The following is a 71,368-nucleotide window of genomic DNA, read 5'->3' as shown; positions in this document are numbered from 1 at the left end:
CTGTGGCTCTTGTATTGCTTAACAGGCATTTTCTTTCTACAATACACTGTATTACAATTCACACAACACCACCAGAGAATCACAAACAGGTCGACGAACATTATGTTGCTTTATATGGACAAAGATGGGAGACCGTTAAAACACGCTGAAGGTAACACAGTTGACAAAAATCACTCAACTGAAATTAACGTTTCTGTGGTTGCAGTTGCAAGTTGTGCTCTGGCATATCATCACAAGTCACTCAGCATCTTATTAGGACCTCTGAGTTTGAGAAGAGGGCTTATTATCTTCAAACTGGCTGCAAACATGTATGCAGAATGTGAATAACTAACATTTTCCGCTTCACCGGCTACTGTTGACACACCACTAATAAAAGGAGCTTAACTGCACCGGTAGAACTGCTCAGCAGAAAAAGGCTGGGTTTGTTGGACAGTCCCCGAATATGACTGTGTTATTGTATATTAAAAGGACATGACTTGAAAGGAGTATGTGTGCAGAGCAAACATGTCCTGACATGCAACAGATGTCTGCAAAAACTGTGATGCTCATTTCTTCTAAAAGAGTAGGCTAAAAAGGGGAGAAACTTAAATTGACTTTGTGGCACAGACTAAGTTAGTTATAGGTTATGTTGGCATAAACCTTCCTGTTTATTCCACTTCGTTTTGGTTATGAAATAGCTGCTGAGGTCTACACGGCTGAAACAAATCTAAGCTAATCTTCATGTCACAGTCTGTCCTTACTGAGCCACCACATGCAGCATTCACATAGCCAAAGTAAATGGAAAAGCAACACCAAACACTGTTAATGAGAGCGATAAAACTCCAAATGTGTTTTAAATGCATGATCTAATGCAGATTTTGCCCATCATGGGATGAGATTTCTTGTTGCAAAGTTAACGTTTTCTGGTCAGCGACATAGCGTTTATATAACGGTCCTTGTAATCAACTTTCACTGTGTATTGCCTGGCATAGCTAGATGCACTAACAGCTAACTTCAGCATTGGATTTAGCAAGCCTAGTTCGTAAACTACAGCATGTGCCCATTCACAAAGCTGGTAGCGGACTCATTGGACAGCTGGCACTTCGCCATTGGACTTCTGTTCCTGGTGAGATTGTGCTGTGTTTGTAATGTTGGGTCATAAGGTTGAGTTTGTGGAGGGAAGAGTTCAATTTCCTTCTCTCTGTGCTTGTGTCTTTGTTACATTACGTCCTACTGATACGGTTGTTATTTTATTGGTTCTGCTTTGAAAAGGTCAGCGGTAACAGAGGTAAAAGTTTAAATCATTCAAACTTGGAGTGCAGTGCTAAGTGGCAATTTTGAGCAGTGCGCACTGCCAAGGGTAGTGCTTCCCCTGGTGGCATCACTGCTCTTCCCATAGGAAAACCACTGATCGTGTGTAGCCAGCATAGAAGAAACAAGTTTACAGTCATAAAATCTGACAGAACTGGGTCTGTGGCAAACCAACCATTGCCAAACCAACCTACAATGCCAGCACCTGTGCACCGTTGTGGACTTCTAAGCATCTACTGTATTTACAATGTAGCACAATATTCTCTGAGGATCACCTACTGGTGTGGTAGCAGAAATGAAATGCTTAGTACCTACAACCAACATTATCTGCATGGCCAGATACCACTAGATGTAAGTAAGAAAAGTAGCTGTTGACATATTGGCTATTCAGTCTCAGCTATAATTCGTCTAGTACCTTGCTAACCGAGTAACTTGAGGCGTGACCTGGCTTAAGTGAAGACGACACAATCATGAATGAGTGAATGCTGAGGCTCGAAGTCTGACCTTCTTTCATCCACCCATTTCATGTTGAGTGGGAAAAATTTAGTCCTTGTCAGCAGGCTGTAAAGGCCTACAGTTCACCACTCCTATAGCTGCGGGGGCCAATGAGAGGCATCTTGTGTCCAGACAGCAGAGGAGAGACACAGCATGCCTTGTCAGGCAGAGCTTTCATAAAGACATCGTGTCCTGACCACAAGTATTATGACCATTTCTGCCACAAGCTAAATGGATCCACACGGTTCAACAATAGCAACTCAAGACAGTCGGTCACTGTGTAAGAGTCTCTCTGGTGCCTTTTAGGTGCATATGTTGAAACGTTTTTTAATGTGTATACAAATTGCAGCATGTGCCCGAGGAAGGGATGTGCCAAACTGACATTTTTCTGCCTCAACATAAGCGGTATTGGCTGGATGTTTTTCTTTTCACCAAATATGACTCACTGTGGTCTTCCAAAAGCATTCTTCTCTTGCCCTCCATTTCCTGTAAGCCTTTTTTGGAGATGGTTAAATGCAGCAGGGTTTTTTTTTCTGCATTTATTGTATTATGTGGAATTTATCATTTTTGTTTGAAAGATCTTTTAACTATCACTGTGTTGTTTGTTGATATGAATCGACATGAAACCCCGCAGTAGGCATCTGCCTCCACTTAATGGAGCAAAGATCCAATTTAATTCACTCCTAGACGGCTGTTATTCATTGTATTGTGTAATTTTCAAGACAGAGGGGGTAAGGCACTTCAGCTTTGAATTATATAATCAGCAACAGAACAAGTATAGTGAATGGATTGTTCCATAAAGTGAACAAAAACTCAAGGTACATGTTTTTACCCATAAATGCCATTAACATTGTCATTTTTATTATGTCATTCATAATATAATGAGTCAAGTCAATGTAGGCTCTTTGGTGTTCGTTTCTAGACATGTTTCTGGAGGGCAATAGTCTAAATAAGCCGTGATTCAGCTAAATGAATATGAACTGTGGTGTCCCAACTCACTATGTTACTCAGTTGGCAACGGTGACCGCAAGGGTCTGGCGATACGCCCTGAGCTTCTACCTCTGTGAATAGAAAATATGCCACCCATTCATTGCTATGATTCAGTTACGGCTAAGGAGATGACCTTTGAAAAAAATGCAGACCTATAAATGCCAGAAGGAAAAGATCAACAAATAAATATAATTTATATGATGTCAGCTCCCCCATATATATTACACTGTTGTAAAAGCAATACTAGCACTAGCCCCTAAGTGAAAATTAACTACCACGCTGAATTGATATAAGCTTAGAGTGAACTTTATTTGAACCCTATGACTGCACAAGCTTCAGCTTTCGTTACCACCCGTGGTTTCATTATATGCATGTTTTGAAGCATGAGGTTAAAAAATGAAAACTGCACTGTAACACTCAGGACACCGCAGGCTGAAAATAAGGTAAAGTGAAAAGGCTGAGCAGCCACTCAGGTGTCAGGACGCCATATGCACATTTTATGATGGAATCTGTAGCCTCTTGATGCGGCCTGTCTTCTGATTATGTTCTCAGGTTACCACTGAGCCATTGGAACGCTAACTGTAAGCGAAACCGATGACAGCCTGTAACACTGAGTGGCAGCTCAGAAATATAGGGCATCAAAAGGTTGGGTGGATTTTCACAGGCACTAATTTTATCCACAGAAAACCACTGATAGAAGGTACACAGCACGAAAGTGCACCTGTGTTAGCGTCTCTTTAAAGTGTTAGGTCTTCATCCTTTTCACCTCGCATGTGAACAACCCTGTTGACTATAGCTGGGGAGAGAGGTGAGCTTGTAATGTTTTTTTTATTGACCTAGCAGATCACAAACCGCCCTCCACGGGACTGAGCCAAGCCCCGAATGGCTCAGCGGAGAGTGGCAGTCTCAGCTGCACTCTTATCATAAAGACCATCCTTCTGGGCATCTAGCTGCCCTCGGGGACGCATCCTTTGGGTGTGAGAGAGTGCAGCTGTGATGGAAGCTAAAGTGTTTTTCAGTATGCACCATGGACTCCCATGTGCATTTTACACACACAAACAAATACATGTGGTAGACTTAAACATGAACGTTTTGCCTTGCCAGCTGAAGAACTGCAGTTAAAACTCGAGTTGTTTCAATTCACAGATCGTTGCCATTATATCCGTTATATCAGGAAGTAACTGACTCATGCAGACACCGTTTAACGCTTATTAAACAGGACTGTCCAGATGCTCTTAATTAAACAAGTGATCAGATCGAAAAAAGAGGAAAAGTATGATGCACTGCTGAAAGTCTTTTCTCAGCACAGCGTGGATGGAAATTTCATGTGTCAGCTGCTACAAGGGCTGAATCACACCACAACATCTGCTTTATAGTATCACTGTGGCAAAATGTTCTCAGACTTGCCAACGTGTTGCCATAGCCACCAACACCTAGAGCATAATAAGCACCTCGATCCCAGACTGCAAGGCTCACAGCGCTATCTCTCAGTGGAATTATAAAATTTCAAACCTGAGAAGCTGTGAAGCAGCGGAGGGCAATCGACAAACAGGCTCCAGTTCCTTAGTTTGCAAAGTATTTGGGGAGATGCCACAAGAGGTGTCGTGTGGCCTTCGACCCAGACTTAGTTCACTTTCTGGTCATTTATTAGCCATCATTGGCTGCTTGTACGGCCTTAACACCTGCTGTCTATTCCTGCTGAGTTGGGTTACTAACGAAGCTGTCGTAAATTTAAATCGCATTAGATAGAAAAATTGCACTAATATAGTCTCTCCATTTGCTCTAAACAGTTCATATGGTCAAGTATTTGGCATACGCTTTAATATTTTCCACATCCCCCAGGTACTGATTCATCAAAACATCATACATGGAAACCTTGAGCCCCCTACCAACAATCCCCCACTTGACACAGACTGCTCTTAGCTGTAACTCCAACTGACCCAGCTGCTGTGCTGCGTGTGTGAGCAACATGCACAGGGAGAGTTCCTTTTTTATGAGACTGCTGTGCTGCATCATATGGGTAGTCTATTTAGGTCCAGGCCGCTGGCATGGACTCTAAGTAGGGGCTTAAGAACCAAACTTAGTTGAAAGAAGAAGCCCTACTGGGAAAAGCGATCACTATAGAGAAAGCAGTGTGGGCAGTCTATTTGCCTTTTGATGTTTTTTTGTTTTTTTTAAATTCTGTATTGAGACAGTGGGAATCTAGGGAGGAGACAGCAAAGGCACAGGAGGTAGGATCTGATCCAAGGCCAGAAGGGGTTCGGTTGCAGAAACCAAACCAACTATCTCTTGAAACAAGGAGAAGTTACTGAGATCTGTGCTGTATTTTAAGATACTGGAACTGAAAGATGGAAATGGGCAACATGTTCAGAAGTTGTCTTACAATGTGGTTTTTTAAGATTCTGTGATGGGTAGCTGGAAAAGAGTGACTCACAATAGGAAAGTTGAACAAATGCCATTTTTTTTCACATCTCATCTTTGGTTGATTTGATAATTGCGTGCATCTAATAATTCATAATTATGCCAGTCATCTTACTTAAGTTTCATGTGCTTTAGTCTAGAGCAGAAAAAAAAGAAACCCCAGTGAGAGTTTTTCTTTCTTTCGTCTCTGTGCCTGACATGTGCTTTCAATGCACGGTATCTTTGAAACACACTGGCCGCTTTGTTCCAAAAAATCATTTTTTTTCTTGTTCTCTGTTTATTTCAGATCTAGTAGACTGATCTAGATTTCATAATATAAAACAGAAGCCTAATTGCCAACTTGATGTTTTCCATCTATGTAAACAACATTAAATGTTTCTGGACTAATGCTCAACAGTATTAAATCCCACACAATGCTCTGTTCTCCCTCTGCATTATACATTGTACGGAAGAAGATTTGTCATTTTTGTACAACCTAATGACATAATTATATACTGTGGTAATTCAATCTGTCAGCGAGAGATGACTCTGACAAGACCTACTGTACATTACATAACAGATAAATGAAATAACAAGAATTTAGAGGCTTGCCCAGAGAACGACTCTCATAAATCCAAGTGACGAGACTTTTGTGAGAGAAAAATAGGGTAATATATGAGGTGGCTGGGTTTGATATGCGTGTTTGGCTAATGATTTACAGTGTAAGAGCTATGCTACACTTTATGTCTGCATGTTTTTTTATGGTTCTCATATGTAATATCCAATAGGTGGATGCAAGGAAAAGTTTATTACTTTATCTAGACATGTTAAGGATATATGAACAGACTGTTCTTGCTATTTGGCTGCAAATAACTTCACACTAATAAAGCTGTGCATCATTTTGATGCCTTTATTTATGTACTATGAGGCTCATAATCAGGGCTTCGTGTAAACCCCCTGAACAAGCAGCTCCATCTTGGGTTCCCACCTAGCGCTGACACAGAACCTGATGGGTAACAGCAGGGTTTCAAGCGTTGCAGAAACATCTAGAAGGTGATAATAGTCTCTGGATAGGGGTCATGGAACCCTCTGGAGGCACGGGCAGCTGTTTTGCTTATGTGTCCACCTTCTCAGTCTCAGATGGACCGTCTGTGTTGACAACAAAGAGGACAAGGGAGAGATCCGTGTTGTGCTGGAGAGGTGTCAGATTACCTGACGTGTATGGTGACGGTTTACGGTGCAGATGGTGGTGGTGGCGCAGCGTGTATCTTTTAATTTTCTTGCCAAATATGAACATTTATATGGGGTGGGAAAGTTGGATCTGAATTGATGCACCAAAATTAACTGGACATTAAAAATATAACGCTCGTAAACACTCGCTGTTTTTGACAGCGATAGTGCTCAGGGATTAACAGCAGCTGTGATGAAAAACAAGCTTCCACGAACTGATTTTCCTTTGTATCATTTTATTATACTCCACAGGTTGCTAGTAGAGCTACATTGTCTAAAAACAGTAGTGCAATGTAAGTGTTGTATACATTTACTCAGGTACAATTTTGAGGAACTTCACTCATGTTTCGCAGTACTTTGTACTTCTACTTTACATTTCAGAGGTGTATATTGCACTTTGTAAGCCTCTACAATAAAGTGACAGGTGCTGTATAGTTACTAATTCTAAAAATATATATATATAAAAAAACAACAACATATAATTATTCTATAATCCATAAGATCAAACTACTAAACACTTGACAACCGACCGGCTATAACCTTAAAATGGGTGGGATGTTTTGGTTCATCGGTAGAAACAATATAATGATGCAATATATAATAATATATCCAGTGACAGGAGATATTAATACTGTAACTTTATGTACATTTCGCTGGCAATACGTCTGTACATCTGATTTTGAATGCTTTTACATTTTACATTGTTATATTGGTCTTTTCACTTCAACAAAACATCTGAATATTTCTTACGCAACTGGCTTTTGATTGCCAGAAACACTGTCCCGTATTATTTCCTAAAATCATTAGCCATTTTACTTCTTCTTTTAAGTAGACCAAGTAGACCTTCGGATTTTACTGCACTGCGCAAAGCTGTAAAAATGACCAGAGATCAAATATTGGTTCTTAGCGGCAAGGGGAAGGAGGAGGAAGCGTCAGGGTCGTAGACTGCACAAAGTGAGCCAAAACTGAACTTGGAAACTGATGTGGGATTTGACACAGACTCATTCTGTTGAGTCATACTGAATCTGACCATATGCTTTCACCAGCAGTGCTATTTTATTGGCGGGAATTGGACAGGATTTGGTTATTTGACTATGGCTATTGTGAAAGACAAAACAAGTTTTTGTCTTTCGAACATTCAAAGCTTTATTTTGAAATAATTAATTCCTGAAACCATCAGCACGGTACCACTAAAGATGATTTACACGATGATTCAACCACCAACAGCATTATTAAGAAGAGTTTGGCTCTTTAGAAGAGGCAACCGCAACCAGATGGATTATATCAAAGTGACGTTATGCAAAAGGATTGTCAAGAAATTACCTAACAACCAGCTGTTTGTTTGTTTCTGGCATTATGTTTACTACATGCATTCAAATCGAAAAAAATTGCTGTTTTCCTGAATTAAAAATGTATTAAGGGGAAGAGACAAACTTAACGCTTGCCCTAAATCGTGTCTGCGTTTGTAAGTTTTGCAGCCACCAAAGTTTCTTCTAAACGCTTAGAAGGGCCGACTGGTGTGCATTTGGTTGAAACCTGCAACCTTACGGCTAGACACCACTAAATAGGGCAGCTGTGGCTCAGGAAGTAGACTAATCAGATGATCCCTGGCTCTTCCAGACTGCATGCCGAAGTGTCCTTGGGCAAGATACTGAACATCAAATTGCTCCCGAAGCAATTGTGTCATTGGTGTGTGAGTATGAATAGTTAGCTCCCAAAAACTGATGAACAGTTGGCACCTTGCATGGCAGCCAATGCCATCAGTGCATGAATGTGTGTGAATGGGTGAATGAGATATGTAGTGTAAAAGCATGAGTGGTCAGAAGACTAGAAAGGTGCTATATAAGTACAGTCCATCTATCATTACCATGGAAATCCTACACACTGGACCTTTAACGAGATACAAAAAAGATATCTGAAGAGTTGCTTTGAAAAAGCAATTTACAATTGTATAATGGGATATGAATATTGGAAGTTAGTTGGAATGTATTTAAGCAAAACTTCAATACAGTTAAACAACCTGAGAAAGCCATTTCTTATGTGCAGCCTTTGTAAAGTTGCTCAACATCCTCCACAGTCCATCATCCCTAGAGGATTTTAAATTGAAGCTCTGTGAGTTCAGGCATGTCAGCAAGGAGACGGACAGCTCCAACAGGTGGGAAGGATATAAAGTAGGGGGAGTATGAACTCTTTTATCCCGGCATGGAGGGAGAAAGTGGTGTCAGAGGGATTGCCCAAAATAACCCGCCTGGTGTCTGGACTGTGGCGATATGATGCAGAGCTAACAGGCGAGAGAGATGGATGGGAAAGGGCGACAGGGCCACACTGTAGGTGCTAAAGCGGGGCTATCAGAGGACTCACTTTCAGCAAAGACAGTGTCAAGGTTATGTACTGGTAGGAAATAGTCTTTGGAAATGGTTGTGGTTGGAGTATGTTGAAGGACTCAAATCATGACAGAGAAAACTTACTGCATGTAAAAACAAAAAAAGCAAAAAAAAACATGCTCTCTGAAGCTACACACAGGAACTAAAGGCTAGGTCACCATACTAACACGCCAACAATGACGCTGAGATGGTTTGCAGGTATAATGTGTACGATGTTCACCACCATAGTGTCATTAGTTTTGCAGTAACCTCTATGAACAGATATCTGCGTATGAATGCAAAATCTATGAGGAACCAAGATTCCGTTACTGGAAGCATTCTGGTTTCCATTTGTATTTGTATTTGTATTTGTTTTGTATTTGTATTCCATTTGTATATGTAAGTATTATGCACCAGTCACGTTTGAGTGTCATAAAACACAGGCAGGACAGTTCATTGGCTGTTGTTCCTGATCACAACAAATATCATGTGATGATGATGAGGCTTTTTTTTAAATGGGTCATTTACATTCTCATGTATCAAGTTGCTTATCAGGCTGCAGAGGAAGTTTTGGCCCTGAAGGCAATTATCTGGATATGAGCTGGCTACAATGGAAACCCAGAAACAACAGCTGTTGGCAGGAAAGGTTAAATCGTTGACATGGGATAGCTGATGGGTTTCAAGATTAGTTTTGCAGATATTTGCTGGTTAATGGAAAATCATACAAATCTAAACCTTGAGTAGATAATATCACCAGATGAAGACCACTAAAATTATTACAATTCAAATCTGAGCAAGTAAATAAAGTCTGGTGGGCTAAACGCTCACTTCTGAAACGCTCGGTGGAGTTTGAAGTTGCTTGCAGGACGGACCAAAATTGCGGCGTGTATGTGTGCAGTGGGGTTTCAGCGTTTAGGGTTAATTGTCTTCACCAAATTTCATGGAAATCCTTATTGTTGCCACCCGCATGAAAACTGAGAAAAAGTCAGATTGATAAGTGATCAAGTCATTAGGATTCATCATCTGGGGACCCCGAAGGTCTAATTTCAACGCAATCCAAAGCGGTCAGACTAACAGAGCCACAATGCTAGCATGACTAAAAAGTCACATTTAAAAATCCCTCATTTCTTACTTTTACTAACATTTTCTTGACGATTTCTTGATTTCAAGTTGTACTGTTTGATAATTAACCATAAATGCATGTACGCTGTTTTGTACCAATGCTGAAATATATGGCTTAGTGAGCTATTCCACACTGCATGGAGACTAAAAAAACCTAATTAAAAGTTAAAGTGTGTATTCATTTTTGTTGTTTTTTCCAGGAAGACTTAGATTTGTAAGGAGTTATTTATCTAGGAACAATGCTCTAGATTCTGACAAAGTCATCTTGATCTGTTAATCATTTTGGAATCAAACTTGCTTTGTCTTATTAGCTGTATCACATTGCTTGTTTATTGGCTTTGGCACAGTTAGGTTTGCTTGCTGCAGCGTTAGGTATTGAGTTCTGTGAGAGGAGAGAGAGTGAGCTCCGAGTTTATGAACATATGAAAAAAATACAAACACACCACTTCCTGTCTAATCTGCTTTGCATCTTGTAACTCCGATCTCCACGTTGCTTACAATAGCTGAGTTATTTATTTTACTGTGTCAGTTTCTCAGTCGGAGGATCCTGGTTTTCCAGTTTCTATACCTAGCTGGCACAACTCTCAAGCAAAGTGCAGACATGCAGACATGCAGTGTCTGGCTATGCAGGAATTTCCTGGGAGTCATGTTTTGAATTAATCAAATGAGCATTTCAGTGGTGCTTTCAGGATGTATCAGTGGTATCAGCATGACATGCTGTCGCACTTTATGGGCGAGTGTATTTCCAATGCAAATAAACATGGAGATATTTCCTCGATACCTACATGTAGCTGAAAAGTAGGATACAAGTGCAGTATTCGTTGTCACTGGAGCAGCAAAAGAAACAAAAACATAGCAGTAGTAGAAATAAAGAGGGACGCAGTGTCTTGTGAAAAGAAGTAGTCAAATTAACTTGGAAAGTAAAAAACAACATAATCCAAACTGCAACAAAAAGGATCATATTCAGTTGCTGAACATGGCTTCCATCCTTATATAACTGTGAGAGAGCGGCATTGAAACGGCACTCTGGAGTACATAGATGCACCCAGACCCATGTACACAAGCATTTGTACAGATGATTGTAATGCCCCCTTAATCTCAAATCAAGCTTCTGTAAATCCAGCATAGAAGTCTTTCTTACTGCAGCTTTTAAGAATATTATCACCTTGTAAATGTTGTTTGGTCTACATTAAGAGTTATTGCGATTATGGAGAGATAAAAGTCTAAATCCAAGAGGAAGTCTTCACATTAAGTCCAGAAATCCTTCAAATATGTTGTTTTTGGAGACAGTGAGTAGGCTATGTCTAGGTAGGAATGATAAATGGCAGAAATATATTTGAAATAAAATTAACCATGTTAGGTTTGATCCATGCATATAAACGTGTTATGATTTAGTTTGCAATAGAAATGACGAAGGAAAGGAAAATAAAGTGTGCACAGACTTGGGTGACTCCCAACTGACTTCTACAAAAAAACTGTCTCATTATGCTTCTCCTCAGATCACTGGTAACATGCTACAAAAATTGCAGGAATATTATGAAAGAGCCACATCAATAAATCTCAGATGATTTGTCATGGAGTAAGTAAATCCTCACATATCTCCAAACTGGAAACTTTCCTCTACAAACAGCAAGCCTTTATTTTATTGAGTCACCTGAGATAATATTTTAGAATTTGTCCTTATATCATCTGCTATTGCTCTATTATCAGCTATGTCTATCAGCATTTCAACCAGTGCCAATGATTAGTATCTGGAATTTTGAACACCATCATGCTAAAAGAATAAGCATTTTTCCCAGAAATCTATTCTTGGCTGGATGAAAATGCCTCTGCTAGAGACCATGAGTCACTAAACTGCTCCAATGAAACCCATACCAGTGAAATGATGTTAGCAGGATACAAGGTTTGGATTACACAGTGGCTTTCCGGGGAGACCTGGTTTTAAACTGGTGCAGAGACTCTGTGTATACAAGCACACCTTCCAGTGAGGGAAGTTCCCCTTAGCTCCTGCATATTTTGAATACTGGTGGTAGAAGCTTTTTTTTTTTAAATGGACCGAAAGACTTTCAATGAAATAGGATCATCATATACAATAATGTTGAGCGATTTCTACTTTTAAGTCAATGTGGTCAAACAACATCATTTCAGCAGTGGTGAGGCTAATCTGGAATTTATCATATCAATCCTCAGTTTTATTCAATATCCATCCATTATCTGTAACCGCTTATCCTCATCAGGGTCAGGTGGGGCTGACTTACAGCTGGGATAGGTACGTACACCCTGGACAAGTCGCCAGCTCATCACAGGGTACATTAAGACAAACAACTATTCACACTCGCATTCACTTAATGTGAATGGCCAATTTAGAATCACCAATTAACCTATTAAGCGCATGTTGAAATGTGGGAGGAAGCCGACTACCCGGAGAGAACATACAAACTCCCCAAAGAAAGTTCCACCAAAGAATAATACCAAAATTAATATGTTAGCAATAAACTAAATGCTGGAATAAAATCGAGGTCAAAGGGGTTAGACTAGAATTATCCTTTAAAGTTGTCAGTCATTAGAATAACATGTTATGCAACATTAGCCTATGAAATGATATAACGTTAGATTACAGAATTCAATTAGACATTCAAACCGCCAACGATATTCAGGTCCAAATCGAGGATTAGAACAAAAAAAGAAAAACATCAATGAATTATAAACGCTCCTTTTAAATATGGCACAGATGATCTGTAACTCGGGTTCAAATGGTTGAATGAATCAAGTTTTTCTGCTGGCTTAGTCATAAATACAACTGCAATCTATTAAAAAGTTTAGCTTTTGTTGCCAGTCAGTCTTGCTTTTCTGTTTTGATGAAAAATGTGGTAGGCACATTCAAAATAAGATTACCCACAGATCAGTTGACTTCATAACAATCACACGTCATTATTCAGTAATACTGAATTTGCTTTATATATGCGTACCAAAAATAGGTGATGACACTTGAATGGATTGAAGTTAAAAGTAACTTCATTAAGCATACCTGTACAGTCAAATGCAATCCAATACAACTGGTTCTCCCATGAAAAGTCCCCTTTTTGATGACTATCATGTTCAGTTTTTGTTGACACTCCCATAGAGATGTTAAGTGAATTATATATTCCTGTTAATTAACTAATGATTCCATCAATGGGAAAGACAACAATTTGACCCTATGTCATTATTTCTTGTGCAATTTAAGGTTAGTCACAGTCCACATCTTATTCAATCAATCAATCAATCAATCAATCAATCAATCAATCAAGTGGGAGTCACGACTCTAAACACTTGATAAACTTTGGTTTAAGTCAGGATTTCAGGACCACCAGAAGACCTTGGACAGTAGACGTCAGTGTTCTCTTAGGGGACCTGAAATATGAAGTGGGGCCAGTCTATGTTGCGCTTTGTAGGTGATTCATTACTACATTCAACTGGTAACCAAAGCAGCTTAGCTTTCACGGGTTTAATGTGTGAGCTATTATCAGTGTTGGCTGAAAGTCTAGTTTTGGACTTGAAGTCTAGCTAATAATAAAGCAACCAAATGAGTGGAGAGGAAGAAGATACAAATAAAAACTTTAGATGTTTAGTAAATGAATTGTTCTCTATGAATAAATAAATAAATAACTGTATTCACACCTTTCTGTCACAAAGTACAGATAGATGATTGAAACTGTACAGGTTTACCTGATAATAAAGCGACCACTGAAAGTAGGTGAAGAAGAAGGACCTTAGAACTTTAGTTCTCCATGCTGAGCCAAACAGGAACAAGGAAATAAATCAGATTTTCCAGCTCTTACAAAACCACTAGAATAAATGACATTTAACACCACTGTGTAGACAGTAGCTATATTCCCTGGAGCTGCTCCATTTGGGAGCAAGGTTACTGCAGTAAGTTTTTCTCAGGGATTATTAGGCTTCTATGACAGAATTAAGTCAACATATTATTATAATAATACGACCTTTAGGTCTTTTGTGCTTGTAAAAGACAGCTTAGTGAGCGGCGCTCCTGTTCACTGCGACATAAAGAAGGTGTTTTGACAGACGGCGGGGTTGAAGGCGGAAGGAAATATGAACCTCTGAGTCGCACGGCGCAGTCACACCCCCTTTCTCTGAACACCGAAAGCCGACACAGGCACACACACAGACACACACACACAGACACACACACTTGACAGAAGCTGGGCACTACGGCAAATACGCACAGGAGGAGCAGGGAGAAACCGTGTTCAACTCCAAATCACACCGCGCTGCCTGAATGTGACGCGACAACACTGAACCACTACGCCGACCGGTAAGTTGTTTTTTATCTGTTCATTTAAATGTAGCAATAAGTAGATATGGATGTGCTAGAAAGGGAAAAAAAAATATTTGTGGTTTCAGTGGCAGCGGCATGGAAAATTAAGTTTACAAGCGGAAGTTGCGCAAGGCAAGGTTAATCACTATGAAATATCATTTGAAAAAAAAAAAAAAAATCCAGCTTCGAAATTAAATTTCTGGCCACCAATAGCGAAAAACTGGAAAAGTATGAAGATTTTGTCAGTAAACTGAGGAGAGCCAGTGCTGTCAATGCCCTCCTGATGTAATAGATTTGTGATTTTTGGCCATAATCGATGCGCCATTACGCACAAGTGTAAACTCCAAAAGGATGCACCGTCCATCCAACCCAATCCACAACATGACCCCCCCTCCACTGGCTCTGATATGATTACACCCAGGGTGGGTGATGTCATTTGAACAAGTGTGTAGTGAAAATATCTGTGAGGTAAGAGCTGGATAATTCACTTAAGCTCATAGCCTTAATAAGTTCTGCATTTATATCTTGAACATTGCTCAGTGATTCATAAGAGCATCATCCCAGGACCACCGGAGGATTCAACATAGGGGGACATCAGGGGGAATGAGATGTTTGGTTTTACCAGTTATATGACTGCTGTTTTTAGTGGTTAGCTCAATGACAGAACGGCTGTTGTGATTGCAGGTTTCACCAAGTTGTCCCTCCACCTACAGTAAACATCTCTAATCTTGAACCAAACTAAACAAGTCATATAGCAACAAGGATTGTCTCTTAGAGTTTTCTATAGGTCATCTAAAAGAAGTTTGTGGTTCAACGTGAATCTATTTCTTGGGTCCAGTGATGCAGAAAGAGAGAGAGAGAAAAAAAAAACAAACAACAGTATGAAAACATTATAATGCAATTTCCTGTTAAGCTACCGGATCACGGTTAAGGTCGATCCTCTTTAACAAATACCAGCTGCACAAAAGTACACACAGGACAGAAAGGTGTGCCCACGTCTAAAGTACGCTGGCACACACTTCAGTAGCACAGCACTTTTGTTTTCACATTTAATCGGTGTCATTTATCTTTTAAATCTTTATAATCAGGATCAACCTGTGGATGTGGCTTGACATTGGGTGCCAGCATTGCCAGAGGTGGTGTGTCCATTTGTGCAGATTTCTTTTCTCAGCAATCAACAAGTGTTCTCTTTATACAACATGCCACCCAATAATTACCAACACCAACTGTCTGCAGCTTCATGCAGAGACTTTAAGGCGCAGGAGAAAAACAAACTGCCGCACACATTTTTAAAAAAGATAGAACTATAACTCATCATTTGCCAGGCTGTTCCCGCCTGACCAAAATAGAGAGGACTCTCAGCTGATGAGTTCCCTCTTGTATGCAGCAGAGTTCCTCAGCCATGGTGATGACAGACAGCTGAGAAGCATGTCGGCGTGAGGATGCCTCAGTGGCACTCTGCTGTATGCCATTTTCCAAGCAAAAGTAGCCCTCACATACGCCGTAGAAGAAACTAGACAGTGACAGATGCTACTTTTACAAACTATCAGTTGTTGTTGCAAGAACTTTTTCAAGACGGAATTAAACGATAAGAAAAATGCAACAAATTCTTCCAAAAATCTGCTATTGTGATGTGATACTGAGCTGCCTCAGTTTGGCGCAACTGGGATCGTGTCATCATTAAACAAATTCAAACCGAGTGCCAAGCTGAATGCTGTCCTCCTCCGTCATGATAGCTGATAATGCTGCAGGAAATCTACGCACTGTGTCATCCGTTTGTCTTTCTAGCAGTTACAGTAGCTCCCTAAAGTCAGCTAATACTCATTCAGACATAACTGGATGGGATCAGGCTGTTCAGAGGTTTGTTTTTTTTCTTCATCTAATGACCCATGAAGGAAGCTGGAAGGTTTATCTCGTCTTCAGCAGAGCTGCCAGAGGCTTTGCTATCCATTAACTGCCTCAGCATGAGCAGTATCTTGAGGGGATACTAAGAGGGACTGCTACATTTCAGTGAAGATTGTGCCAATGACAGTTGCTGTGGCTTTTCTGAAATAGCGAGCGGGGTGTCCCAGGGGCACATATAGATAGCAAATGTGATTCCAGCTGCCACTGTGGTATCCCGGTCTTAATGATAGGGCAGTTGATTGAGTGGAGTGTTTCTTTTCGTGCTCTTTGAGCTGTGTATCAAGTTGCCAGACCTTTGTTGATCAGAGCTACTTTTGCCGTTACATGAAATAAACAGGTGATGAGGATTATACAGCTGTCGTTCTCGACTCCACAGGAGACTCCTAATCATGTTTGTGAGTGTGTGTGTGTGTGTGTGTTCATGGACTTCTATCCATGTTAGAACCATTATCTGTTCAACACCCTCTGTTCAGTTCAGCTCTGTTCTTCCCCACAACTGTTTTCTAACCCACGATGTCGAAGACCCGCTTTTCTGGTTATACATATTGTTCCTGTCAATGCTGTGTTGTTCCTTTTTTTTTTTTTTTTTTTTTTTCTGTTTCCGACCAATGATATTTTAGATTTTATGATAATGAGACAGGGTGATAAAACCAAAGACAGGAAAGGTGTTTTTATTTTTAGCGCTGTGACAAGGATGATGTTATTCATAGTAAAGTCTTTTCAGTGTTCTGTAAGCACATGGATGAGGTTGGCTGTAGGTGAACTGGCTAGTTCAGTGTCAGGATGTGGAAAACGTGAGACGGCAGACATTAGGGGGAGAAAATGGAAATCAACTAAAAGTCCTTACACAAGCATTAGGACACGTGTGTGTGTGTGTGCGCACATTTGTGTGCATGTGTGTCAGTAACATCATTTGTGTGTGCAAATCTAGTAGTGAGTGATGAAAGACCAAGCTCACCACGGCCTTTTAGAGAGGCTGAAATCTCAGTGATTAGGCTGCCGACCACACAATGCAGGGCAGGGACAGCTGCAGCTGGTTATCAATCGAGCGTTCAGAGAGTGTTCTATCGAAACAGATCCCACCATTTAGCTCTTCAGCAGGAGAGAGGCTTTTGTATATACTCATACGTACATACTCACCATATTAACATACAATAGCCTTTTAAGTCAATAACGTAATAGTAACACCGGCTGAAATCTGTCGCTGTTTTGTATACAGTTGCTGCCGACACTCATTTAAAAGTTTCATGGAAACTATTTTCAGCCATATGAAAATGTCTGAAACACAGATGTGCCGCTTTGAAACATTTCAATACAGCTATTATGACAAACTGAGACTAATCTATGAGAATGAAACTCAAGACTTTCCCACATGGCTGACTTGCTCGGCGGATAAAGCAAAATTAAGAAGGTTCTAACAATTTATTTATGTTACTGTTTAGCTACCACATGCTGGAAAAGGAGCACATCTGAATGCCATTCTCAAAATGTGCACAGTAAGCTAAATTGACGGCCTGTTGAGGCTGGGCCTTCAGGAAATTATTCCCCAAAAGCCAAAAACAACAAGCTGCCAGGATTGAGGAGAGTGGGAAGTTCACAGAGCACGAGGAGGAGGCGGGGGAAGATGGATCCATTTCAATGCCCTCCAAAATAGTAGAAAGGATACACACTGGGACCACCATGTGATAGCGTGCACCGCTTTTGAAATCCCTGTCATGTGTAGTCTGCAATTTCCTCCTTCCAAAGTCCCTGAAGATGACTCTGATAATGAAAGATCAATTATTTGATCCCTGGCATTTACTGTTCTCCGAGGATCATGTGTCACAGATAATGCCTTCTGGACCTTGGGAAGAACTAGACACTCCTACTTATAGAATAGTGTTAATATTTTGGGGAGTATACAAAGTGAAGCGCTGGAGGAGTCGAGAAAAACACCCTTTGAAGTTGCTGAGTGCACAGAGCATCTAGTCCCAAGTGAGCATCTCTCTAGCAGATCATTAACCAAAAGCAGGGTGGTATGGTGAAGTAGTGACAGAGAAAATAATCTATTTTATCATTAATCTAGTGGGGTGATTGGTCTAGTCAGGTCTGGGTCAGTGTTTAACCGAAACCAGTGCTTTTAATCACAAACAGGAAGGTATGTAAGGACAAAGAGAACAAGTCACACTTCTTCTTAAATATTTGTTTAACCTGGTGTAAAAATACATTTAGAAGCTTTGCACTCATTCAGCCGAGGCCTGTTCTTGAGCGTGTGCTGTGTTGATGCTTTCATTACTTCCTCAAAATGATTATTTCTGCTACAAATTTTAAGCCACATCTCTTCACACCTTTAACTTTCTCTCGTTACAGCACAAATTCAGCATTTTAACTAAAATTGACTGACTTTGAGGAAAAAAAAAACTGTTGTCATTTCTTGTAAAGACAGTGGCTAGAGAACAAATATTCCTGTCACCAGTTTTTTTATTATTTTGCTGACTGTCTTCACCCTTGGAGGGAGTTTAAAAAAGGTATACTATCTTACAGATAACTATATTTATGTGATGGTATTTATTACCAAGCACAGCAGATAAGTAGTCAGATGACTGACGTACAACTGCCCTCTATGCAAATGATCAGTGACTAAATAAAACTTGTGTTCGGGAAGCGCTACGCTCTCACAGATTGCCTTTTCCTTTTTCACAGCTGTTTTGTTTGTGCACTCGCTTTTAAAGCGCATCTCAGATGACTCATCTCTGTCGGATATTGTATTTCATGGACTTTTTATTTTTGGCTGTCTTTGAATATGTTTTTCTCCTGTGATAATTGTTAATTCAGTTTTTGATTACTATGGATTAATTGTAGCCAGTGTCTTAAAAAGGTGATTTAATAACCAGTTATATATATTTTTTAACACCTGTAAACAGTACAGGTTTCTTACATTTTTTTGAAATCCTAAATTGTTTAACTCTTTTGTGTGACAGTTTGAGGTGGGCTAGCTGCAGTGATGTCCAGAGCCACAAAATCTGCCTCGAGGTCTCGGAGCCGCTCAAGGTCTCGGTCAAGATCCTGCTCCACGTCTCGCTCCAGAAGTCGATCCAGATCCCGATCCAGGAAGCGACGCTACGGGTACGGTCAATTTTATGAACAAGCATTCTCTCTGAACAATCTGTTGTCAGGATCAACTTCTTTTTATTTGATTGTTGAAGATGTCCCTGTGTTGCCAGGCCGTACCGTATTAAAACAAGGTTTAATGACTGAGTAAACTGAAAGGTATTATACAGTGTTTACAACTAAATAATGCTTTGGCCTACCTATTGCTTAAAGCATGAGTGACCCAACAAAGCCGGCTGTCATGGGGAAAAGAGAAACCAGCAGCAGGTGCAGCAGGGAAAGTACTGCCTCGTTGCACAGGCGCCAGTATCGATCGTCCTGCTAAGCTCATTTTCCCGTCAAATTCTACCTGTTAAATCTGAACTTATTTTAAAGCACTGACCATGCAATGTGCTGGTAAGACTTGACATGTAGAAGATATGTGTTTGGCCGTTATAGTGGGAATGTCAACAAGCAATTCTGTGTTCTGTTATCGTCAACATTTCCTGTTAGCTACATATCTGGTGATTGCTATCTGCAAAGACCATGTCTTGTCCTGAACTTTATGACTCATGAACTTGACAGAGCGATTTAATGGATTTGGGTCTGACTCAAACCGAGACAGCTTCTGTATCCAGAGGAAATTGATGTTTGCAAAAGAGTTCAGCTGCTGGTTTGTGAACCTACTTAAGTTAGATTGAATATTTGTGCAGTCTGCGTTACATAGTAAATATTTCCATTGAGGATGACCTCAGTGACATATGAAAATATTTTATCAAGGGCAACGTTCGTTGGTTGCTTTGCCTAAATAAAAAAGGCACTGGTTTCAGGGTTATCGGCTGGTTAGGGCGTGCATTTGGAAGAACAAGTAAGGCTTCACTCTGATGCCTTTACTGTTTCTGGCAGAATGACTGTGGCACTGCAATAAAATGGCAGGGGCGACTCATTTCCTGGCAGTGTCGCGGCACGCATTAAAATTAGCATAAAGAAGACACATGGAAAGAATCTAATGGTTTGCTCTTCTCGAACCCACCTTACAACATCTGCTAATAGGTTTGTGGTTTCAGTGGAACTATTTAAGCCTGAATGCACACATTTGCAAAAGGTGTGTATAAACAAAACACCCAAGAAAAGCAACTCATGCACACACGCATGCACATAGAAACACCACAATCTCTTGCTTTCGACATCATCGCCTCAGTATGAGCCACAGATGTAGACTAATACTTTTTATTATTCCATTCTTTACTATTTTGCTGTCAAGAGTAAGAAAATAATGTTTAATTTGTCTTTTTATAAAGCCTCAGTAAACTGGTTGAGCAAGCCATGTAGCTGGCAAGCACAGAGTCAAAAGGATTCCAGTAGATTTTTTCCCCCCCTCCTATAGTCCATGTGACTCTCTGCTCCACCAGAGCTGGCCAGAGGAGATGTAGTATCTGTAGCTCGCGCTGTGAGTGTGCAGTGCTGCTCAGTGCGCTGCCTTCTTTAAATCACGCTGAATTCCAATGAAAAAACGCAATAGGTGAGTCCTGTGAATATGGTTTTCGAATGTGTTTGCATGCCGTGTGCTGCTGCTTTGCTCTGCCAATTCAGAATAGTGTTCTACAAATGTATGGTCGGCTTTGTATGCGTTTGTACATTTCTTAATACACCTTTACATTTAGATCTCTGCATTAAGATTCTTAAAAAGGCAAAGTGGCTGAGCAGTTATATTTTCCTTATTGATGGTGGTAGAAAAGAAAATGTGGTAATGCTTGCAGAACTGGTTTGATATCTAGACTAGATCTGCTTAAAGACTGTCAGGGGAAAGTTTTGTATGTTGTGTTGACATGCGGTTCGGCTTGAAAGGGGGCATGTTGTGCTCATTAAATCATTGATTTGGAGAAGAGAACATACTGTATATCATAGTGATAGACTTTAGACTGTGTTTAAGGATCAGGATAGAGAACAACGCAAAGATTTTTTTTTTTTTTTTTTCTTTTTTTTTTAAAGTGCAGCAGAGCCACCATGTGGACAAGTCTGGCCCTGGGCTCACTGTGAAATCTGTGTTCTCCATGCAGTGCTCCTCTGTGGGCTCCTATATATGGCACAAACATATGTTTTGCCAATTGGACATGACATATGGATGTTGGACACAACTGCACATCTGTATATCATGTGTTTTTGTGGTATTGTGACATGTATGTTTTTTCCATATGTTTAGCCAGACTTGAACAGCCAGTCTGTTATGTCTGTGTTGACTGTAAGCTCGCAGCATTCGATTTGAAGTTGTCATCACTTTGGTTTCACTGCTCAAAGATTTATCAGTGAAACAGTTTGTGTTCCTGTAGTACTGGTATGATCATTGTCTCTTTAGCCAGAGCCAACATGAGAGCTTTGAAATACTGACCAGGTTGTACTTACATTTGCGTTATGTCAGTGGGCTTTATGAGAACACATAAAGCAGATGTGTGTGAAGCCCGCAGAAACTGCAGTTTTGTTATGTATATCTAAGCTTTGTGCTTTTCTTTCCTCCCCCTTTCTTTTGTTCACAGTTCTAGGTCTCGGTCACGGTCAAGATCTCATTCTCCACCTCACAACCGGGAGAAGAAATATCCAAGGGGATACCAGAACAGCCGTGAGTTCCGGGGCTACCACCGCGGCTTCCGGAGACCATACAACTTCAGGGGGCGAGGGCGGGGCTACTTCCCACGTGGACGTTACCAGCGTGGCGGTGGAGGCGGTGGCTATAACAACAACAACAACAACAACTTCCGCCCAAACTGGAAAAATTACAAGCAGCACCCTCAGAAACATCAACAGCAGCAACAACAGTATCAGCAGCAGCAAAACTATTCACGAGGACGATGTCACAACCTCCAGAAACGCTCAGGAAGCCCCCCTCGTGGTCACTCTCACCACTCTGACCGATCCTCCACGCCATTATCCCGGCACTCGCAGCATTCTTCCTCTTCCTCACACTCCTCCTCTCCCAAATGCAGGCAAGCCTTGTTGCCGACTAACCAAAACTCCAAAGATGTGAAAGAGGAGCTTTTGGCCTCCAAGGAGGTCCAAAAGGGAGGAGGGGAAGATGGGGAGCCAGTGGAGCTTGTCGGGGTGTTGGCAGAAGAGGCTAAAGAAGGCTCAGGCAGTGGGAAAACTGAAGGGAACTGGCAGAGCTTAACAGACTGCAGCAGGAGTCCAAAGAGAACGAGTCCTCTGGCGAGCTCCGCTGTTATTGTTGGTCAGAACAGCCAAACTACTAACCAGTCTAGTCCCTCCCCTAAAATCACCAATGACACCAGCAATGGCGCCCCCTTCTGGAAGAAGGTGTGTAGTTCATCCTCAACAAAAAAACCCTCACATGAAGGTCTAAATCCAATGCTTTCCAGCTTTGACTTCTTCTCCAATGAGGAATACCTGGATGGAGATAAAACAGCAATCTCCATTGCCTTCGGAAAGTAAGATGGATTTTATTTTATCTTTTCTCAAATAAGTGCAGTTGTCATTACAGCCTAACATAACATTTAGGTATTCAGGGGATTCCCAATATTTGCCTTGTTTTTGATTGAAATCTCTTATGCTTGTGTCTTTAATGCATTGATTAATTATCTGACATGAAATTATCACAAATTATCAGTCGGGTTTCTGTATGTTTAAATGTTCCTGTTGCATGCCCAGTTAGATGCAGCTTTTTATCTCTTTGTCATTGTTTAGGTTTTTGGAAGAGCAAAATAAAAAAGCTAAATCTTGGGAAAATGGAAAGAAAACAGCAGCCAATGATGTGGACATGGAACAAGAGAAAGTAAATGGCAAATCATCTGCGACAATCTCTGACTCAGTGTCAAGAAAGTACAAAGAGGATATTGATGAAGTGTCCCTGAACAGCTTTTTGAAAACCTCTCCTTTTCTGTCTGCTGACGGAGAGGAAGAGGAGGAGATGATAATCAAGCCTCATTCAAAGTCACTTCACAAAGACTGCCACAATGGGGACGAGTCCTCTAAGCCAAAGACCAAGGTCACGTACTCGGCTCGGGAACTGTTTGAAGAATGTTTTGAGAAATGGCAGAATGCTGCATATTCACAGGTGGCAAACAGTGACCTTGACACCACGGCAGAGGACATATACCTCAGTCGAAAGCAGGATAAAGCAGCGGCCATTGCTGCTGCCCTTGCCAAGAGGGAGTTAGCAGGAAAATTTGAGGAACTGTCCCCAGAGATGGGTGGTAAAGCCAAGAAGATGGCAAAATCTCCCTCCATCCCATCTACCCCACCACCACCACCACTACCGAGGAGGAACTCTGACAGAGAGATGTTTATGATCATGAATGAGGACTCGCCTTTCATGTCCTCAAGGAAACAGGAAGCAAAATTAAATGTCAGAATGGATTTCCTTGGAGATAGCCTGATAAGGTGAGCATCATATAGTAGTTTATGGTCTCATGCTAAGCCTTTTCTTCATGAGTCATATCTGTACACTGTAAACTACTTCTAGCATATTTTATACGCAGCAAAGCAACAGCTTTTGTTTTTTTTTTTTGCCATTTTCAGCTCTTCTGATATTTTAGCTGAGGAGCGACAGTTGTCTCAGGATCTTGTGCAGTCCTCAAAAAAGGATCAGGAGTTTCGCTCCATCTTTCAACATGTTCAGAATGCTCAGTTAAAGAGGTGTCCCTCTGAGCTGTTTGCTCAACACATTGTCACCATCGTTCACCACATTAAAGGTGAGTCCTCTCGTTCTCTTGGTGTCCTCACATACGGTATTAATGTCAAAGAGTGGAGACGAGGGCAGTTTTTGTTTTAGGAATGGACTGCATCATTTCCTTTAAATCACACCACATTCTTTTTCTTCTTTTATAATAAGCTTTGGCCATTAAAGTTACTCAACACATGAACATGTCACCTTTCAAATGAGTGACGCAGCATCACGGCTGGATGGAAACATGACAGACACTAGAGGCATTAACAACTTTAAAGGCTGTTTTTACCGTCTCCCTGTACAGCTCAGCACTTTCCATCTTCTGGAATGACTCTAAACGAGCGATTCACCATGTACCAAAGACGAGCTGCAGAGAAGGAAATGATGAAGCCAAGAAAAAGCCCAGAGATACACAGGTAGAGTCGCCTATTGAGTGACCCTCTCACCTTCAGTGTGCTGTGGCTTCACCTCCTCTTTTAACAGCTTTCAGGTATTTCTTTCACCTTTCCTAGCTGAAAATCAACAGACTATCTTGGCTTATTTGTTCTCATGCTCGGTGGAGGTCAGTTTTATTTTCCCACCAGTTTTTCTTTTGCCTTTTTCCTGTTTTATGTCGTCGTTGCAGTTCAATGTAGCTTGCAGTTTGCAGGTTGTTTTGGCATCTGTAATCGTGCTTTGTGTGCTATGTGCATTGAAATTCCTGTAGTCTTAACTGTGTTTCTTTCTGACAGGAGAATTGATGTTTCACCAAGAGCTTTTAAGAAACACTCTCAACTTTTTGAGGCGATGAAAAGCTCAGAGGATGGCTCTTACAAGGTGACTGAACATTTTGCAGTATGAAGTATGTTGGAAAAACAAACAACAGCAAACGAGTGAGCAAGCCAGATGCCTTTAGACTGCACTCTCTTAAAGCCTGTGGCTTTCCATGAAGGGAGATGCACAAAGTCTGACAAATGCAAAATAAGGCACTTTGACTTTGTTGTTCGTTATATATGGCCTTCACACATGGTTAGACTGTGGGCACAAGCCTGACGAAGGCTAATGAATCATATAAGTTCAGAAATGGAAGCCACTGTGCCAAAGCTGTTCAAGGGACTCTAAGCAAGTGTCTTCGTAAGTATTCTTTAAAAAAATAAAGAACGGAAATAACCAACAGCAAGCACTTTATGCAACCTGTGCTTACCTTTTTACATGCTTCATTTTCTGAGTAAACCCTCAAACTACTTCTTTATGGATGTGCATGGACACATATGGTCAAACATCTGTAAACGTCAGGTGCAAAATACAACTAAAATAAGTAAACTGAGTAAACGTAAATTAGCATGAACAGTCCGATCTTCTTCCACTGTTAAAGAACCATACTAGTGGTTTTGCAAGACATACAATAGCTCAACAACTAGTGTATACTTTACAGTAGGTACTAGAAACTGTTTCCCAAAGCATATCTCAAAGTTTTTAGATTGGTTTCACTTCATGTCAGTACACTATGATAATTAACTTGCAGTGACTTGAAACTTGTTTCAAATAGGAAGTACATCACTGAGCACATTCCAGGATTATTTTGAAAGCACAAAAACCTGGATTCACCATGTCAGTGAGGCACTGATGTTCAAAATGTGGAAATTTGGCTGCTGGAAGTCATGTAAGACATGGAACACTGACAAGCAAGGATAATGTGAAATGTGTTGGTGCGGTTTGTTGCTGTTGTACAGCATTTTCATTTCACACTCTTTCGATGGTTGACCTTGCAATAACTTAACTTCACGTTGACGTGATGGGTTGCCTATCTGAAGCAAAGTTTTCCAAGTTGATTTCCTCAACGTATTTAAATAGCTGCCTTGAAGGCAGAAAAAAAAAATGCTTTGGAGAATGGTTCAGATTTTTAGGTAATCCTAAAAAACATGCAAAACTACTGGTTTGGCCCTTTAAGTGCACTGGAAAATTCACTTGGTTTCATTCATGCCAGCTGGCTGTTACCCAGAGTTTTCCCTTTTACTCATGGACTTCACTTTTTACTTTTCAAACCAGCTTGGCTGAGAGCAGACTCATAGGATCTACATGCTAATCAAAAGTCTGTCCACGACGTTGTTTTTCTGTTTTGATTTGCTCAGGACGGCGGGGAAAAAATGAAGGGTGACCCAATGGACCTTCGTTTGGATATTGAGCGCCGTAAAAAATATTCAACCCATCCAAGCGATTATAATCAGGATCGGGGAAGAGATACGGGAGATTCCCCAGATTCTAGTAGAGAGAGATCTGTGGAAAAGTTCTCCAAATGCCATGAGAAATCTAAGTATGTGCAACTGCCCTATGCTTTTTATTTTTTCAAACTATCCATAAATATGTTGAACACTGTTCTATTGATCCTGAACAGTTGAGCATGAAGAATTTTGCATGTACCATTTCTCCTTTTAGGAAAAATAAGAAGAAGCGTTCTCGCTCAAGTTCATCCTCGTCTTCCTCGTCCTCCAAGTCCCAAAAAGAGGATTTGCCCCATGGCAAGTCTGATCCCAAAGATAAAGTCTTTGACAAGGCCCGTCTGGGTCAAAAGGAGTCATCGGGATCAGTTGAAAGAGGAAGGCCACGTGGAGGATTTGTAAGTTTGACACGTGATGTTGGGTTGATAGAGGAGCATAGTTGCATTAAGTTAAAACTATGCATTTGACTTTCACAAACCTTGTCTTTCTTTGTAATTACAGCAAGTCCGAATTCGTGGAAGGGGCTGGAATAGAGGCAATTATCAGGGAAATTGTTCACAGAGTACCAACATGCCAAACATGGCAGCACACCCAAAAAATGAAGACTGGGACCCAGAGTACACTCCCAAGAGCAGAAAATACTACTTGGTAGGGTTGATCTCTTTCCGATCAATGTGTCTAAAATTAACCATGTTTTAATATAATCTAGCTCAACTTTGCGCAATTATTTTAACACACCCAAATCTTTTGTCTTCCTCTCAGCACGATGACAGAGACGGAGAGACAGAGTTAAAATGGGTGGATCACCGAGGGCGAGGACGGGGAAACTTCTCGCGTGGAAGGGCACGCTTCATCATCCGCAAAGCCACAGGGGGGCCCAACGCCACCAGCCAAAATTGGGCCCATGATAAGTTCCAGGTCAACGGGGAACAAGGTGGCAAGCAGGAAGGGTTGACAGAACAGGACCATAAAGGAGGAAAAAATGATGGAGAGCATACTTGAGCAGTGAAGCAAAGTGCTGAAACTCTTAATTTACTTCTGTGTAATTGACTCAGTGATTTCATCCACAACAATGGATTCATAAATGCAGATTAAAATGTTTTAAGACTCAGCTATTGCTAGGAAAACTTAAGTTTTTATTTGCAGCGTAGGACACTCACTCTGACTTGACCATTTTCCACATGAGGATACAACTCATAACTAGTAGAAGCACTGTTTCAGGGTGAACTGCTGTTTCTCATAAGATTTCATATGTTACAGGTTTCTCTTGGTTTATATGGTGTGTTTTTTTTCCCGTGCATCATTTTGGTAGTATTTACACTTTTCCCGTAGAAAGTTATTAAAAACATAACTCCTTAATGACATTTGTTTAAGTGGCAAGAGAAATGGCATTATAGATCAAATCAGCCTGTGCCTTACACTTGTACAAGTAAATAAATGTTTTGTGAGTGAGCTACACAATAAATAGTTGTACTGATGAATGCATTAAACTCTGCTCCAATTACCCAACTATTTTAAGGCTTGGTTGTTTTGAGCTGTGTTTTGTCTGGTTTAAAATGACAACAATAAAAGTACACTGTAGTTCATGCTGGCATTAAAAGCATCACTGTTTAGCCAGTTCAGCACTCTACATATGACCCTGATCTGACAATGGGACCAAACTGTGTGGGGTCAAAGGTTACGGCTTTCATTATACAACAGATCTACGATACTAGCTGACAGCATAGGAGAGTTTTATTTTGAAGGACAACTACCTGTATATTTGATATGTTGTTCATTAAACATTTTGCTGTCAACGATTTCTATTCAGTAGCTCTTTGATTGATCTTGGATACCACTTATCAATGTATAATATTGATAGTGACTATATGTTTTTCTCCAAAAGACACTCATTGTAGTTTTTGTACCTGTCTAGGCAGGATTCTGACTTTGTTTGTAAAGGAGAATTTGCCCTTTTTGCTATAGATTTTGTTGTGTTTTTCATTTGCTGTTTGCAAGACTTTCTCAACTATGTAAACTGTGTGAAACTGTGTCAATATTGTGTTAAAGCTCAAAAATAGTTTAAGCTGTAGTTTGTAATAAAACAGAAATTTAAAAAAAGGGTAGTTTGTATGACAAGGAGTTTGTCCAATCCTAGAAGAAGAATGTTTTTTTTTTCTGTGCATCTCCAATAATTTCTTTTCTTAACTCTAGGATAAAGACTCAAGCTCATGTGTTTTTTGCAAACTGCCTATACTTTTGATTAGACAATTTATGTGCCTTGTTGTGGGGTGTGCTGGTCTTATTTGTACAATACAGGCCTACAGATTGAGATACACTTTGTTTAAAGGTTGCCTGCTTTTTTTAAATAGGTGTTGTTACTGTTTTTTCTTAGAGACTGTAAATTAAAGAGACACTGATTACTTTAATTTGACTCGATGCGTCCTCTGTCATTTCTCTCAGATGTAAAAGCAACTTTATTATGTGAAAAGCCACTTAACAGCAATCGCTGTAGTCGTCTCATTAAAAATGAGCTGCGGCTTGTTGTACGTGCACCAGTTTGGACAGTGACACCTGACGGACACTGAACATGCAGCACAATTCAAGTGAATTATCATCTCGAGAAGTCCTGTGCCTTTACTACTGCTGCTTGTAGATTTCAGTTAACAGCCTTGTTTTAACACTACAGCAAATTATTGTAAATCCAGTGAAACCATGTTATGACCCGCTCCAGATTTCAAATTATTTATACATTAGCATATGCAACATTTTTATTTGACCAAAGTATTTCCTCAACATGGCTACATTTAACATAATATCTTAGGCTGATTGATGGACACACATGTGCATATGACAATAATAAAAGTGCTAAAGTCTAAGAAGAGCCTCCGAGAAGGCATCTGTACATTTCCTGTGTGTTGTGTTGCAAGGGTATTCTGCATCAACCACACTGTGCAGCACCAATCTCATACACCTTATTTGTACTTCAAAACAAGTCACTCAAGCTTCCAGGAGAAAACTTTTACAGGACAATAACATAAAATATTCCCTTTTGAACCACTAGACTGAGATGACTCATTTACTAAAACTCAAGTGTCCAAATCTAATGACTTAGTCTAATGACCTAACATGTTAACTTAAAGCAAACTTTTCCTTGCCACGTGGAATTTTTGGTGTGTGAAATCCAGTCTTGTGTAACCTGGTTCTGCTTTCTATAAATGGACAGACACTTTGCCTCAAGGGGTATACAAAAACAACAACATTACACACACACACACCCACACACACATACAAACTCCACCCATGAATCATAGATAAGGTACTGAGTTTGAATCTTGAAAATCTGCAGCTATTCAACGTCACACAACAGACCTGGATTAAAGGGAGAATTGTGCTGCTTGTGAATGCTGACTTTTGTCTTCTAATGCTCTCATTGCTGCAGATGAACTATATAGTCATGCTCCAATGTTAAGCCTCACTTATTATGAGCTCTGTTCTTTCACTATAAACCTGTCCTACCTGTTCTCCTTCTCCATGTCCTCCCTCTCTCCTCCTTCTCTCTCTCTCTCTCTCTAGCCCTCTCCCCCCTCTCTCTCTAGACTGTATGACCCATCCTACTCCTTGCTGCTGACTTGCCTTGACTGGCCTCAGGAAAAGTTGCTCAATGTTAATGTTTGACAAGTAGGAAGAAGGGCCTTGGCCGCCATATCTCTCCGTCTTAGACAACACAACCGCTCGCTCTCAGTTCTCCTTCTACTTAAGAGTTTGTTTGCAGCTTTGTGAAAGAATTGCATATTCAAATCCGGAGGACAAACAGAAAAGACATGATGGGTGAGTCGGCGTCGTCGCTTTTTCTTATATATTGGAGGAATTTCTTGACATCTTGGTCAGCTGTCTTGTTTGCTGGAATTGTGAAGATTTGATGGTAAAAACCAAGAGTAAGTAAGAAGGAATTAAAACCAAACTAACCAAAACAGCAGGTATATGGACACAATTGTAGAACTTTGTATAGATTAAATGTATGCTTTTGCGTCTTCTGGAAATCTAGGGTTAAGTTTATTTTTCTGTGTGTCAGTCAGGAGACCCACTAACACTGGCTGACTGACTGTACTGTTTTCTGTACTGTGTTCATATTTCATTTCTACATTTGCTCATAGCCCATATCCTTGGTTAGCCTTCACTGCTTAGAGGTTTTGTCTTGGTTTTGAAATGTCAGGACACATCACTCGTGAAGCAAGCCTTTGTGCACAGAATCTAATTTTCTGCCCCATTTACGTTTCCACCGCAGAGGTGCTGGTGCTGATCGACTTCGAGGGCACCATGGGAGACGAGCTCACAGTGGGGATGGGGGATGTGGTCAAAAATGTCACCAAGGCCAGCGAGGAGGGATGGCTGGAGGGCGAGTTGAGAGGAAAGAGAGGGATCTTCCCTGCCAACTTTGTCAAGGTCTGTTCACGCCGTACAGCCTACAGCATTGTACTGTATGTTTATTTATGTGTTCATGTGTTAAAACATGGCCCTGTTTTGGTTTGTCATTACAGGAGGTGCCGATCTATTTGATGGGTGATATCATGAGGGAACCACGAAGCATTAGAAAAAGTACCCAAAGTATAAATTCTCTTATTTTCTTCAGTTATCAACTTAAAAAGCGGATTTTTACTTTAGTGTGACATTTTGGAGTCAGACATGTATGAGGCAATATTTTGCAATAGAACATGACCTAATATTTCGTAATAACTTTCTTGGAAGACAGTATCAATTACTTACTTACTACAAATAGTCCACATCTCTGTTTGGAATGAAACTCTTTATTTGAAAATAATTATCATAATAATAATAATAATAATAATAATAATAATAATAATAATTCTATCTAATCTAATGTAAACCTGCCAGAGTTGACTGCTATCTGGCATTTCAGCCCCAGACTGTCATTGTTATTGTCAGTCATTCAGAGATGATTACAGTACAGTTAATGTACTTATTATTCTGTTAAAGAATATGCACACATTGCAATATGAGCCCATTATCTCAGCTGGCACGAGAGTCCACTTAAAATAAACCATCAAAATATTGTTATTCAAAAACAGGTTAGTTTGTATAACATAACTTTTATGGTCTAAAAGCGAAAGCGTTTATAAGTGTGGTTAGTGTGGCGCATGCACTCAGCAAGACAGTGCAGAACTGACTGTAAATATGTGTACCACATCCTCGCCACACAAATCCTGATTATAAAATATGAAAATGGAACAGATAAAAACAGTGCCTCGGAGGGATTAGACATGATGAATCCAATGCCACTAAGCGCTTCTTTCTCCATCAGCATTAACAGTAGTTTAGAAACTTTATATCTGTCTGTTGATGTGGCTGACGACTCTTTGTCTTTCCAGCGAAGAGGATGAAACAGACCAGGAAATGCGAGGTTGTGTATGCCTACAACCCCATGAATGAAGATGAGCTGATGCTGGAAGTCGGGGAGACGATAGAGATCATCAGAGAGGTAGGGTCCCATCTCATCTCGCTGTTTAAACACCCACAGCTCAAATAACCAAATTGTGATGCTCCACAAACGAGCAGTGGTTGCCTACGTTTTAGCTGCCCAGAAGGAGAGTTTAACTCCTGTTTGTTAAAGCTGCACAGTAGTCAAAACCTTAGAATTACATGCAAACGAGGGCGTTGGTGAAATGTTTGCTCAGCCAATCTTTTCTGTGCAAATAAAGAGGTATTCATTGATTCTGTTCTCTTTGTATTGAGCTTTCTGGAAATGCAAGCGGACATATCTGAAAGTTCGTGGCATCAAATAATCAGAGCTCTTAAACATGAATGACCGTGAAAGAATGATTGCAATCTCTGGAATGTATACGGAATAATCAAGTTGAGGTTTTTTAGCAAAGCTTTAGCGTGGCCACACAATGTCTTCAAAATTGTTTTCTCACATACTTTCTCTTTCTCCCCCGACGTCGTCTACGTGACAGATTGAAGACGGATGGTGGATGGGTGTGAAAAATGGCAAAGTGGGAGCATTTCCGTCGAATTTCGTCAAAGAGATTTTCATTTCCTCTAAAGGTTTGTAAACACAAAATGTCTGTTTTTCTTTTTCCTCTACATGTAATCTAAAGTGACATCATCAAAAACACCCACTCATTGTTGGTGATACTGTTTTTTACAGATGGCAAGCACAATGACAGCAAGGCAAGACCCAAGCTCACTGATGCGGTGTTCAATAAGGACGTACGTAATGTGGAAATAATATTTCTGAAATACAGTACATGAATTTTATGAATTACCCTTGACTTAATGTACTTTGTCCCCATAAAGTTATCTCAAAGGACAAGTGTGAGGAACAAAGCAAAACATGGTAGGTTCATAAACTACATCAAACACTTCTTGAACTGATTGCTTTGGATTGAATCTAATGGGATATCCTGACTTTAGACACAGTTTCACCGGCAAGTCTATTTATACCCTGACATCATAAACACGAGACAAGTGTTCATTTCTGCTGTGCTTTTACCTGAATGGTTTTTGGGTGAGGTCAAATATAACTTCCTGTAAAAGCGGCTTCATTAATCATTGTACCAAGAGTTACATCAGAATGGAATACCCTCCCTTTGTTTCCAGTTTATCATGACCTTTCTTCAGGTTATCCGTTATGTTTATGATGCGAAGGGTGTGTACGAGAATGATTAAAGATTAATCATTACTGGTTACGTTTACATGCACAACATATACAGTCTTTTGGCCTTATTCCGACAATAGTCCTATTCAGCGGTTTATGTAGCCAATAAAAACAAACATTTTACTGTACGCGCAGGCGTGCATACTCTGGCGTAATCAGAAGATCGGCATTGCGATATTTCTTATCTTACAGTCTGTCCTGATGTGTGTTTCCCAGACATGTGGGCCTTTTTCTTTGTGCTTTTCCTGGCTAGCTGTTTGTTTATGACACACACAGACAGCAGACTGTATACAGGCAAGAATCTGTGTGTTGCAAACTTCAATAAAAGCCCAAACTAAAACTCATATTCCAAATACGTCTTAATTGGGAAATGCCACATTCTGAATAAGGCCTAATTCAGAACATCCAAACGTAACAAGCTTTGTTTACATTAATAACAGTGTTCAAACCTCTTAATTCTGTCGCACATGTACTAGAATGCTCAGGTTTCATGTTACCAATGTTGTCTCTTTTTCTGCTCAGTGGTGGAGTGTTGCCAAGTCATGTTTGACTACAAGGCCAAAGCAGAGGACGAGTTGGAGATGAAGAAAGGAGACGTTGTTGTGATACTGAGCAAGGTTTGAGCACATTGTATTGTTATGTTCTGGCATTGTTTCTTCTGAATACGTCATGCTTTTAATAGACTCCATGAAGTCCCTTGGGTGCAATTTCTTTTCTTGCGAAGTAGTTGTATTATATTGTTCATCCAGCCAAACCAGTTGTGTCACTTTCAAGATAACCACCATGTGACACAGTGCAGGATGACGCACATTTGTTTTAATGACTCAAATGTGGCAGGTTTCCAAATCATGAGTATTGCCAGAAAAAGATCTGAGATACCTTCTATGATAAATTGATAATAAGGCAGCCATGTCTTGCTTGACCGTTTGGTAACCCCGCAGCAATTTCACATCCCAAAGGACACTGGCCGTGTTTGAGCTTCTAATGTGTCCCTTTAATCTCCATGTGAAGGAAACAGAAGATGAAGGCTGGTGGGAGGGAGAGCTAAACGGACGCTGTGGCTTCTTTCCTGATAACTTTGTCATGGTGATACCACCAATGGACAGTCTGCAAGTGAGTGGACTAAAACACAACCTCATATCCTTGTTGGACTGGATATCCTTGTTGGACTGGACCTCCATATTCAAGATTTGACAATCGCGTTGTGCCATCATGAAACCATGGACTTGTTTCATAGTAATTTATTCTGCTATACTTTATAATTTGAAATGGTTCAGATTGCAAAGTAGCTGCAGCTGGCTGGCATTTGTCTTACTTTAGCAAGTCTGTAGCCGGTATGCAGTGAGTCAAGTTGACATCCTCTGTTGGAGTTACTCACTGAAAATTCCCTTAGTGGAAAAAAGTGTCAAATAGAAACGCCTTTAATTGACAAAGGGACGTACTTGCCAAACTGAGTTTTCCGTTTCTCTTCTTCTAGTCTGGGACCACAAGCCAACCACCTGCACGCAACACTGACAAGAAACTCTCAGGTAAGAGAACAGCACACTGTTGCAATGATCAAACACAGCAGCTCAGGAGGAAACGCTGTTTGACAGAGTGACAAGCTACCAGGCTTCGTGTTTTTGAGGGCTTTCTGGCTGCTGTTGTGTTTAGCCTGGCAGTGTTGCTGACAGTTGGGACTGTGGTTGATGCAGATGGTGAAACTGACAACAATACTGGTTGGGTGCTGAAGAAACATGAAGACCTCTCAGTGTGGTTATACACAATAATTCAATCTTTTGGTTAACCATAGTTCTGATTCTTCATTTTCATCTACATTCGCCTACACAGGAGAGGAATACATTTACATACATACATTTTGATAACTTACCTTCATTTTATGCCACTATCCACTACAATCTGTAGGCTAATATGCTTTTCACTAACTTTGTCTGACAGCTTGAGTTACTAATTAGTTGGCAGATTAAAATTATAAATACAAATCTAATAAATGATGGTGTAATGTCATAGACTACGCTCCCCAGCAGTATAAAAAGTAGTTACAGTTAGCCCCAGCTTGATCAAAAGCCTCATTAAAAGTACACGTTGGCTATTTTTTTAATGCTTATGCTGATTTATGTTTACTAAAGTGAAATCTTAAATACAGGACTTGTGGTATTGCTATGACAACCATAGAACATGTACTATCACAACATGATAATGTTTGTGTCTTGTGCTTTTAGATTAAATCAACCTTACATAATCACATCACAATCTATCTGTAACATGCACAGACGGTTAGACAGGCAGACTTAAAACTAGAAGATTAAATTGCAAGGGTAAATGACCTTTGTACAGGAGAACAATCAAGTTAAACCTGTGGCATATTTGTGATTTGTTCTATGCTGATAGCTTTCTAACCAACTTTGAATGACTGTTTTTAGAAAAGGACAGATTCTTCTAGAAACTGTTGTCATTGTTAATGTGTTCTGACAGATATAGCAGTCAAACCAATTACTTTTTTAGTTTGTTGATTCAAAAAAAAGGAACAGATAGACAGACAGCCTTTGAAATGAGCTGTAGTAATCAAATCTACATGTCACCAGAAAGCAGGATGTGGCTTCAAGTTTGAGCTGAGGAGCGCCGTCTGTGATGCAAGATGCAAATTTAGCAACAATTTAAAAAAAGAAATGAAAGAGTTAAAAAAAAAAAAAAGAGTTAAACTTCTGTAAAATTCAAAATGCAGACAGATGGTAAACAGGCAGATAAAACAGTGAATCAGTTCCTCAAAAAGCACACAACTATTCAGAGATGTCATCTTAACTGAACCAAATATTGCCACCAAATTACACTCATCACAACATTATCACTCACAAGAATTACACAGGAAGTCTCAGAACTAGTGAGATGGGGGATGGTTTGACTGGTCATGTGACACAGTTCAGGAGTCTTGGAGGAAACAAGGGGGTGGGGGGGACGGAGGAGAGCTCTGTCACAGTGATTTTCACGACCAGCACAAGAGGCAACACTTGAGCTACTACTGCTGTGTGGATGGTTTGCCAGAGAGGGAATGTTGCACAATGCTTTGAACATTCAAGGTAGGCTTCCTGTGTTCTCATTTGGCCGGTAATGCATCTCTGAGTCCTAAGCGTTATGCAAAGAACTATGCTCTGTTTTTACAGCTCTGCATTAGAGCTGTTTTACTGCTTTGATTTGTGCAATATTCATTTCACAAAGCTGTAACCTGGTTCCTCAAGCTCTGTTGCATGGTAAATACGAACCTCGCCTTTACAGAGGCTTCTGAATTCAATCTATACTCTCAGTTTACAAGTCCTCTCAAAGGCTGTATTTTTTTTCTATGAGCTGACTGTCCCTGCGGAACTTGTTGAGACCTTTGGGAGCTGCTATTGGATACAGCTGTAACCTGGTGTGCCCCAGCTGATGTGCACAACTTTACTTCCCATGCAACTGCTCATAAACTAGACTACAGTTCAATTAAAAAAAGACATTTTTTCCTTCCACCACATTAAACCATAATGCTTTCTGGAGTAAACAAATGCAGATTCTTCTATTTGACTAATAAAATAAACCACTGGCAGTGTTATGGAGATCTCACACAAGTGGATGGAAATGTATCAGTACATTTACTACAGTAAAAGCCACATCTGCATGAGGCGTGGAAGCTCTGTCAAAGGTAGATTTGCTTAGCATGCATGTCCCTAATAGAAACAACCTACTCCATATTCATATTGTTACACACAACGACACCTGGGAATTGCCTTGCAGATTGATGGCGCCATCAAAGTAGACGCTTAGGGAAACATTTTCAAGCTTGTCAATAGACTCAAAGTGATAAAAGACGTCACTGCTTCATCACGTGCAGCAGTTCTGTAATTTTATGATTGCACGATAATAGTTTTAGAATTTCATCAAAAAAAAAAAAAAATGTATCCGTGCTATAACACCAAATGCAAATTTGTGATAACTGTTTATTCACTGCTTCTTTTTCAGTGAAGATAGAGGCCTCAGCAATGGAGAAAGGTGGTCCAATAAAGACAAAGGGTATACATGACAGTGCCTTTTGTACCGTAACAGTTTTGTGTCACATTCTTTTTAAATATCAATGTTTTGAGTTGATGAATTTTCCTCACAGATGATAAACCAGAGGTTAAGGACCTGAGAAGCAATCCTCCAACCAAAGTCAAGCTGCCAAGCATCATCAAACCCAGCCCACCTCCAATCAAAGACAAACCTAACAAGTTTTCGCCCAAGTGAGTGATGCTAAGCATCTCTGATGCAAAACCCCTAAAGACTTACAAGAGAATATGTCTCTGAACTCAGGGGCATGCACAGTGATTCATTTGCAACCTTTCTAAAGCAAAAAAAGGCCTTCAGGAAATGTCAGGAACACTTTCTCCGTTTTGGTCTGGCACCGGGAGCGGCGCCTTTAGATGTTAAAGGTTTTGGTTGCTGCCACTAGTTGCCATGGTGTTCTTAAAGAAGAATGCCAGGATGCCCGACCTTTAGCGACTCAGTGGAAACTCTGGGATGAGTCAGATCAGGCTCTAAACAGACGAGAGCAGCCCATTTCCTGTTTCCTGAGCAAAACACACACACGTAGGCACACACACAACTGAGAAAACAAAAACGGTCCTGTCTTGAGGGGGCTGCTAATGAAGAACGAGCTTTTTATGAAAAATTGTTTCCATGCAAACGTATCTGGGAGGGTTACTGTTCCAGCTTCATTCTTGATGTTTAAAAAAAGCTTAATTTTGCAGGCTTTTTACGTCAAAGATGATATTTATAAAGCTCATATCAGATCTAAACGATGTATAAAGGTTACTGAAGTTGAGTTGTGCCTCTGCTGATCTGCTATTACTGCATATAAGATCTGAAAGTGAGACAGAGACTTCAAGACTGCAGCTGCCATCCTCTGCACCTGCAGCCACCACATTTTTTTATGAAAATGTAAACCACAGTTTCCTTTCACCAAACACCACCAACTATTATTTTGTTCCCCTCTTATGTCCCTCACTTTTCTTTTTTCAATCAAAAGTTGACACTTTATTTTAATTTTTTTTACTTTTTACTCATTTATAACTTATTCTCACTAGAACCAATGGCGATGTGGCTCATGTTACACCAAAGCAACCAGAGGTGAAAGAGGCTGACCAGTTTGATGGAGTGGATCTGCAGACTGAAAGGTTGAGTCATCCCACAGCAAACAGAGCCAAACCCCCGCAGAGGAGACCACCATCGGGCCTGGCCGCAGCAGCCCACGTTAGTGACAAACTCCTTTCGATTTCTCACTTTTCTATCAGAGATTTGGCTTCGCTTGAAGTCTGACCAATATAGAAAGTGAGGTGTGACATAATCAACACTTAACTGAGAGAGGAACTACTGATAACTTGCCAGACCACAGACCTAACCACCATTTCTGGAGATGACCTTTGCAACCTTAGATTGAGCTTTCACAGCCACAGTGAGGCAACTCCCTCCTTTATTTTGTGCAGACTGGTCAGGTAATAGCACTTATAATACATGTTTGTCATACAGTGGATAGATAGACTTAAAATGGAATAGTAGTGCATTCAATTCCTATGCCTATTATGTTCTGTGGTGGTATGCTTTGCAGAAGAAGTTACAGAAAGGGCTCTACTACTACTACTACTACTACTACTACTACTACTACTACTACTACTGTTTAGCAGTCCTACAAGAGAAATCATTCTAAGAGAGCAAGAGAACAAATTCTGCATTTGCACTCAACAGATCAGAATGAAATGTAGCCACAAGATGTGTTTGAACAAAAGAACAGCCATAGTTATTAAGAAAAGAGCCACCCACCTCTTTACATCAGCAGCAACAAGTTCTGGCCTGATCTCTGAGATTATTAAGGAATTAAGTGTGTAATACTGTTATGGTTTGTACACGGTTGCCCAAACATACATACAAATTGAGGTAGGTTGTGAGAAATGGTTGTTTGCAAAGATTAAAAAGGTGTGGCTCATGCTCTTTTGCAGGCACAGAATGCGACTGACCAGACAGAACCAGAATTATCACCAAAAAAGATTCAGACAGAGAAGTTACCCGGCTGGCAAAAGGTTTGTGACTTTGACTGTTTATCTTGTGCACTGTGCATTCTACATTTCAACTTGGAGCCAATAACGTTGAGGGGTTTCACAATAACATACAAAGCCACCCAATTCATTGCAGGGGACAGAAAATCTCCTGCCATCACCTGCGAAGCCTGATCAGCGACCCAAGACGCCACCTCCAGTTCGACCAGCACCACCCAAAGTAGTCGTGGATGGCAAAACTGTCACGCATAAAGAAGAACCAACTATGGAAAGCGTGCAGGCTGAAATCAAAGAGCTGAGGATGGCTCTGGAGCTGTTACAGACACGACATGAGTGAGTACTGCTCATTTCTAATGACCGATACAGTTTATCTCAGAGGTGTGTACAAGAAAAAAACGAAAGCTACAGTATTTTAAAAAAAGAAATCTTGTTTCCCATCGTCCATAACTGAGAAAGCATAGACAGACCCTCCTATCTGCTGTTGTTTATGGACACTGGTAAACACAGGAAGTGACTAATCAAGTGCTCCAAAAGAAAAAAGAAAAAACAAACAGGCAATTTTTTATATGAAACATCACAGAGGCCTCGTGGGTAAACATAAGCCATGCTGTGTGTAGATATAGACACACGATTTCCTCCAGAGAAGTTTTAAAAAGGTGAATCTACAAGGGTCATGTGTTTAAAAACCTGACAACATGTCATGTAAAAAAATAGTTATGTTGCTTGATTAGACTTGACATGAGTCAAGTTTCACACCTTTCATATTGGTTCATTTCCCAGTGCAGCTCCACCCTGCTTTAACCTGAAGAAAGGTCCAATCAGTTAGTATGATCAAGCGCTGGGCGCCCACATCGGGCCTTAAAGGTTTTTAGATAAGGAAAAGGTGTGAACACTGGTAATATATTAAGATACCTTTATAAAGTTATCTAACTGGTCACGGTAAAAGTTAGCTTGCCAGATTTTAGATGCCTTTTCATAGTCACAGTATTTAAGATATATTTTGGAACGTTATCTGTTAAATAATTCTTAGTCCTCTGTGCATTATATTTGTCGTTATCTGTCATTTGCTCCCATGCTACCGTAGAAAAAGTATAAACTGGGCCATCTACATTAAGGCTTACATTTTGTGTGTTTAACTGCAGGAACAGATTTTTTGGCAACAGCTGTTCATGTAAATCCAAATCCTGAGGGAAATATCTTTCTCTCTACGAGCAGACATAGCTGTTTGGTGATTAGCGTGTAGTGTACAGAGATTTAGAGAGTTAGTTTAAAGCTTTTTTGCTGCTTCCCATGACCAGAAATGACGCTGAGTGGTGAGAGAGAACAAAACCACTAGTTGTAGCCACACAGCTGAACAATGAGCTGAATCTCACTTTAAAGCTCTTTAAAGCTCTTTTAGGTGATAATTATCTGTAGGTTCATGTGGGAGCCCTTTTACTGTTTTCCATTTTGTCATTTGATCCTAATGTGACAATTACGAAATGTATTTTTCACTACTGGAGCTTAATTAGAGTGATCAAGATCGAGGCCAATTCTGTTTCTTTCAATTCACTCCCACGACAAATGTATGATTCTAAATTCATATGCCTCCATTTATTCTTCTGACTTGACTTGCAGTCTTTAGTCATACCCATGTCTGCAAACCACACTTTTTGTTTTTATCTCTCTCAATCAGGCGAGACATCCTGGAAGTGAAAGAAGAACTGAGGGAGGAGAGAAACAAGCGAACGGCACTGCAGGTCAGTGAGACGTGTCTTGAGTTTTGCATGCATTCATACTTACTGTCTGCTGGTTATTGTCACAAGAAAGAGAAGTTGTGGTTCCCAAGCTCATGATGATTTAGTAGAACTGACTGTTAAAAAAAATGTCTGTCCCATACAGGAGGAAGTGCAAAGTCTGAGAATGAAGCATTAATCCTGACGCAGACTGTGACTGGGCTGCCTGTCTGACACTGTGCCATGCAGGCTCTCGTACTGCAAATTTAAACAATATGAACATTTTTCTGACTTGGAACGAGGATGGAGGAGACGAGCAAGCTCTACGACTGCAGACACACAAGAGAGGGCTAAATCAGAAAGTATAGTTGGACATAGGATCAAACTCCTGCATTGAACCAGAAAAACTTGATCCTCAAAAAGACTTTTTAATAATGTATTGTTGTTTGTTTTTTTTACATATTTGAATGCTGGAAACAGGGTGGGAAATTAACCTTTTTAAAATGTGAACATCTATAAGCCTCTGACATGAAAATTCACAAGCGGCTCAATAGTTATTACTTAAATTATTTCATATTTTACCAGCATTTGGCTCCTGACTACTGGTAATTTCCCACCCTGGCTGGAAATTACAAATGGGTTATTCTTGGTTGCAAATTGTTTTACACTGTTCATCTTTTTTTTTATTATTACCATTTCTTTTATCATAAAATTTACTGTATGTAGCATTTACATAACTAATGCCTCAACAGAACATGTATTATATGCAGCTGTACATAGGAGGAAATATTATGAGGTCTTTTGCAAAGACCTAAAATGTAATTTTAAGTCATCCAGCCTGAATGTTAATACTACTGTCAAAAACAGGTGATTTTCTACACCAGAATGTAATGCTGTACACGTCCACTGGGGGGCACTATATGATAATTCAACATAAAGAGAAATGCTGAACTTTTAAGTGAATGCTGGATACCGCCAATCCAGCATTTACTGAAAAGTTTAGTGACCTGGCACTAGTGACCTCACATTAGAAAAACTCGCAATATATTTTTATTCAGAAGAGTAAATGTGCTAAGATTAAAGATTTAAGAAAATGTGCTGATGTTAATGGAGAGTCTTTTTTTTTTTAAATGAAATAACACCTCAAGATATGCTTTTGAAATGCTCCAGGATGTACAGAGTTTGTGGTCAACTGCAGTTTTTTGCAGTTAAGTGGAAAAGTCACCCTGTGTCACTCAGAGAAAAACTGACTCACTCTGAAAGCTTTGAACACAGTGTGACTCATCGTGATGGATGTCGAGAACGTGGGAAGAAAATTAATGAGAAATTCTTTGCGCCCACCCTAGAGAGAGCTATTTAACATGACTATATTTGGACCACGCCATCCTCAGAGTAACGCGTATAGATTCGGTTTTGGCTCCAAAGGGTTGGCGGCAGCAGTGGTGCTGGTGGTGTGCTCCTGTCTAAGCCTACTAGTGTTGCCCGCTGTAGAGCACATCTGGACGGCATCTGGAGCTCATCAGGGACCGGGTGCTTCTGAAACTGCCATGGGAACATACTATTTTTGAATACTGTGTTGAATAATGGTCATTAAGGGCACATTCCCTCTTGGACAAGCGGTGAAATAAATTAAACTTAACATACAAAGGATCAGTTGATATTGAGACAGTTTTTTATTAAAAATGTGGAAAATGGATGCCCTTTCTGTACAGCCCTGCAAACACAAGAAGATTTGACTTTTTTTTCACTGAGCAACCTCTAAAATATTCAATAATGTCAGCGTGACGGCTGTGGCTTACATAAGGCGCTCCTATAAATTATAATGCATGGCTTGGTATCAATATTTGACTCGCTCTCTAGGTCTCAGACAACAGCAACACAGCACAGTGCACTGTTGGGAGTACTGAAGACTAAGTACTAAAAACTGAAGCAGTTTGGAGCTCAGAGGTCAAATACAAAAAAAAAAAAATCCCCTCCAAGTTAAAATTAGAAATAGAGAAAGAGGAGCTGAACTGACAAAGAACAGTTCGTCTCTGTCAAAGAAAGGCGCTGAACAGATGCAGAAACAAATTATATGCATGACCTCATGGGAGATGGAAATAAATCTGCCGCATTTTTTAAAAAATTCTGTTTTAATATGGAGCTCTTTCACTGAGAAGAATCATAAAAAAGTCCCAAAGCCCTGCTTATACCCTTAAAATGATACTGTCTGTGCAACTTTAGACTCAAAGAGGTTTGACGTTTGTCCATTACCATAAATAATGATTAATGCAACTATTTAAAGTAACGGTTAAAGAGCACGACTGCAGATGTTATTATCTGTAAAAGCTGGTTCTGGAATCTGGAAAAAACAGCCCATCCATACTAAGTTTATCTCTAGAGAGGTTTCCCATGCCGTGCTGTGGTTCAGATTTATGGCTTCCCCCAACTGGATTTCCCTCATGGTGCTGTTGACTCAGTTTTATTGATGTATTGTTTCATAACTACCCTAGGCTTTTAAAAATATGTTGCTTCTAATTACATGTGCATCTTGATTACATCCTGTAAAACGGAAAAGATGCCATTCAAAATATTGAGTGAAGCACATTTTGAGTGCTACAACTTTGGGTTAGACAGCATTCACAGTTTATATAAATATAATTACACAGTTACTTCAAAAGGAGTCTACACCATCAACGCCACTGATTTCCGAAAGCCAGTGACCACATGAGAGGCTTTTCCAAGACATCAAAACAGAAGACTTGAATGTGGGCTCTATCTAAAAACAGAACCAGCCCCAACGCAAATCTGAAGCCTGTCTGATCCTCCAGCGCAGTTTGGAGGACGACTCTAGCGGAAGTACTTGGCTCGTCTCCATCTTCAACCAAGAGCTTCCTCCATGCAACGCTACACCAGCCTCATAGCACGGGCTTAAGTTTCTGGCTTCATGTTGGCCAACAGAAAGAATGTGGACACATGCCATACACGGTTGATTATTTAGTATATTTTCCCTTTCGTATGGCTTTATTGACATGCCAAGAAATCATAATTCATACATAACTTGGAAATCACCAAACCACTAAAAGACTGACTTGTGATAATGTCCAGTACAAACATTCGCCCAGTGTGTGCAATTCATCAGTGTTCTGTAAGTCATTATTGGAAGCTAAACAATATTTCAGTCAGTCAACTCACGTGGAACAGATTTATTATGCGAAGGCAGAGTTGATATTGGCCATCTGAGGTCCAACTTCCTCACTCCCTACGAGCATGCACCAAAGTCATTACACCAAGGTTTTGGGAGTGACGTTAATACGCCGCGCCACAAAACCACATCAGATACAGAGCCTGACATCAGCTATTATGTGGAATCTACTATGTGTGGGCCATTCCTCTGCAGGGTACCGCAGACAATGAAGGGAACAGTGAGCACCTTCTTTGCCTTGGCCACGGCTGGTTCTTTTGTGGCCATTCCTAAACAAAGCACCTCAAATCAGGGAATATAGTATGGAAATGTTCTGTAGTGGTGAATAGCAGCAGATTACCATCACCCAGTTGAAATATTTCTCTAACAAAGCCAAAATATGATGTGAAAATGACTATGTGCCACCCACAAAACAATGTCAGCATGGGAGGAAATATGCCACAAAACAAATTTAGCCCCTAAAAAAATATCAGAGCATCATAATGTTCATGCCATAAATGAACTCTGGTCATTCAACCCGATGCAAATACTGCATTTTTAACAGCATAAGAGCAAAAATATAATATGAAAAGCACAAGAGCAGAAACCAACACATTTCAGTATCACAAGAGAAGAAATGAGCAGCATGCATACACAGTTTGAACAGCATAAGAGCAAATTCAGCCAGCAGACAAATATCAACAGTATTAGAGCAGAAATGATCAGACATTTAACTGGAAGACATTTTAAAAAGACAGCAGGGTCAAAAGAGAGACAAGGCTTTAAGTTTATAGGCATGCTTGCAACTCCACATTTCGTACTTAAATGTTGTTATTATCTTTTTAACTGATTTGGTAACTTTTGCTATTTTGCACTAAATTCAAAGTACAGCTGGGGCTGATGAGACTGTCATTAGTTCTGCCAGTATTAGTATAACAAAGTAGGACCAAAGAAATCTATTTCAAGTCAGCTATCACTAAAGTTACTGCAATTCGTCCTGTGTGGAGCATGAATATCTGGACCAAATTTGAAAGGAAATTCATCCCATAACTGTCAAAACATTTCACCTCAGAGCCAAAACCCATTGGTGGAGCTAAATAAAAAGTCTGGGTGCTAGAGTCATTAGGGTACATCCTCTGGGAACCAGGAACGCCTGTGTTAGTCTATCTAGTAGATGTGGGTTGACTAGAAGACCATCCTTACAATGCTAGAAACCTAAAAACACTGCCAAGCACATAAACAACAACAACAACAACAACAACAACAAAGCAAAAAAAAACATCCTTCAAAACAGTCAGCAGGTTGTACTTATCTTAGTGAGAGGAAGCAGGAGGTGCTGTGGTCCCGTGTTGTCACTCAGGTGAAGAAAACTTCCAGGTTGAATTAGTGTGTGTGGAGAGAGATGAGCAACAAATGGCGGCAGCAGCGAGCGTGAACGACTGAAATACGCATTTTTTATCCATAAAAACTGTCCTTAAAAACATAACATTCCGCCTTAAAACAGGCGGAAATAATTTAGGGAATACTCGAAGAGGAGCAGCAGGACAGGTAAACGAGTGAGCAGGTGTTTAGTTTAAATGGACCGCCTTTCCACAAAGGGTGCGCTTGATTTACGTTACAGGCGGTACCGACTTGTCTACCTGAAGTACCCGAACGGTCGCTAATTAACAGGGTCGGTCGTTAAGCCGAAACACCTGGCTATACGTCACATCCCACAGGTGCTTTATTCTGAAATTCCAATTTTTGTTAAGCAGTTTGTTTTTAATTTTTAAAAAAGTGTTTTATTTTTATTTATTTTTTTTACAGATATATTGGGGTCCTGAGCAAAAAAAAAAAAAAAAGAAAACACAAAATTCCACACTTAGACACATATTTCCTCCTGTGCTATTGTTGGTGAGGCGAGGGTTAAACAGGACAGGAAATGAGTTTCATTTTGAGTTATCATATTCTCTTTTTGTTATCAGAACATCTTCCTTTTACAATGCTGGATATGACTCCACCAGAGCCTTTTGTTTTTCCAGACAGTTTTATTAGAAACTCTATTTATAACCTTTTAAAACACATTGCGCAGAAATGACAACTGAAGAATGACCTTTCCATTAGTCTTACTAGCAAATTCACGCTCTGTCTTCATCATAATTATAAATCCATGGCCTATAGGTAACACAGAGAGAATGGATGTATATTTATCTGACATCTGAGCAGTAGAAAAACAAACTTAAATTCTGTAATTTCCTTTGGTGAAAAACACAGACGCAATTTCAATGTACTCATAAATTAAAGACTCCAATTTTAATCATCTTTACATTATACTGCATGTGTAATGTGACCCCCCCACTCCCCATACTGGTTGTGCTTGTTCAAACAATGTCATTTCCTCTAACAGTACTCAGTGTTGTCTCTGAGAAATTTCAAGAGCTGTTTTTCTTTTAGTTTTTCCCACAAACTCCAGAGGAGGAACAAATAATCTTCACTGCAACATACAGTACATACATTGTTCTTACATATGCTTTCATTTTTCACTTATTACATACATTAACCTAGTTGTTGTGTGCATTTTAGTCATTAAGCGCCATACATTTGAATGGACTGATTACTTCAAGTGTCCATCAGCTCCCACATTCATACTGCATTCTTTCCATATTGATTAATCAGCCTTCAAGAGACTTCTTGGTTTAATTTCATGTAGTCAGTTGAAAAAAAAATAGGTACATACGAAGTGCAATATCACATAGTTCAGCTCAGTCAAAGCCAAGTATTGGCGTATCAATGCGTCACATCACTGTTGTCCTGTTGCCAGCATTGTATCAAGCACAGGCTTTCAAGTCTCACAGGCTATAGGGACATCGGGCCCACCCAAAGGTCTCACAGTGTTTCCCTTAAAGCCTTGTGTTTCTTAGTAGTAATGCACTCTTCCAATAGTCCCTGTTCCTGATCCCAGGATATCAGGCTGACCATTCCTCCAGATCTCACGTATGATACGTTCCCTCTCCTCCAGTCGCTGTGCCCGCTCCAGCTCCTCAGCTGAAGTGAATACGTTCACACTCAGTGTCCCATCTGATTGGCTGGTGTGATTACCGACAGGGATTTCTGTGCTGGGCAAAACCACAGGTGCTTCTACATCTTCCACATCTTCGTCTTCGTCATCCTCGCTCTCCTCCTCCTCCTCCTCACTGATGTCCTTTAAGTGTTTTTTCTCAGGCGTGGAAGGGGCGACGTTGGTCCGCGGCTTGCAGGAGATGCGGATGACCAGGAGGCACAGCGTCAGCACCAGGCCGAAGCACACTCCAAGCACAAAGTAAAGGCCAAAGCTCTCAGGGTTTGCTGTGGAAAGGACAGAAACGATCAGATAGAGTAAAATGCTGCTATTTGATATTTTGGATAGAGATCAATAAAACAGGCCGATGTACAGAAGGCATTCTGTTGGGCTGAGGTGTGACTTACCTTTGATGTGTGCATACGCGGCTATGCTGTTACTCAGGAGGTCCATTTCTTTTTTCTTTACATCCATGTTGATCTTTGACTTTGCTTTCTTTACACCTGAAAAACATATGATATACCATATTGGATCTGTCTTAATGCAACTAGACACCATATTAACTCTCTTCCAGGTGCTACAAGTCTTTCCAAAGAAGCCTTCCTCCAGTGTCAAGTTCTATGCGGCGCCTGGATGTCAAACCCACTGACCACGGTACTTTTTCATACGCCTTCGGGTGGGTGGGATGAGGCCTTCAAGTGTCAAACAAAAGCTCCTCTGTGTCCTCCTAAAGTACTGCCTTCAACTGGGATCATCATAATGCATTTGGCACATGGCACTCTGCCTCTGCCATACTCTCTGAACCATGACGGCCCTCTATAAAAGAGGGTCAAGAGTCAATTTTCCAAGTAGCCACAAAGGACGCTTCCTGTCTGATGGGACTCTCAGATCAGTTTGTGAAGCTCAGACTAAAAGGCCACTGTGTTGTTGACTTATTTATATTGTTTGTACACTGTGTCCCTGACATTTAAACTGTCTGTCCTCCTTGTTTCCTGCTAGTCTGAGGTGCTCTATTGTGTTTTTAACTATTCCTGCTTGCAGCGGTGACTCATAACACAACCAAGGAAGTCTTTCTCAAAGTAAAATCTTTGGAGCCACACACCAGATGAGATTCAAGAAGAGTTCATGTCCCGTTTGCAGTCTGTTTTTTGTTTTCAGCAATTATCTATATCCAGCCCTCTGTGTTACCTTCATGCTACCTCCTCACTCAGTAGCTTTTGTTTTCGGGAGAAACCAGCCTGTTTCTCATCTAAAAAAAATATTGGATCTGTCTGTATGGAATATCAAACCAGGGTCGTGTTGTGCTGCTGGGTCTTTTCGCATTTCCTCTGCTAACCTTGCCCAGCTCCCCTCCTCCTCCACCCTGTTGCCCTTTCCTGCTGACTCTGGCTTTTCTCCTCCAGTTTGTGAACACTTTCCACCTCCCTTGGCTTTTATGACATCATGGTGTTGCACCATGAGACACATTAGAGTGTTGATGGCAACAGAGGAGAGACCGGTTCAAAATAAAAAGGAGGAGCCTTTTAATCTTTCCAACTAAAGTTAGCGCCAATCCTTTTTAACATGTGCTTTGTGTTGTGGCTGGCTGTGGAAAAAAACATTCTGTTCATGTGAAATGATGACGAACTCTGAAACCGCCCACACTCTGTAACCTGTGTGCACTGCTCCCTAAGTCGAACCACATGTGACTGTGCCTACACGTGGATCATATGGATGTCCTCAAAATTGCACAAACCACATGTTTGTGTTTGCATTTACCTCTAAATTGTACCCACTGATAATCTCAGACCTTGATTTTTATCATGATGTGAATGCCTCAGTGATTTATGTAGCATTTGTGCTTATTTGTCGATACAGCTTTCAGTAAAATGAAAGCATTAAACCACACACGTGAAAACCATATGTGACGCGGCCCACTAATACATTTTAAAACACAGCTAACATTCTGCTGTAAAAGCACAATTAAACACAAAGAGGAGTACAGATAAAGTATAAAACTTACCACTTTGGAAAAAAACTTTGGAGCACGCCTCAGTCCCAGCTCATAGTGAAATGAGAATTTGGAGAATGGATTCACGCTCCTCTCTCTTTCTCTCCCTTGCTGTTGGATCAGGGCCTGTGATCTTTGGTCCTCTGGCTAAACAGACAAGAGCAAACACACACACACACACACATACAGATGTCAAGTTACATTAGATCCAAACTCACTGAGGTGTCTGCAATGCAAACGACAGTCCTGTTGCAGGATACACGGTCTAGCAAGAGACTACAGGCAAGCTTTTCAGTTTTTTTTAGTGGTTTCAACTGTGCTGTCTTGTGCTCACACGGGTTAAATGCAGAGAGACAGCAAAAACACGGGAATGTCCAGGCTATATATTGTAGTGTGGAAAAGAAAACAATAAAAACAAGAAACCAGAAGATACAGCATATACCTTATACACTAAAAACAGTAGGGGCCATGAAGTTTTAGTGCTGACTGATGATGTGTTTATAACTGTATTAGTTCACTGTGTGTGTGGGCAGGAATTATAGCTTATAATAATAGTTTATACCAATGGTTACAAATGCGGACTTGACAGCATGATGGGTCCTAGCGAACTTTTTGAAAACATATTTGTATTGGCTGTGATGTGCTACATTCTTTAGCACATTACATAATTTAACAGCGCAAATCCTCACAAAGCTGACTTAGAAGCTATTTCAATATGTCCTCTTTTGAAAATATGAAAAATACAGTAGCAGCAAATATTATATATATATAATTATATATTATTATAGATTCTGAAACAGGAAGAAGGCAAAACAGGGAAAAGAAAACGTTGAAAAACTTGACAAAATATGAAATTTTCCTTACTCAAACCAAGACGATCTTTCTAAAAGTCCCATTAAATTCTCTGAATCACTTTCCTTTACTCAGTAAAAGCCCTATAACTTGCTGGGGGTCTGTTCTTTACATGCCAGGTGGGAGATGGAGGGCTGTGGAAAAAATGCTGTGCTGTTAAGTTTTCTAACTTGTAGCCCTGTGTAGGAAAAAGCTCTTCTGCCAGCTGCAGTTGGTTTAGCAGAGCCTCTGTGCTATCCAGGGCAGATTTTGATCTCGCTGACTCTTGGCAGATCCTATGTACACTACAGAGCGCCTGACTGAGACAGCACTCGGGGGCTAAGCGACAGAGCAGTCACTATAGCAACATGCTTTCCAGGCCACCCCCACGGTCCCCACGGGAGCAAGACGATGGGTCTTTTGTTTCTGCAGTGCACCATAGGGATGGACCTATGCGCTGCTTCCTTCCTTTCTTTTCAATTATGAACAAGTTCATCTCCTCCCTCCCGCAGAGTCTAATCCCTCCCTGCTAATGGAATCCATTCATCATTATCCAAGCAGAGTTGAAGAACATGGGCTTACAATGAGATATTTAGTTTTTGTCTCAAGGGTAATAAAGCGGACAGCTCGAATGACTGCAGCCGCTCTTCAAGCCAAGGTCAAAGTTAATGATTGGACACCTACAGTACAGTAACTGGCCTCTTCTCACACTGGAATGCAGCAAACCCAGGCTTCATCAGGACTCAGGCATCTTTTAACTGGTGGTTATTAACAACTGGAGACCTGTTTAAAGTCTAAATACTAATTATCCTGCTCTGTTGTTTTGTTGTGTTTTTGTTTTACCCTAAGACAGGAAATTATTAACAGACATTCTCCTCCCCATACGTACTACCCCATGACTCAACTTTCAGTCATTTTCTCCAAGTGACCCAATTTGCTTTTCTACTGCAGATGTTGCAGTACCCTACAGCCTTGAAAATGAGACCAAAGGAGTTGTGTATTAGTGATTTCATGTATCATTTTGTCCCATCATGCTTTAATCAGCTTAAGAGGCATTAGAAACTGCCTGGTAAATATTATGAATGAAAACAACAGTCATGGCTCCTGACGTAATCAAATAATGATAATAACGATGCCGGCTTGACTCAGAAACATAACAAACCAAACTCATAACAATATTTAGTAATTTTATCACTTTAGATAGCTATGCACTTTGCAAAAAAATTAATCAAGCAAACAAACAAACAAGCGCTTCTCACACCCTAAACTGTAATTTTTGGGTACTGCCGACTGGTGGGAGCATTCACACCAACTGTTCTGCCATAGAAGTGAGAATATCTCAAGAATCAGGACACCATATGGTGTTATTGTGGTGCAAAATTGCATCGAATCTCAGTTATAGAAAATAATTTCAGTGTTAGGAATGGGCATTTATGGCTTTTAATACAAGCCTTCATCTCACTTTTATTATTTAGTTACAAATAGTAATCATTTATCAAGAGCTGAATGCAAAAAACAAAAGAAAACATGTAATGTTCCAATCATCTAGCCAAACCTGAGAAAGCACGTGTCTGTGTGCTATGTCTGAGCGCCTATGACGTTAATGTTTAGTCCTATTTTCTGTCCCGGCTTGCTTATCATTTGCTCTTTCCTGGCCCCATATCCTGAGGTCAAACACTCAGGCATCCCCTTCCTGAGTTCTTTGCACGATGCTGTCTATTAAATAATCACTTAATCCATCCTGATCTGGATTTAACAGTGTGGGAAACATATGTCTTATCTTATATTACATCAAAACAAAACATAATCCCAGTAATAAGTGATAAAGGTTAGAACTAACTAGCTAATTCATCCCAAAATCTGTCCATCAGCGATGAGTTATTTGTGTAAGGTCACAGCAGAAAATGTGCTCAGACTGAAGCCAGCATAAACACAGTATGGTGTTGTGTTGTTCCCTGAGAAGAGGTCAAATATTATTTCTGACTGAGCATTGTTTGCTTTGGTTTGGATGGAGGAGCAGAGTGGAAGAAAAACTCCAAACTATCATGTAGTGTTATATTTTTGTTGTCATCTACTTGGAGATAACTACAATGGCCCTTCCTTCCCACAAGGTTTGTCCCTTTCCGTAGGGACAACAGGTCAAAGCCTTCCTCCAGCATCATTTTCATTGTCTAAGATAAGAATGTTAAGAGAGAATGACTGAGCGGTCTAGTGTACACGGATGTCAACTATGCGATACATCAGCTGCTTTCTAACAGGGACAGACCTCCAGAGCAAAAGTTGTCACAAAATAGAAGCACTTTTCCCTAGATACTTAAACAGTAATACTTGTTTCATAAGCCATCCAACCACAATACTCCTCTTCCACAATGAAGAAATCATGTCAAAGTCATAACCCCTTGGTGGAATTTATGCAGGGAGTCAAACCACATTTGATTTAAACACAGAAGATGAAAAGGTCAGATTACACAAGGGAGCAAGACTGTGTTATTTACTCATTGTAATGACACACGCCGAACCGCAGAGGGAAAGAAATATTTTAATACCTCAAATTTCTGTGCAGCCGCAACAATTCCTGGCACAATGGATGGTCTTTCTGTGGTTTGACTGGGACAAAGCTTCACACACTGAAAATTGCCAGATTTAAATTTAATCACATTTCATTGCTTTTAAACTTAAGTCCACACAAGCGTTCGGTGGTGAGGGATCTTACATAGTATTTTTACTTTTGATTATGTTCATTAAAAGTTTCTGCTTTGATTCTGTGGCTGCTACTGAAAAAAAAAGAAATGTCTGGTCTTAATGATGCACAGCATCAAACAAACCAATCTGGGTAATTTATTCACTATTTTCAGCTTGGGGAGCACATTCTGAAACCTTGCGTGTTTCCCTTAAATAAATATACTGAATCAAAGCTTGGTCTTGGCTCAGTTATTCTCTCGCACATGAAGGAATTCTTTCAGTAGTCGATGAAAAGTTAGCAGCGACCTTCAAACTGCCAAAGAACCTGAAACTGTATCACAAAGTGTCTGCTGGATGTCTCTACAAGCAATTTATCACGCACCTGTAATCAAGCCAGGGAACCGTCTTCAAGTACTAAAACATAAAGGAACTCTCCCCAAAACAGCAGAGGTTCAGGCGATCGCTCTCCATGCGGTAAACAGAAACACTGTCCAAACCAACATCTCTGTTCACAGTGTCTGTGAAAGCATTCATGAAGGTCTACAGGGTGAAGGTAATTTCTTGTGGAAGCCACAAGATTTCTTCACATCCAGCAAGGTTGCAAAGGACATTTCTGGAGAAACTAATGTGCATTTCTTCCCAGTGCCTCTGGACATGAAGATCTTGGGTTTCAAGCTGTGCAAACTCTTAGTGCTGCTTCCCCCTTGTCAAGGCCTGCCAGAGTATCTGACTGAGAGGAAAACTGTTGCATTTGGAAACAGGACAGGCATGTGGTTGCCATCAGGACATCAGACATGGAGCACCAGGTGAAGTTGACCTCGAACAGACCCGGATCAGAGCGTGTTTGCAAATACTTAAACAGTTGGCTTATGTGTTGGGTCAGTGAGACAGCTATAGTATGTCACTCTATGTATGATGAACTAAAACACATATGGGTTTTTGAAAGTAAAGGCCAGAACAAGGTTTGATAGGTCCTTGGACACCAAAGAGTCAAGTCAAAGGTGTCTCATTTTAGTTAAGGCATCTACATGCCAGAGAGAGACTGTAAAGTACTTGTAGAGTTAAACAGGCCACAGAAAATAATATATTGCATCAGTATGTAGATAGCAGCTGTGTCACTGTAATATTTGTTTGGAGTGACTTGGTGGCTTGGTTGTTAAGATGGATGTGAATTGAGTTTGTACACTTGTCAAGAAACTCTGGGACTTCTGCTAATGAAGACAAGCATAGAACAAGCAAGCAAGATGTCTGTGAGTTTGTCAACACCCAAAAGAAGCTTTTCATCATTTTAGGATTGCCCAGAAATGTGTTACAGAGACATACTGGCCTTTAGTTTAGGAGACTATGGCATTAAAATGGCACGTTGGTGCAGTAGTAAGGCACTGTTGCCAGGTTCCTGGTTCAAACCTCAACTGGGGACCCTAAAAGTGTGAATGTGAGTGTGACTGGTTGTTTGTCTCTATGTGCCCTACGATAAGCTAGAGACTTGTCCAGGGTATACCCCACCTCTTGCCCAAAGTCAGCTGGGATAATCTCCCACAGTGACCCTGATGAGGATAAGCAGTTACATATAATTATGGCACTAAAATGATGTGAAAAACCGGTTGGGTTTAACATGTCTGTAGGTAAAAACAGACAATCAAAAACATTTTAAATCAAATTTGACCGTAGTCTGAACTACAATGTGCCGCCAGCTGCACAGACAAACCGCGCCAATGAATGCATAGTTCTAACATGCCCAACTTTTATTGAGTTTCCTCTTGAGTGGGTCTTAGCTGAAAATAAATTTAGATTTTAAACCTGTTTTGTTTATGCAACATTCAGACTTTGACATTTTTGTTCCATTAGACGAGTCGATCTTATCCAGAGTTCTTGAATATGCTTTAATGTTTGATATAGAGCTGAAAGAAAGCTTTGTTATTTTTTCATGTGTTGATGTATTTGGCTTTAGGCATGTACTTTATTTGACTTACACTCAATGAACAACAGCTTTGCTTTCAAGGACAAAAACTTTTCCAGGAGTAAACACAGAGCGTAACCAAAGTCAGCATGGTCGAGCCAGTTATTTGACTTAAGACACTACACTTTTCAGCATGGGTAAGGATGTAAATTCAACATGACTCAGTGTGCCAATGTGACGCCAGCTTGGCTCAGAGTAACTGCAACCCTTGCCCCAATGAATCCCTGTGTATCCTTGTGTCATAAAAAGTGAACCACAGTGCACTGCTTGTCCCATGAAGAGGCTATTTTGTGGGCTATGGCAGGTAATGGGAGGGTAATGTAGATATGGGACTGAGCTGAGGGTTAGGGCAAGTGGTTAATAGCACCCAGATGTGTTCCTTATGTGAGGCAAAGTCAGACTGCTTTACTATGTAAATCAAGAGGAGGTATCCTACGTACCATCTTCATACTGCCGTTATCATGGGACCAATCAAGCAAATCAAGCAGCGCTCATGGCAGTAGGAAGCCACATTAGAACTACAGCTGTGTGTGTGTGTGTTTGCTGACAGTGTTCATTTCTGTGTGTACAATTTGTGTCTGTGTGTTGACAGTTTCTGGCTGTCTGTGAATGTTCATGAATGTTGAAATTGATTCCTATGAAACATTCCTCTATGATTCTCTAAAGCGCAGCAGAGCTTTAGATTATCCTAAACTCAGAGCTCCAAAAATAGAGCCATGATCTCACCCTTTTCATCGATCTGGGCCACCATCCAGCAGCACGCCAACACCACATACTGCATCAATTACATGGACCCTACGGATTAGTCTGTGACACAAAACACGTGTTTGCCCTTTATATGATTGGGTCTATAGCATTTACTCTGTAGTGCTCATGAACATGTTTGGACATGAGATTTAGGAGGTTCAGCATTGTTGTTGTGACAGAAACTGTGTTTGCGTAGTAGTAGTAGGACTATTTAAGAAGCCTCTATTTGAGAAGCCTATATGACTTTTACTGATCTCTATTAGCGACCAATAATAAAACACAGAAAGATCAACAGTATTGCCATCTGGCATGGTGCCGCCTGATTTGTAGTTTTACTATAAAGATGGGTAAGTACAGACTTCAGAATGGAAAAGTCCACTAAGTTCTTCATCACAGGAAACTTATGTAGAGGTAAAGTTAATGCTTTGTCATGTCATGTTTTGTCATTTGGTTTTGTGGCTAAGGAATGAAACGTCACGTGCGGTTGCTGGCTTGTGGGGTTGGAGCGTTGGAGAGGACGGTCTAGCAAAAAAAGGATCTGTTTTGTCATTGATTCTGATCTTCTAGGAAATCCTACAAATGTTTTTTTTGTTATTCAATTTTATATTTAATACTCCCTCCCGACTGTGACTAAGTAACTCTTGGCTCAACTCTCTTTGGCAAATATTGTTTTAAACAACAAACATACCAAAAAAACACGGGGTTGTACCCTGTAGCATCTTGTCCCAATCAAATATTCACATACAGTTTTCAACAAAAGGCCACGACTCCAGTGCACGTTCAAGTGCATTTTCATGCGTGTTCTGGTTCCTATGTGCCTCCCCCCTCCTCTGTATGTGTGAGTGTATCCAAGATAGTAGTATAAACTTATCTAAACCCTCTTGACTTAGCATGTCAAACATCTGCCAGAGCCTAAACAGGGGAGTGTCTTGACCACTGGAAGCTCCTACTAGAAAGCAATCAGCCCTGAGACCTGTAAGACATCAGCGGTTGATGCGGAGCTTTGCTAAACGCAATTTCGGAGACACATCATTCATCAAACTCCCTCTTCTCGATTACTCTGAAATAGCCTCTTGGCTACTCATCGTTAGTGAGATTAGAGTTGCGGTAAGCAAGACATAAATTATTGTCATTCATATTTTCATATTCATTCATATTTTGACAATGAGTTTATGAGCAGGACCACATCAAATGAACCACTGTTAACGTGCAGTGAGTAAACTTTATGCTATTTTAAGACACTTTGTTCCAAAGAAAAACCAAGATAAGTAAGTGTAGAGAGTAGCATAGTATCTGTTTTAAGGTTAAATGAATAGTTAGTGGCAGCAGCTAAAGATCTAAAGAGCCATGTGTTTGAATGGACCACTCTGTTATGGGTGCTTCAAAGAGATCAGCTGATCACTAACAGCTCCATGTCATAAAGACGTGCCATGAAATCTATCACCACAGCATTTCATACATTAAATGCTCACCATGTGTTGATATCATCGGCTTTGGTCAGCAGTAGAGGCCAATAAAAGATCAGTTAAGGTCAGTATGATTTAGGTAAAAATGAACAAAGCACAGATTGCTGGGGTTGGGCAATGTAAATGGTCAGTGGTTGATGCCACGTTTAGCCAGCCTGGAAGAGTTTTTGCACAATGCTACAATACAGAGAACTGTTGATGCAGAGTTTTCTGCATGTCCAAGTAATACTGGGTCATAAGAGACACATTATGCTGTATGTAAGATCTAAATGGCTGATCTTGCAAATCATCTTATTGTTATTACAGTGGTCAACAGTCCAAGATAATCAATTTTTTAATAGAAAAGTAATCTACTTCAGGCCTCCTCTAAATGAGAAACTGGGAATATTAGACGAGCTGCTATATACATGTAACTGGAAAAGCGTCCATTGGGAATATTTTGTGATAACAATGCATTTTTGTAGCTGTAGAAAAAAGCAAATTTGAAAGTCTGCCATATAAATAAGCCAAATTTAAATGTCTGTGGAGTTGCTTGCTTCTGGTTTAAAGAGATATTTCTAGTTCGGTAAACATTAAAAACACTCACGAACAGCACATTTTTACTCTTGTTTCCTTACAAGGGGTTGTGTTTATCCCTTGTCGTTGTATAAAGCTGTCTCTGTTGGGCTCTTTCTCTCGACTTGTCTCTGCTTTGTGTAGGCTGAAACTTTCTGTATCTCCTGCAAACAGATTGGTACTCTGGGAGTTTAGACAGGGGAGTTCAAGTCGGAGTCTGACCTCTCACCTCTGGGTAAACAGAGTAAGTTAACAACCATCCTCAGGACAGATAAGGACAGACAGACTGATATGTGAGTCAGTGGGGTTTGGGGAAAAGGAAAGTCTGCTGGCATGAATGGCTCCGAGAGGTCATACAGAAGTCAACTCTTTTCCAGCCATCCTTGAAGGGGTTACTTAACTAAGCATTCACACTAATCCTATGGAAGGTTATCTGATTGACTGGAGGAGGCACAGTTAAAGTGCTGCCAGCCTACTCAGATAGTGTGTAAATTAAAGGAGACCCCTGGGAGCAACCCAGCCCTATCCAGCTTCCACCCATCACCTCCTTTCTCGCTGATAAGAGGTGTTGACCACAAACGTCCAGAGGACAGAGCGAGAGCTTTAGGAGCTGAAGCATATGGTTAACTGCTGTTACACATGAATGTTTCTATGAGCTCATATAAAAACAGAGCCATATGCACCATATGTACACTTTTCATGCCGCATATTTTAAGATCCCTCACGTGTCTGATTCTATAACGTCTGCTCTTTGTGGCCTCACAAAAAAAAATAAAAAATACAAAAAGTGACAGGATGTTTGCTTTGATTGTAACAAGGTGACAACTAATTAATCACCACAAGGTTAGCCAATAATAAAGCCAGCTGCACAGGAAAAGCCATACTGCTCTCCTGCCCTGTCTCAGCTGTAAGTGCTGCATCAGCTCCTCTTTGACAGCGGTTCACTGGATACATGCTGAAAACATGACACCGAGCTTACTCCAGGACGGATAATGACAAAAACACAGTGCTATACTGTAATAAGATACTATTATTGTCCCAAAAAAAAAGCATGCACAAAACATTTCACATCACACAAGGAACTCATCTGTTCCTGTCAAATAAAAACTTACTAGAGCTGTTGTGATGGAAACTTTACAGCACATGGAAGTTTTCCCAAACACACTCACCTCTAAACAATCCTGCCAAACTAAGATTTTAGTTCACATGAGATGCAGAGACACTCTCAGCTACAGGGAAAGCTTCATCCACTGTAAAAGTTCAGTAACAGAAGAGCTGTGGTTCACTTGGGGTTTCTGTGGTAGGCTACTCTGCATCCACTGAAACAAAATGTCAAACTCACCGGTCTGTGATGATCAGAAACGGTTCAGTCCTTCAGAGAAAGCTTCAGGCAAAAATTGCAAATTTCATCCGACTTTCCCTCCAAATTTTGAAAAAAAGAAACGCAGCATTACAAGCAGTCCTGACTGTTTCAGTTGATTCCCTGTTGCTGCTGTGGTCAAGTCCTGAAGAGAGAGAGAGAGAGCGTGTGTGTGTGTGTGTGTGTGTATGTGTGTGTGTCTGCCCTGAGAGTGTGTGTACAGAGTCTGAGGGAAGAGGTGGTAACTTCCTCTCAAAGTTGGAGACGGAGTGAGTAACAGAGTTTTCTCTCTCCCGGCTCCAATCCACAAGAAGCAGGAAAAGCTGTCATACTATCCCCCTATTCAGATGGAAAAAAAAAAAAAAAAAAAAAGGAACAGCCTAAAAAGGGCAAGCTCGGGGAAGAGGGGAGGGAGGAAAACAGTGGTTTTGTGTGTGTGTGTGTGTGTCTAGTGTGTGTGTGTAGTGGGGTGTGATGGGGGGGTTGCCCTCTGTTGTTAAGGAAACAAGCAGAAAGCGACTGCAGGCAAATTAGCTCAAGTTTTTCCATGCACGGTCCAGCCTGACAGAAAAAAAAAAAGTAAAAAATACAACAACAAAGAAAGAATAGTGTGCATGTATAACTGGTGTTGCTTTATAAATCTAATAACTTGGAAATATGCTTTTTGTTTTTACTTTCTTGTGGAGAAAAAATGAATACCACCTGTCACATCATCATGCTGAATATGAAGATAGCACAAGCAGCTTCACTAGAAAACAGCTCAGGTTAAACGTTTGCTGTAGCCCTCTGGGCCGGATGTGAGAATATTATCGATCTCATATAACTCATGACCTTATCCTGATATGATATTATTCATGATGCCTTACTCTCCACGGTGGATATCCATTCTCTAAGGGTGCAATACGAACTACAATGAGACAGAAAGTCTCATAAAAGCTTCCCCGCGGTGTCTGAAGTTGTAAACGTACTCGTGTATTTGTCACAGTACGTTGCCGTTATGCTTATGATACAAAGAATCTCCAAAGTTTTATGCAAGCTTTATATTTTGCACATCAGTACAGAAATATTAAGAGCATTTGCAACTTATTACTGGAGTCACGTTCCTCCTATGAACTCCAGTGTGCAGCTATAATGAGAAGGCTATATGGCTTTGGTGAAAGCAGCCTCACTCACAACATGGTAAACATGTAATCACAATAATATGTCAACTCCCATGCTAAAGGAGTTGACATACTAATTGCTAACAGCTGCAGGCAACATGAAAAAAAAAAAAAAACTCTTCTGGTAGATTACATCAATGATCGTCCACACAGCTAAGGCAGCACCGGCAAAATCGTTGTTTTATATGTCACATACATTTGAGTTCTCAGCGCTCACTCTAAACAACCAGCTTCGGATACCAACATTTCCTCGACTATAAGAGCCATAGCATCTTAGTGGGCTCAGCTGTAAGTCTTTGTGGCCACCAAGCTCCGTCTTGACCAGATTTTTTATTAAAGACATACGCTCGGGAGGGCAGAGTGACATTCTTCATTAGCGTTACCCCAACTCTTCATGGGAAACTAGGAAAGAAAAGCTGAGAGCAGTGAAATCAAGGGTTCGTTTTATTCTTCCAAAGGGTCAATGTCAGAGCAGGGTTGTTATTGTGCTACACCCTGCTGGGGCCTGAAAGAACATCTCAGTCTCTATCCCACATATTTCACTCATTAACCTGAGTAGCCTGCATATGCGCGGCTACAAAATCTTATGAACGACTCACTTCAGTTGAGATAGCATTGCGTACTTTCAGGGCTCATCATTCCAAATGAAATATCCTCCCACTGCCTCTTTCTTAAATTTATGCTTTTCCCTTCTCTCCACATAAAAAAACAAAAAAAAGAATATCCTGGATACAAACAAAACAAAAAGGAAAGCAGAAGGCACCTCTCCAGTATCTCTTACTGTCAACTCAATCAATGAAGAGGAGGTGTAGGGGCTGGAGTAAGGGTTTTGGGGAAGGTTGAGTCACTTTAGTGCCAGGATTTAAATGTTTCTCTGAGCTGCATCAGTGATCACATTCCTCCCTGGATCCCCTCATGGCTGGCAGATGTCCACCTGTCCCTGAGGCTGATTTATACTCCAGCACTGGATCGGTCTGAGGAGGGTGGATAAGTTCGTAGTAGAGGGAATTTAGAGAGACAGAGGAAGGAAGAAAATAAGAAAGAGGAAAATGCAAGCAAGATAAAGAGCAGGTGAAAATGAGGCTTAAAGAGAAACCAGAACGGCCTAATTACAGGGCAGACTTTTCCTGGATCATGACAGATAAACCTGCATGCCACTGTGGCGTTCAATCTAAATACAAAGTATATCATGATAATCTGTTGCGGAGGCGGAAACAAGGAGCGATATGTGGTTGATGACTGGGGAGGGTCTGTCTGCAGGTGGGGAAAGATGAAACAAGCAGTGAAGGTGTGTGTATGCGGACGGAAGAGGGGGGGTTGGGAAGATTTAAACAAGATAGCACTCGTTCACAAAGCTCGCTGCCGGGGTGAAGCGAGGCGATACGCTCCAACCCTGGGTTTCATAGAAACAAAAGCTAACTATCGTCTATAACCTAGATTAATATTTGCAGTGCGTTTCGCGGGAGTCGCCTCACCCACTCATTTTCCAAAAGCCACACAGGGCCTTTGTTGGACTGTAGGGAGGCTGTGTGAATGGGCTGAGTTTGGTTTGTAAGGGTTAATCACAAAGCAAAGAAAATCCAGAAAAGAAACACGTACTGTATGTTGTTTGCACTTCAGACAAAGTCAACATTCACAAAGTGCAAACACGACACACATCCACTTGGAGGAAAGCAGTGATTTTTTTTTTTCTCAAGAAAGCCAATGATCTGATAATTGACATGGAAACATGATAATTAAAGCTTGGTCTTCCTTGTGCAACCTCAGAGAAGGAAAGAAAGAGAGAAGAAAAAAAAAACACCACCCATGGATGACTCATGTGTATTACTGCACACTGAAATTAATATCCAAGGAGGGCACCCTGAGAGAATCAGCATTGTTCTTTCTTAAATCAAAAACACACTCATGTTGCTCAAGATCTTTAGCACATCGAGTGACAATGTTGACGAGAAAATAGCATAGGCAACACGAGCGAAGACAGGAGCAGAGAGGAGGAAAAACATTCTGTCGTTTTTTTTAATGTAGGTTATCATCAAGCTTGTCAAGGTACAAACACTTTGGCTTTCACAAACTGCTCATTAAAACTTCAAAACTTCTCTGGCAAACCTGTGGATGGATAGAGTCTAAGTCTTTACCTCCACACCCTCTTTCCAGTGCATGAAAACACATGTCTGTCTTTGGCCCCTGGTGCCCTCCCATAAAAAAGTGCACTAGAGGCATCTGCCAGCAGTAGCTTCTTTATGGGACAGACGGGATCCCAGAGCAGAGAGCTGTTGTGCATGGGGCTTGTTTTGTGATCATAAGTCTGATCTGCTTCCTGCTGTGATTTTCCACCCCCTCTACATGCATGAATAATAAATCACATGCGCATATGTAGGCACATAGAAACACATAATGTATAGAAATGTACAGGCACATTGTATACTGTACAAGACTGACTGATCCTTGTTGTATTGCTGGATACACCTAGAGCCCAACAACAAGCTTAAAGGGTAAATTAAATTGGGTGCAACATGTAATTGGTATTACATAATCACATTACAAAAAATAAGTAACCATAATCAGATCAGAATACATGAAAATGTCTTTGAAACTTTTGTCATGGTAACCAGTGTTCTACTAAAGTCTGAACAGTGTCTTGTCAAGATTTCTTATATTTATTTTTAAGGTGCAATTTCCAGATCCAAAAGTAATCCAGTATTCAGATCAGATTTCTTTTGTTGTTGTTGATGTTACTAAATGCAAAAAATGGCATGGTCATTTTTATTCAGTACTACTGGCCCAAACCTAAGTACGTACGTCTAGTGGACATGCAGAAAGTTTTGTTCAGGTTTCAGGTTTCAGTACTACCGAGGTGAATCAAATATAGATTGTGGTGTGGTGTGGAAGAATCAATTCCGTATAAAAACCTGGACGCAGCAAGGTTGGCATTGGGAAATCCATCCACGCATCCCAATATTTTAAGCTTGGTGATGTAGGGACTGCTTATATGGTGCCAGTTAAACCGCTTAATTGCTAGTGCTAGTCACTCACAATGTCTCTCCAGCTTCTATTTTTTTCTGCACTCCCCCTGACATTTTATTCTTGCGGTCGAACACTGTTTCATTCAATAAAAAGTTTTATTGAAGATTGGAAAAAGGCTTTCTGAGCTACAAAGTTTGCTAATTGTTTAGGTTCATTAGCTCAGTTGCCAACAAGACAATAATTTCAATGTATTTGTACCACTGGCTCCTGTCTTAGAAACTGTCTGCCAACCTTTGCAGTTTAAACAACCCATGGATGAGGTTAAATAAATATGATAATAAGCTACAATGGCTTTCTATCCTATCTAGTGATGGGAATTCATAAAGTTGAAGGAATTGATAAACTCAGAGACATGACATTCCGATGTATTTGGAAATTTAGGTTTGGTTCGGTTCTCGATTCTCATTCCTTGTCCTGTCAAAACTTGCTATTGGTCAACAGTTGAACTTCACATGAAAAAATCATGTGGATTTACTTTATTTGCTGTTGACTTTTGGTGACTTTTAGTGTCACACTATATATCATATTATATAATATCGTAGATTTTGGAAACATGTCAAGAAAAGGGGTTTAATACCCACTTCCGACACACCCATTCAACGTGCTCAACAGAAAGGACATTGAGGGAGAGGTCTGTTTGGTATTAGGCGGGAAGCCTAGAACAGGAAGTGGTCCAGGATTTCGCAGATGCAGTCCGTCCACGGTGCAGGCAGCGATCCGACCACCATGAGGGCTTGAATAAGGCCCTAGTGTTCACCCTCGCCCCCCACCCCAACCAACTCTGTGTCACTCGACACAGAGGGGTTGACAGAGATTAAATGAGTGGAGGAGGAACGCAGGAATTGCAAAAAACTCGAGAATCTCAGGGGTGAGATTACATAAACATCTCAACTCTGTGGCAACTCGTCATGGCTCTCCCTGCCTCCTTTAGTTATAAAGCTCCCCTTCCTCCCTACCTCCCTTCCTACTTTTTCTCCTCAGTTCATGACAGTGGGTTGCCAAAAGCCATGAGGATCCAAGCACTTTAGCTGAACCTTTCACATTCCTCCTGCTCAGCTTATCATGATGATGATCCTGGTGTCAGGTTAGGTGCTATTAAAAAGACTGCGGTTTCATTTATTTAAAATTGTGAACATTCCTTGCAAAATAGGAGACAGTGTGCCTGTAGTATATTATTCACTTGTGGTGCTGATAATGCAGGAATGTACACCTTTTCTACCATGACACATGACAGCCATTGCTAGCAGGAAGCATTTTTGGTTTGGTTTTGCTTTGCTCCAGACAACAATGAGAAAGAGTGATATTCATGGTCCCCAGATGATTACTACAACTATTGACTTTTCCTTGAGCGCCACCAACAGGTTGACATGTTGTGGTTAAGAGGAAGATGTCAGAGTAGCTGTTGGGTGGATTACACTGCCATTTGGTTCAGAGATTTGTGATCTTAGCTAACTGGTGATTACTTTTCATTCTTTTCACCAGATACCTTTATAATTCATATCAAGGACTGTATTTTGAGAAAATCAATGAAAAGATCTTTTAAGATTTTTAACCATGGAAGTTGAGATGCTAGAAATGAAAAAAGGAAAAAAAAAAAGTTGAACCAGACTTAACTTTTTCTGCAACCAACGCCACATCATCCTACAAAGTTCTACTTTGGCTACTCGCACACTGTATGTGCTAGTGCACACGGATTGTAACAGGAAACTGTATTTCTATTTTTACCTCATGACAAAAGATAAAATAGTTGTGGCTGGGATAAGAGTCCACTGTTGCACAATACTGTCTGCCAGCATTACAAACCATTGAGCAGTGCTGTTTTCAGTCTGGATCCTTGTTTAGTCTTGTTAAGCATAAATGCAACTTCAAAATATTACACAAGCCCATAGGTTGATCCTAAACTGGAGTGGCGTATTACCCAAACAATGTTTCTATTGCTGAAGTTGTGCACATCTGAACAACATTACAAAGACTGTACAGAAGGACACAACTGCCTTCTTTTGCACATTTAAGAATAGCTCTTTGTATGCATGCAAGTGCATGGACATGGAAAGTATGTGGCCAGCTTCCTTTGACAGCCTTGAAGTGCTGGATATAGAGGATATAGCGGTAAAGCCCTGCAATGGATTCCTCTATAAGCTTGGATTAGGTCCCACACAACAGGTTTATTAACAGCCAGTTACTTTAATTCACCCTCAGTCTTCCTCGAGCACAGAGAGAGTCACAACCAGTGAAGAGAAAATCGGTCAGCTGCAATCCAAGATAATGAATAATTATTTCCACTTCTGGCCACTTCTGCCAGCAGCACCACTCCTAGCAACACCAAAAATCCCTTTCTGTTTACACATGAAGCATAATGATGGGCTTACTTTTACAGGGAACTGTAAAATATGCTAAGTATATACCTCAAAATAAACATGAACAATGTTGCGCTGTGTTTACGAAGCTTGATTGGTGATGCTCGGTCACTGAAATACCAGCTTCCATTTTGAGAGATTTTGAGAGCAAAAGCACTGGAGATGTTTAAATTTCATTAGTTGTACTTTTTCTGTCATAAATTAAAAACATCAATTATGTCAAAAAGAGATGAAAGAGGTGTGTGGTGTGATCCAGGCTAATGTATGTCCTCCTTATAAAGGCTTAGAAAAGGATTAGAAGCAATGGTATAAAATACTTGAACAAAAAAATTATTCAGAACTTTCCAAAACTTTGACGTTTCATGACATTTCAGTAGCTCTATTGGACGTCACTAAAACGAAAAGTTGAGCTGCCAAGGCAAGAAAATTGCAGCCAGCCATGTTTCAAAGATTGCAGCTGTTTTTACAGAACGGCAGAGAATATTATGAGGCATAACCACGGCCACTAACACTTACACAGTATCAAACTTGAGGCTGACACTAAAAACAGCAAGAGTAGTGATTATGGTTTGATAAAGGCATCAGTCCCAGAGCAAGCTGGAGCCAGTTTGCTTGTGTTTCTGGTACATATATACACCAGAGATACAGAGGGAAAGAGAAAGCAGCTGTTGACTGTCAACGTGACAATGTTGCTGGTTGGCTACCACATTCAGAATATGCAGCTTCTCTGGGCCCCAGCCTACGATCCGTAACCCTGCCACCACCCTTGACCTGGCCTCCAGTCTTGCATTGGCTCTTTGTTAGCTCCAGCATTGCAAAACAGACACTGTCCAAACATTCGGACAGATGGGCTTTTAAGAAAAATAGAAACACAGTGACAAATCTATCAGTGTAACAACTGGCCAAGCAAGAAAAACAGAAAGAAAAGAATTAAAGAAAACAAGAGCTCAGATTTCTCTGCTGGCCTTTGACATGTTTTGTCTTACATTATTATTTAGATCACACAGGGAGTTCACCATTACTTCATACACACAAATTCTTTCTTTGTTGACTATACTCTTAGGTCAGGAGGTGAAAATGACCCCAATTCCCCACGTGGAAGATTTTTTACCCTCCCATCCTGACTCATGTCCAGGCACCACAACCCCATTGAGCACCACGCATGTTGCGATTGGAAGTCGAACTGCAGTGTAGGTGCCGCAGGGCTTTTCAGAGGTACCAATTTGGTTTACGCATAAACAATTTGGGCCAACTTACAAGACTGCAATTGCAGCCTGTTTCTAATACTGTTTCTGGTTTCGCAACGGAGACTGGTAACACAAAAGAAGAAAAATGAGGCAGCACAGTTTGGAAATGTCTTCATGAGTATGGAAATGATTTGTTGATGTCAGCAAATAATACATACATGTTTCAAAAATCATTTCTGAATGTTAAACTGCCCCACACGTTTCACCAGTTCAATATAAATGAGGTGTTAACACATTTGTCACACATCTGCTCAACATTTGTAACTAATAAAGCAGCTTTTTCTGAAAGCTGCATGTTGCACCAATAAGAAGGTTTTCCCTCATCCATTTATAACTTTTGTCTTCATGATATTCTTTAATGGACTGCAGTTTGACAATTTAGGTCTGCAAACAGCCTCATTACAGGCAACATACTTGTTGTTTACTGAGCTGCAAACAGTATGCGTCATCATAGATACTTCGTTGACAGTATTGAGACTTATCACAGTACTTAGGTAAAATGTTTGAGGCTGTTTTCATAACCAGTTAAAACCCCCTTGTACATTGGACTCCTAGTTATGTCAAAGAATTACTACTGCAGTAAAACATACAAAAACACAGAACTTACATTATTCTCTAGCTATGTCAGATCATCCAAACTTTCATGTGTGGACCAGTGTACTATATCTGACATTATCATCAAAGGATTTCATATTTTATTGGCCTCATTGGAGGAGCAGTGCCTCCCAGTTTACACGTTCTCTGAGAAATAAAAAGACCTTATTTGGCTTTACAGTTAAAGAGTCACTTGTTTAAGTGGAATGACCCTGCTCGAGGCTCCGGCCTAAAATCATGTAAGCCTGTCATCAATTCATTCTGGCAAATGTCTCTTTAGCTGTGAAGGTCTCATGATGATGCAGAACTAATGGCGCAAACAGACTTCTAATGACTGATTCTGTTTTTCTTGCACAAAGAGAGGGACATCGATTTTCTTTTCTTTTGCATCGCTGTGTGGACGGGTGGGGGTCAATCGGTTCATTTGGTCACAGGAGGAAAAACGATGGCAGTGAGATTTTAAAATGTCTGACTATGAAAACACCCTCATTCACCCTGCCAGTCTCTCACTCTGGCCGATAGTCACCGTGCTGGGACTCAACCTGCCAATCAGGTGTCAAATAAATCCACTCAGCCTCATCCCCTGTGAGACTGGGCCTCTGTAATATACATCCCGAAGCCACAAATTTCACCCCCCTTTATAAAAACAGCCACTCCTATCCTTGTATGGACTGTATACACGGACGCACACACACACACACACACACACACACACAGTGATAGATAGACTTTTTAGAATAGAGCTTGAACTATCCCACAGACATGAACTAAAAATATAAGCCCTCACTGGTATTCATGACGGCTGAGAACAAGTTGAAGTGAAACATCAAGAAGAAATGTGGGGGTAGGTCGGCTTTTTTACTTTAAACCACAAGCAATTGTACAGCCTTGGGAACACAGCGCTCTCTAAAGCCCGCTTATAATGACATAGAAACTGGCATTAATAATATGTCAACAAACAATCTGTTTCCATTCATGCTTTTCCCACAGTGAAAGGCTGCTATGAGTATGAATATACCACACGCTGCACGGCTGTACGGCGCACATGTGGCTTTTTAAAATGAAGATGGGTTGAAAAACATTCTCTCAAGACAAATTCATGTGCAAAAAGTGCGTTTGCACGTCTGAATGTGTTGTGTGCGGAGAGCTTTTCAGCTCTATAAACTCTAAGAATGGCTATACACATCTCACTTTCTTGCATGCAAGTGTATACCATTTACAAATGTGCGTATCTACAGTATGTGTGTCCAGTGATGCAGGCCAGAACCATTAGATGTTGTCTTTCTTTTCCTCCCTCTCATTAAGGTGGAGCCTGGAGGAGTGTGCTGGAAGAGTGTAATCGAGATAATAACACGGTTGCACACACAGCTGCTGATGGGGACTGCAGAGCTGAGCCAGGTTGGAAGTCAACACTGCTGAGAGTCAAAGTGCAGGTTTACTTCACAGCACATTCTGTGGACAGGACCCAACAGGCCAGGAGACAGGGGAGAGAGGGAAAGCAGATGTGAAAGGTGGATGAAGCAGTGCCCCTGATTCCAGATTTGTGCATGCATCGATAAATTAATACTTACAATAAAGAGCAAGAATCACAACAAAAGCTTCCAGTGAAACTTCTAAAACCATTTGTGTGCAGGAAAATCATCTTCCTCGCCTCCCGGCTAATCTAAATATCAGCATGGATCATCAGCTGACCTGAGGCAGGCCGAATGACGCCTGTGTGCTCAGATAAGCCATCTGTAACGGCACATATCTGTCAATCATGCAGCGATGCTGCTAATTATGCGCAACTTGAAGCCTTGATATAATTTGAACAGGTGAATTTAAAAAAAAATAATTTCATTTAATTAGCAATAGAGACCAAAACCGTTGCCTCAACATGAAAATGAGTTATATGTAAGAAATTATGGAAAAAACACTGTATTTCATTTACAGTATTTTTCTGTTTTTTAAAAGAGTTTTTCTGTAAATTAACAACCATGACAGATTATTTTTCATGCTTGTATTTTATTTTTAATTTACAGCAAATTTACAGTGATTATTTGAATTTTGATGATTAACGCTTGTGTCGTTGAAAATTTAAACCATATGAAAAGCATTGTTTCAACAAATGAAATTCAAGTTACGAGACTTGAACAAGACAATATAAGTTGACCTTGCCTGACAAACTGACCTGACAAGTATGCTGAGTAAATGACAAAAGATAATCTACAGTGACAGCTGTCATCCAATGTCAAAGGAAGCCATAAACATTTCAAAGCCACCTGTCAAACGTACTTGCTGCATATTTGATGCTCAAAAATGTGATTCCTTGAAGTGCAGGAGATTGGAAGGAGCAGGCATGTGCACATGCACATCAACATTACAATTGTGCACCCACCAACAACATAATAATTACAGCTGTCCACACCCACATCAGTTGGAACACTGCTCACTCTGAGTCACTCGGGCATCCGCTTCCTCTTTGCCCCCACCCCAGAAGCTTAAGCCCCATGTAATCGTTCAACACCATTGCACTTCCTTTCCTCTTGTCCCTCCATCCTGCCGTCCCCCACGGTGGGGAACTGTTGACTCATGGTCGACTAAATCAACAGTTTCTGGATAGAGGCATCCATCTGGACTGTGGTCACTGCTGTGGCCTGCTGGTCATTTACCTCTTCACCGGAACAAACCCCTGCAGTTATAGTCAACACACACTGACACTTGTGATAACAAGCTGAGCTGCTTTTCATCGGTAAACAAGCACTTTGACACCACTGCACAGTCGGTGGAACAAAATAGTGTCAAAAAAGTGAATGAGCAGCTTGTAATTGTGCCAGCGCAAGCTTGTCACAAGTTCTGGTTTTTTTTTCGAGACCCGAGGGGTTCTTGGGAAAGCAGATGACCTTCTATGCTCTGTTCTCAGACGACGTCTTTGGCCTGCAGATAAGCGTGACCTTCCTTTCTTCAGACAGGAATAAAAGAACAACAGGAAACATGTACGGTTGCAAGCAATTGCCTGCATGTCAAAGCAAAGGAGCTCTCAAAAATTTTCATCTGTCAACATCTAGTCTTGATCTTGCACTGCGTGCACTCACACCTTTCCAGTTAGCAGCTAAAGTACTTAATGATTTATTCCACCCGCCTATGAGGAGCTGGAGCAAGAGCTGACATGTACGGGATCTCGTCTTTTTTTGTGTGTGCAGTTAACCCATATCAAAGCACCCTCTTACTGTAAGATATTGCTTCCTTCAGGCACAGCGGAGAATATATTACTGTCATTCAAAATGCAGAACCACTGGGTTCATGAACTATTTGGTCTCAGCATGTCTGTAGCACAGAAAGGTCAGAGTGAGATTAGATATTTATGGGGATACTCAAAGTAGAGGCTCATGTTCAAGGCTCAAATTTGAACCTCATTGTTTTTTACCAAATCTGCAATTATAAAGTCCCCGGGGATTTAAATCTCTGCAGACGCAGCACTTCATGAACAGCCAAAAAAATCCAAGCTGGCTTTTCACAGCTATTATTTTTTGATAGAGGCCCCCCCCTCAGGCATACTGAATACATCAACACCTGAGAGTTCAGGGAGTGTAGTGAGTGAACCCAGCCTTTGTAAAAGTGTATGTGTGTGTGTGTGCGTACTGTATATACGAATGCGCTAGCGTGTGCATTGCATTTTTCAGCTCTCCCATGACAAGGGAATGCAAAAACACAACTCCCTCGGAGTGGAAACCATCTGCCTCACTTGTAATCAGCTTGTGCAGTGTCAGGGTGTTTACATTGAGGCTGCATGCTTGGAGGAAAACAAACGGGCAGGAATTCATAAATCAGTTTCCTGTTAAAGCCCCTCGGAGTTTATGCGGACACGATGCTTATCACTGATGAAATGAGTGATCTGCAATCTGAGAAAGAGCCAGAAACGATTCGCCCACATGCAAAAGATATTCAATTTACTGATTCTTCTTTTTTTTTTTCTGCGGTTGTTTCTTCCGGATGTTTGCGGATGGAAATAATGAGTATGTTTAATGTTTAAGCGTCACCTCATCCACACTCATTCCAGGGATAACTTGGTTTTTTGCTTCACTGGTTGAAACGTAATAAAGATCTCCTCTGAGAGAATGAAATTCCAGTGCTGCAGCTGTGGCGTCCAACTATAAAACAAGTGGGGCAAGACGGCGTGATACCCCCTTCTGAGACGGTTCACCTCTTTCACAGCACGTAGTCTACCCCACTCACTTTCAGGCCCGAAGCTGGGGCATTAAACTGTAACACGAGGATGAAGCCGGTGGGAAATTAAACGGATGGAGTGAAATGTGCCTTTAGCATCCAAGAATAATGACTATACTTTGAGCATTCCTCTATATGGACTCCAAACCAAACAGTTTCCACTGATTAGGTTCCTGCATTTAATCTTACTTAGATAAAAATAGACATTTCATTCAATACAGGATGTGTAGATTTTTTTCCGGTTGCTTTTTAGGCTCCTAAACGTTGTCCTTATAGGCTCAACATGTTCTGACACCAACTTAAAATCAACAGTGAGTGTTCTTGGTCAACACCAATGTGTATTTTCAGCATTCTTAACTCCGGTTGACTCATCGCCGCGTCATTTTCAGGCCTCCAGAAATAGAAATCGACGGCTCTCTGTTTGGTTGGACAGTACAGTATAGGGGGTAATGTTTAGCTTGGAGGCACAGCGGGGCCAGACATGCAATCTGGACTGCTG

General features: G+C 40.6%; 3 protein-coding genes across 6 annotated transcripts; 2 read left to right on the top strand and 1 right to left on the bottom strand.

Annotated features, from left to right (window-relative positions):
• The first annotated feature begins 14,040 nt into the window (after positions 1-14,040).
• thrap3a (thyroid hormone receptor associated protein 3a) lies at positions 14,041-28,471 on the top strand. Of its 3 annotated transcripts, none has more exons than XM_010731637.3 (11): positions 14,041-14,205; positions 19,074-19,218; positions 21,717-22,622; positions 22,879-23,574; positions 23,713-23,885; positions 24,165-24,276; positions 24,592-24,676; positions 25,972-26,153; positions 26,276-26,456; positions 26,560-26,706; positions 26,821-28,471. In XM_010731637.3, exons 2-11 carry the CDS (start codon positions 19,097-19,099, stop codon positions 27,058-27,060), a joined length of 2,844 nt encoding a protein of 947 aa, XP_010729939.3. In that variant the 5' UTR covers positions 14,041-14,205; positions 19,074-19,096; the 3' UTR covers positions 27,061-28,471. The 3 variants fall into 3 exon arrangements, with proteins under 3 accessions (XP_010729939.3, XP_010729940.3, XP_010729941.3); XM_010731638.3 differs by lacking the exon at positions 14,041-14,205 and adding an exon at positions 18,770-18,970; XM_010731639.3 differs by lacking the exons at positions 14,041-14,205; positions 19,074-19,218 and adding an exon at positions 20,573-20,704.
• Positions 28,472-29,677: 1,206 nt separating this feature from the next.
• Positions 29,678-41,598, top strand: sh3d21 (SH3 domain containing 21). 2 transcript variants are annotated; one of them, XM_010731636.3, is made up of 17 exons: positions 29,678-29,868; positions 30,326-30,483; positions 30,579-30,636; positions 31,428-31,537; positions 32,013-32,103; positions 32,207-32,268; positions 32,356-32,395; positions 33,239-33,333; positions 33,728-33,829; positions 34,194-34,245; positions 36,707-36,757; positions 36,849-36,966; positions 37,810-37,975; positions 38,719-38,799; positions 38,912-39,108; positions 40,451-40,514; positions 40,657-41,598. In XM_010731636.3, the coding sequence occupies exons 1-17, from the start codon at positions 29,862-29,864 to the stop codon at positions 40,687-40,689; spliced, it is 1,485 nt and encodes a 494-aa protein (XP_010729938.3). In that variant the 5' UTR covers positions 29,678-29,861; the 3' UTR covers positions 40,690-41,598. The 2 variants fall into 2 exon arrangements, with proteins under 2 accessions (XP_010729938.3, XP_010729937.3); XM_010731635.3 differs by having other exon boundaries at positions 30,579-30,645.
• A 4,061-nt stretch (positions 41,599-45,659) lies between these two features.
• On the bottom strand, positions 45,660-58,589 carry eva1ba (eva-1 homolog Ba (C. elegans)). The gene is made up of 4 exons (XM_010731634.3): positions 58,264-58,589; positions 48,693-48,827; positions 47,098-47,193; positions 45,660-46,977 (listed from the first exon to the last, which is right to left on the bottom strand). Exons 3-4 carry the CDS (start codon positions 47,162-47,164, stop codon positions 46,550-46,552), a joined length of 495 nt encoding a protein of 164 aa, XP_010729936.1. The 5' UTR covers positions 47,165-47,193; positions 48,693-48,827; positions 58,264-58,589; the 3' UTR covers positions 45,660-46,549.
• Between the last annotated feature and the right edge of the window lie 12,779 nt (positions 58,590-71,368).

The sequence above is a fragment of the Larimichthys crocea genome, chromosome XIII, assembly GCF_000972845.2.
Source record: "Larimichthys crocea isolate SSNF chromosome XIII, L_crocea_2.0, whole genome shotgun sequence".
NCBI classification, from domain to species: domain Eukaryota; kingdom Metazoa; phylum Chordata; class Actinopteri; family Sciaenidae; genus Larimichthys; species Larimichthys crocea.
This window is presented reverse-complemented; position numbering and strand designations above follow the sequence as displayed.

What these genes read in the sequence shown, in the direction of transcription:
- eva1ba (XM_010731634.3), bottom strand. Translation starts at nt 47,164, where the DNA reads ATGGATGTAAAGAAAAAAGAAATGGACCTCCTGAGTAACAGCATAGCC. An exon ending in CGCGTATGCACACATCAAAG is followed by an intron (nt 46,978 to 47,097) that starts GTAAGTCACACC and finishes TCCTTTCCACAG; the next exon opens with CAAACCCTGAGAGCTTTGGC.
- sh3d21 (XM_010731635.3), top strand. An exon ending in GATTTTCATTTCCTCTAAAG is followed by an intron (nt 32,104 to 32,206) that starts GTTTGTAAACAC and finishes TGTTTTTTACAG; the next exon opens with ATGGCAAGCACAATGACAGC. An exon ending in GCCTGGCCGCAGCAGCCCAC is followed by an intron (nt 37,976 to 38,718) that starts GTTAGTGACAAA and finishes GCTCTTTTGCAG; the next exon opens with GCACAGAATGCGACTGACCA.
- thrap3a (XM_010731637.3), top strand. Translation starts at nt 19,097, where the DNA reads ATGTCCAGAGCCACAAAATCTGCCTCGAGGTCTCGGAGCCGCTCAAGG. An exon ending in AAAAGCCCAGAGATACACAG is followed by an intron (nt 24,277 to 24,591) that starts GTAGAGTCGCCT and finishes TCTTTCTGACAG; the next exon opens with GAGAATTGATGTTTCACCAA. An exon ending in CAGAGGATGGCTCTTACAAG is followed by an intron (nt 24,677 to 25,971) that starts GTGACTGAACAT and finishes TGATTTGCTCAG; the next exon opens with GACGGCGGGGAAAAAATGAA.